Source organism: Oryzias latipes, chromosome 13, assembly GCF_002234675.1.
Source record: "Oryzias latipes chromosome 13, ASM223467v1".
Taxonomy (NCBI): Eukaryota; Metazoa; Chordata; class Actinopteri; order Beloniformes; family Adrianichthyidae; genus Oryzias; species Oryzias latipes.
In genome coordinates this window covers 28792303-28854796 of record NC_019871.2, presented here as the reverse complement: position 1 = coordinate 28854796, position 62494 = coordinate 28792303, and the positions used below count along the sequence as shown (strand labels likewise).

Genomic DNA, 62494 nt, shown 5'->3' with positions numbered 1-62494 from the left:
ACTGATCAGCCCTGCAAGGAGGCGGAAGAAAGTTTTCGCCCTTTCATCTTTAAAGGTTCTGTCTCCCTGATGGGGAAGGCGGAAGAGCAGGTGCCGATTTTAATTCTGTGCGACACCGGCGCAAGTCAGTCCCTTCTTCTTGACAGTGTTTTGCCATTTTCTTCTGATTCTTCCTGTGGGTTTGACACACTTGTGTGGGGCGTGAACATGAATGTCATTCGGGCTCTGACGCATAACGTGTTATTGTGTTCGCCACTTTTTTCTGGGCCGGCAAAAGTCGTGCTCCGTGCTCAGTTACCTGTGTGTGGGGTTGCCACGATCTTAAGAAATGACCTGGCTGGGGAAAAAGTTCTTCCTGCCCCAGAAGTTATGTAAAAATCCAATGACTCAAAACCTCGAACCTGCTCAAGTTGCTGCCAGCCAACCTTTTCTGTTTCCTGCTTGTGCTGTTACCCGTGCGTAGACAAAAAAAATGAGTGATGTTGATTTGTCTGATTCATTTCTCTGTAATCCAGATGTTTCTAAACATGCTAAAGCTGAACCTGAGAAAACTGAGTCAAATGTAATGCCTAACCTGCCATTTAATGAGGCAACATTTTCTTTTGATATTAACAAAAATGACTTTGTTCATGTCCAGAAAACTGATCCATCTCTTGCCAAATGTTTATCTGCTGCTAATTCAAATAAAGAGAAATCAGCTTATGCTTTCAACAATGAACTTTTGGTTTGTAATTGGTTTCCTCCCACTCTTGGTAATTTGGGATGGAATGTTGTTCAGCAAATTGTTGTACCTGAGACGTATCATTGCCAGATTCTCAGCCTAGCCCATGATGGACCATCGGGTCATTTGGGGGTAAAGAAAACATACCATCTCATTATGCGTCATTTTTTTTGGCCGGGCTTGAAGTGTGATGTGACCAAACATCGTCATTCATGTCACATTTGTCAGATGAGTGGAAAACCAAACCAGGTTATTCCACCTGCACCTTTGCATCCAATTCCTGCAATAGGTGAACCGTTTGAACATCTCATCCTAGACTGTGTGTGTCCACTACCTAAAACCAAATCAGGGCATCAGTACCTTCTGACCCTGATGTGTGCTGCAACACGCTACCCAGAAGCAATTCCCTTGCGCACACTAAGAACCAAAGCTATAATTAAAGCTCTGGTTAACTTCTTCTCCACATTTGGTTTTCCACAATCCATACAGTCTGATCAAGGGTAAAACTTCACTTCAAAGCTTTTTGGACAGGTTATTAAATCACTTTCCATTAAACATAGGTTGTCAAGTGCTTATCATCCACAGTCACAAGGCGCACTGGAAAGATTCCACCAAACGATGAAAAATATGTTGAAGAAATTCTGCTTAGACTCTGGTAGAGAGTGGGATGAAGGTCTGCCTTTTTTGATGTTAGCCACCCGAGACAGTGTTCAGGAATCCACTGGATTCAGCCCAGCAGAGCTCGTGTTTGGTCACACTGTTCATGGCCCTTTGAAACTTTTGAAAGACAAAATTCTGTCTAATTCTTGTGATGCTAAACAAAATGTGTTAGATTATGTTAGTTCTTTCAGGGAAAGGTTGCATCGAGCTTGTGAAGTGGCTCGCAGCACTGTCTGTGTCACAGAAAAAAATGAAAAGAACATTTGACCAGAAAGTTTTGCAAAGACATTTTGACATTGGAGATAAAGTTCTCACTTTTCTCCCTGTTCCTGGTTCAGTTCTCCAGGCAAAATTTGGTGGACCTATATGATCCAAGAAAAACTTAGAGAAACTGATTATGTTGTGAGCACTCCAGACAGACGCAGGAAATCCAGAGTGTGCCACATTAACATGTTAAAGCCTTATGTTGACCGTACTGTGGAAGTTGTTGCTTCTCTGTCCACAACAGGTTCCCCATCTCAGTACAGTCCAGAGAGTGACGGTCTTCGACAGGTCCCGTCATGTTCTCGACTTCAAAATTCAGGAATACTGGATGATTTAGCATCTTGCCTAAGTCACCCAAGTAAGTCGCACAGGAGGACATTTCCAGACTAAGCCATAACCACATCTCTTTTTTCAGATAATCTGTCCTGTACTTCTGCCATATACCATGACATTGATGTTGGTGAAAAATTTTCCGATCAAACAACATGCCAATCGTGTTAACTCCACCAAACGTGCACTGCTCCAACAGGAAGTTAAATACCTCTTGGAGAAAACAGATTAGCTATAACTAGTTCCAGTTCCTGGAGTTCTCCCTGTCTGCTTGTACCCTGACAAAACCGTTCGATTTTGCACAGATTTCAGAAAGGTGAATCAAATCACAAACCAGACCCACACCCTTTACCACGCATGGAAGATTGTGTGGACCGAGTTGGTTCAGCACGTTTTGTTACCAAGTTAGATCTGCTAAAAGGCTATTGGCAAGTTCCATTGACCCCTCGTGCATCTGAAATATCTGCTTTCGTTACTCCTGATCATTTTTTGCAGTACACTGTCATGCCTTTTGGTCTTAGAAATGTACCCGCCACTTTCCAACGTCTCATGAACAAAGTTCTTTCAGGAGTAAAGAACTGTGAAGTCTACCTTGATGACATTGTTGTCTATTCTAAAACCTGGAAAGAACATTTAAAAAATTTGACTGGTGTTTTTGAGCGGCTAAGTAGAGCTTCACTCACCTTGAACTTAGCCAAATGTGATTTTGGTTAAGCTACTGTAACCTACTTGGGGAAAGAAGTAGGTCAGGGTCAAATTCGTCCTCTGACTGCAAAAGTTCAGGCTATCGTCGATTTTCCAGCTCCTCAGAACCACAAAGACCTCCGACGTTTCTTAGGAATGGTGGGGTACTACCGAGGTTTCTGCCGTAACTTTGCAGATGTTGTGGCTCCCTTAACAAGCCAGACTAGTGTCCGTAAATCTTTTGTTTGGTCACCTGAATGTCAGAATGCATTTAACTCTGTCAAAGCCGTTCTTTGCAGTGCCCCTGTCCTGGCTGCTCCTGATTTTGAGCGTCCCTTCAAATTAGAAGTCGATGCCAGTGATTGTGGTGCCGGGGCAGTTCTGCTGCAGGAAGATGAACATGGTGTTGAGCATCCCCTTTGTTATTTTTCAAAGAAGTTTACAATTCATCAAATACGGTACAGTACAATTGAGAAAGAAGCTCTTTCTTTGTTGCTGGCACTCCAGCACCTTGAAGTTTACATTGGTTCTAATTCCCATCCGATTAAAGTTTACACTGACCACAACCCTCTAGTTTTTTTGAACGTGATGCAAAACTCGAACCAGAGACTAATGAGATGGTCACTGATGGTTCAGGATTTTAATCTTAATATTAAACACAAAAAGGGAGCTGAGAATTTGGTAGCCTTCATGCTGTCACCAGTGCATGCTTGCTTAAAAAAGCTTGGAGTGGCACAGGGTCAACAGATTCCATGACAATATCCATTTTTCTGTCTATTCCACAAGCACTTTCCCCAAATTCTTAGACTTACAGAGGAAATACACCAATTAGTTCCAAGGAGAAATTCTGTGGGTCTTATCTTTACTGGGCTAGAATTACAAGCATTAAACACATATAATAATAATAATAATAATAATAATAATAATAATAAACTTTATTTATATAGCACTTTTCAAAATCAAGATTACAAAGTGCTGTACAAAAATATGGGAGAAATCAATATTAAAAACAGTTTCTAGTATGGAGAAATAAAACCCAGCACACACATGAAACGGTGATAGTGGTTAGAATCAATAAAATCGATAAATCAGTGAAATCAATAAAATCCACGAAATCAATAAAATCAATAAAATAAAAAATCAATGAAATCAACGAAATCAACAGAAACAATATAATCTATAAAATCATATGTTTAAAATTTAAGAGCCAGTAAAATCATTAAAAGCACGCCTATAGAGGTAGGTTTTTAAAAAAGATTTAAATACTGGTAGGGACCCAGCGAGCCTGATCTCTTCAGGGAGACTGTTCCAGAGTGTTGGTGCTCTTACAGAAAAGGCCCTATCACCCCTGGTTTTCAATCTAGATTGTGGGATTGTTAAAAGGCCTTTCGCCGAAGATCTAAGATTGCGACCAGGTACATATGGAATGAGGAGATCGGCTATATATTTAGGGGCCAGTCCACCGACTGCTTTAAAAGCAATCATTAAAATCTTAAAATCTATTCTAAAACGAACTGGGAGCCAGTGCAGGGACGCTAAAACTGGAGTGATGTGGTCTCTCATTCTGGTTCCGGTTAAAAGTCTGGCGGCAGCATTTTGGACTAACTGGAGTTGATACACACTCTGCTGTGAAAGGCATGTGTAGAGTGTGTTACAATAGTCCAAACGGGAAAAAATAAAGCGTGAATCACCATATCTAGACATTTTTTTGATAGGAGAGGGGTTATCCTGTATAACCTATGTAGTTGCCAGAAACAAGATTTGACTACTGATTTAAGATGCGTCTCCAAATTCAAATCGGTGTCAAATATCATCCCCAGATTTCTGCAGCTTGAAGAAACATTGTTAGACAGAGACTCCAAATTCTGAGCCACGCCATTTCGGGCCTCAACTGAACCAAAAATAATTACATCCGTTTTGTCCATATTCAATTGCAAAAAATTTTGGGCCATCCAGGTTTTAATATCAGCAATGCAGCTATTGAGATTCTTTAAAAGACCAAGGTCACCAGGTTTAAAGGATAGGTAAAGTTGAGTATCATCGGCATAAAAGTGAAAATTAAGGTTATGTCGGCGAATTATCTCCCCCAGTGGTAACATGTAAATTGAAAATAACAGAGGTCCCAATACCGATCCCTGGGGAACACCACATGTCATTTTCACCTTAGATGAGCAAGAATTGCAGATGAACACATTAAAAAACCTGTCCGATAAATAAGAATAAAACCAGCTAAAAACTGTGCCAGAATAACCTACCCAAGATTTTAGACGTTGTAATAAAATGGAGTGGTCAACTGTATCAAATGCTGCACTGAGATCTAAAAGAACTAAAATGATTATTTTTCCTGAGTCTGCAGCCATTAAAAGGTCTTTCATCACTCTCAGCAACGCAGTCTCTGTGCTGTGATTGGCATTGAAACCAGATTGAAGGGTCTCAAATAATTTATTTTTATTTAAAAAGGAAATTACCTGCTCAGCCACTAACTTTTCCAGGATCTTAGCCAAGAAAGGCAGTTTTGAGATTGGTCTGTAATGCTCCAAGCAACTTGGATCCAGGGATGGTTTTTTCAATAGTGGCTGAATCATAGCAGCCTTAAAATCATCTGGGACTGTGCCAGTTGAAAGAGAGGTGTTCATTAAGAACAATATGTGGGAGCTAATCGATACATATATTTCTTTAAAAAATCTAACTGGCATAATGTCCAGAGAGCAATGGGATGGTTTCATTTTATGAACAATCTCAGAAAGAGTGTTGAGGGAGATTGACTGAAAGGCTTCAAAGACCACTGTGGGCCTCGCAGGTGGAGTTGACAGAATAGGAGGTGACAAAGATCTGGTAATGGATATCTGAGACCTAATGTTAGAAATTTTGTTAATAAAATGATTTGCAAATTGCTCACAGATTACTGGGGAACTCTGTAAATTGCTAGTATGTGGGGCTTCACTTAGCTGATTTATGACTCTAAAGAGTACCCTGGGATTATTTCTATTGGCATCAATTAATTGTGAGAAGTAGTCTGATCTTGCCTTTTTCATTTGACGGTTAAAATTATTCATGTGATTTTTCAGGTTTTCCAAGTCCACAGTTGATTTAGAAGCTTTCCATTTGCGCTCGGCTCTGCGACAGATTCTTTTCATGTTGCGAATACTATCAGTTAACCAAGGCAGATTTTTATTTTGGACTTTTCTCAACCTGAAAGGGGCAATTTGGTCCAGGATGCGTGCAGTTGCTGAGATAAAATTTGATAAAATACTGTTTACATCAGAATTTAAAACCAAAGGGGCAGAGAAAACATTTCCAAAATTTGCTGCAGTAGATGAGTTGAAGACACGTGAGTAAATGAAATTAGGCTTAGACTCAGGGGGATTAGCATTTAGTTCTGGAGAAAACAAAATGCACTTATGGTCAGACATGACAAAATCCATACATGTCACATTGGGGACTGAGATCCCACATGTTAGAATAATATCTAGAGTATGACCTTTAATATGGGTTGATCCAGTGATAGCTCGATGAAGGTTAAAAGAATCAATGATGTTTAAAAATGCCCTTGCTAGTTGATTTTCTGAGCAGCACACATGGATGTTGAAATCTCCAGCAATGATAACTTTATCATGTGTTGGCATGACCAGGGAGAGAAGTTCACCAAACTCCTCAATAAAACCAGATGTTGATTTGGGGGGCCTATAAATAAGAATACATAAAACTTTACTCAAACCACTTATATAAAAATATAAAGACTCAAAAGATTTAAAATCACCAAAAGTGGCTGAAGTGCAGTTAAAATTATTGTTGTATAAAATGGCAAGTCCCCCACCCCTCCCTGAGGGTCTGGGTTTGGTAAAGAAGGAGAAATTGGGCGGGGAGGATTCTATCAGGGGGACACAATCTCCATCCCTGAGCCAGGATTCTGTTAGCATTAGAAAATCAATGTTGTTGCTAGTAATGAGGTCCTGGCAAGTAAACGATTTGTTAGCCAGGGATCTAATATTCAGAAGTCCAAAGCGTGTAGGATATGATACAGGGTTTGATGAAAGATTAATAGTGACCAAGTTATGAGGATTTCTAGACCTCCTATTTTTAAAAGGATAATGGTTCTTTAGCTGGTTGTAAGAGGAATTGAGTGGATGAATCCTATTATTATATAAAACAGTTATATTATATATGGGTTGAGGTTGTGATGAACAATAGTATGCTGACAAAGGGGATTTCCTTTGGGAATTAGTTGCACAACAGTTGGGATTCTGTGAGGTAATTGAGCAGCAGGGGGAGCTGGTGAGATAACCGCGCGGCTCCTTAGTAGCAGAAGAAGAAGCTGGAGGAGCGCTTTGTTGTGAAAACAGTCAGTCACGTGGTAATGTCTGAACGACATATCTGATATTTGCTGATAAAATCGAACTATCCATCCTGTTTGGGTGAGTTCCATCCAGACAATAAAAAGAAGTGCGGTTCCAGAAAAGATTAAAATTGTCAATAAAACTGCACTTTTGTGTCATGCATGCAGTTTGTAGCCAGGTGTTCATACCTAGAAGACGACTGAAGCGTTCTGTGCTTTGGGATAATCCTGGCAGAGGACCGCTGATGAAAACCGACTTTCCACATTGTTTTAAAAAATTTAAACAGGTCCATGAAATCCGCTTTGGTTTCTTCAGATTCCCGGCGGGAGATGTCATTACAGCCCACATGCACTATCAGACGGAAAACAGTTGTTGGAAGTGAGTCTAGTAAGCCCGGAAGTTTTTCCAAAATACCCCGAACTGTAGATCCAGGAAAACAGCGAGTGACAGCGTTGAAAAATCGGACATGTCTTATGATGCTGTCACCCACTATCAGGGCAGTGGGAGCAAATAGGGGGCGAGGTGGAGGCATGTGGGGCTCAGAGTTTGCCGAGTCCACATCACTTGGCTGGACAGGTGAAGCTTCCTTCATCTCTTCCTGCTGCGACAGGGAGCCGCTCCTCTGTGACTCCAGGGATGGGAGCCCCCCAGGGCAACGACGTAGTACGGCGTTTTTCAGGATCCTCCGCCGTGAGGAAGAGGTGGAGCTGCGTTGAGAAGTTACGGGAGACCTTCTGGAGATGGTGTTTTCTGTATCAATCTTGATTTGCCTCTCCACTCCTGGCCGGCGGGGGATCACAGTTGCCGAGGAATACGGATCCAGTTTTTGTGGAGCTGTTGAGGGCTTGGCCTCGTGCGTAACACCTGAGGGCTCGGCTTCATGCGTCACAGCTGACCACTTCGGATTCAGGGGAGGACGCTGTGGGGATTCCCCAGTCTGGATGTCATCCGCCAGCGCAGCAAAACGATTGACAAGGTTCAATCCAGGAGCCTGAGTTGAGAGGGAACGGCTTGGACCTTTTTGATAGCCACGTACAACCACCTCCGACCATGTTGACGCCGCATTTGGAGTTGAGCAGGACGCCGTTTTCTCGGGATTCCAAGGCAGTGTGTCCTGGAGGGTTTGGTTTAGCGTGGCTAGCCGGTGGGATTGACTACCCGCTAGATCCATGTAGTTCTGCAACAAGGAATCCTTTTGTCGCAATTCCTCGGAGAGTCGGCGGATGTCTTCTAACAGGTTAGCGATTTTTTTATTCGCTTTCAGTAGCATATTGCTGTTAACTTCTAAACCTGCACTGTGTACTGACTGGTTGAGCGTGGCAGCAGCCATGTTGGAGATGAGAAGTGTTTGCATATGGTAGTATCACCATCTACCAATGAGTTCTTCATATAACCCTTGTCACTTTGGGAGTTGGGTCATTTAGACCCACTAGACAGTGCTTTGAACCTTTTTTCTTCAATGATTTGTGATCTTCACTGGTGTCCATGGATTACATGAAATCTTTCCACCTTTATCCACTTTTGTGATGGTAGGGAGAGCACATCAATGTAAGGGTGGGGTCATCTAAGATAGCATAAGGGATAAATATGTAAGTCGTAACAATAACTCATGTTATTTTTGCAGCAGTCATTGGAAGAACCTCAGCAGCTGGAACTGCTCTCCCCAGCAGAGGATCTGGATGAAAACTGAGATGGAAGCCCTAGGACTGTAGCCTGGGTCTCGACCTGTGAGACATGCAATGAGTATGATTTCCTTGAACCCACCTCAGAACTTCATTTACTGTAAAACTTTTGGAGACCCAGAACCTGCTCGGGGGGGATGGGCTGCCCATCTGCACCTGGGGCTGGGATCACTCCTTCCCTGGCTCTGGGCCACGGTCGCTTTAGGTGACACCTACCATGGCTGCGGGGTCTGGGGGGTTGCGGGGGGCTTTTGGCCCCGTCCTTAAGGGGGCTGCCTAGGAGGGGGGGAAGGGTCCACCTTCGGTACGAGAGTTTGGAGGTTTGATGGGTTGGGGTCTCCTCTGAGGCAATCAGTGGTCTGGGGCGGGGGCCTGGGCTTGCTCCGGGGGGCTGGTGCTTTCTGGCTCCTCTCTCTCTCTGTGTGGGGTGGGTGGTGTGGGGCCTGGATGGTTAGTGCTTTGGGGGATGGGACCCTTGAGCTGAGGAGACCTGAGCCCTATGCTGGGGGGGCTGTTTAACTACCAGGGGACAGTCTACCAGCTGTCCGATTTACCTACTTCCTCACATAATCTCTTATTAGGGTGATGGGGGGGGGGTTCAGCCTGCGATGCACCTTGGGGGGAGGAGATACTTGACAATGTTCCCTCTCTCATGTTTACTGTATGGAATAGCCCCCCCCCCTCTCTCGGTTTTAATTGCACCTTAGACATGTAGGACCCTTGGTAGGGGGGGCTGCCTGGACATCACTGTGAGTAATCAAGAGATGTCCTCTCAGTGCCCTACCCGCCAATTTCAACTGCACCCCCTTAGTACACACACTGTTTACCCCACAAAATATACACTCCAACACAAACACACACACATGCATTTCACAAGGAAGGTGGGACCTCGGACCATCTGTCCCCTACCCCATCCGCCATTATTTACCAACTATTGTAGATATTTTTATTACGTGTCTTTTCTGTCGTTTAGTTGGTGTCAATATTTGACATAGAAACCGCAGGTAATGCAGTAAAACAGCTGCACTTCAGGACATCATAAATAAATTATAGACCATTTTTTATGAATGGATTGAGGTTTTTTGGAGGATTTCTGCTGTTGGTTTTGCACAAAATTAGGGAAATGCCAAATATTTTTGGAGTAATCCCACTGATGTGTTCCATAATATAGTTTGTAATGTTTTATAAGACCTAAAAATAGTATTCACACTAAGTTTTTTTTTAGATCCAATCAGACACACTCAGGACATCACACACCAAGAAATTATTGCTAAAAACGATGCAGGAGTCCAGCTCTAAAAAATGATAAAAGAGCAAAGAAAGCGGAATTATTTGATTTGTAATTTCTTGTTAACAATATTTTCAGACTTTGTTTGTTTTGTTCTGCAGCATGTTCATATTTGTATAATTTTGACAGAATATATTTTCATGGAGAGCAAAATATTATATGTTATTTAATTTGTGCTATCCTAGCCACTTTACCATTGGGAGTTGGGTCATCTAGACCCACTAGACAGTGCTCTGAACCTTTTTTCTTCAGTGATTTGTGATCTTCACTGGTGTCCATGGATTACATGAAATCTTTCCACCTTTATCCACCTTTGTCATGGTAGGGAGAACACGTCAATGTAAGGGTGGGGTCATCTGAGATAGCACAAGGGTTACGGTTTAACTTGAGTTATTCTGGATTAATGTTCCTGTCTGTTTTAATTCATATTTATCTTCAAAAAGTTCAGTATTAAACGTTTAAAAGTTTAGCTTTAGTGTGTTCAGTAAATGTTTATCTTCTTCGGCCCAAAACCTAAAGCGTGTTTTTAATTTAGGCCCCTGTGTGACCGAGTTTGACCCCCCTGTAATACGAGTTTATAAGTTAGTGTAGAACCGCCACTGGCCTGAAACCTGTGAACTGCTGTCCCTGCAGCTCCTCCTGTCCCCTGTCACACGCGGCTCGTGTGTGTGAGAGAAGGATAGGGGAGGGGTAGTGGGTATGAAGGTAAATATGTTCCAAAAAGAACGCACTTTTAGATTTGATGTAAGAACTTGTAATATAGAATGTGAGAACTTGCACACTAAAAATGTGCATCTGTGTGTAAAAATCTTCTGCTGTAAAGTTTGACAAACTAAATTACAACATTTGAATGTGTTCACTTAGAGTTACAACTTCAAATCTGTGATTACAACTGCTCAAATGTGCTTCTGCGTGTGCTGGAATCTGCTGGTGCCCTCGGACTTATGACACATTCCTTGCGAGAAACTTGTGTCAAAACTGATCTGTGTCCGATAATGGAACTAGGGGGGTAGAGGGAGGGTTAGAGGAGGCGGAGTCAACCAAATCAGAGTGCAGGACTCGGAGAACTTGGTAAAGTTAGAAAGAGCTTCACAGATTTGGACTACTTGCCACAATAACTCTTCTGATAAATGTTTAAATTTGACAGAGTATCTCAATCTTTTTGTATTAACAGAGAGTGAACTACAAATGTATTTCTAAAGAAAAAATCTGTTTTTTTGTGCATTTTAATGAGAAATGATCTCTTCGTGCTTTAAATGCAGACATGTAGTGGGATGGCTGCCAACGGACCGTCAACAGGAAGATCATCTTTGTTGTAGCAGGACAATAGGGCCAGGGCTATTGAGCAACTTTATTATAAAATATATGTAATAACATTTGAAAAAAAGTATTTGATTTTGGATGGGGGGGTTAGGGGGGGGTGCAAAACATTTTCTTTTTCCTAGAGGGGAACTTGCAAAAAATAATTGAGAAGCACTGCACTAACTGAAGGCAAAATTTACACATTACAGCTCTGTTGGCTGAATTTAGCACTGCTGCACACCAAACCTTGGTTTGCTTCCCAGAGGAGGCAAAACCGCTAAAAAGATAATAATCTCAAATCCACCCATCACACTGCCTCTCTGGGTCTCCCTCTGCCTTGACAATACAGGGTTGCATCAGAAGGAGCATCTAGCACACAAACTCTCTGCCAAACCACCTGTGTGAATCAGTGGAATAAGCTTAAAGCTTATTTTAGATTCTTCTGCTGCACATCAATATCTAGTTACAATTCAGAGACAACATCCTCAAAGCACATTATACAAATTCATTTACATGTATAGATTCTTTAACATTTGTTTCTTCACCAATGTTGTCATGTTTACATTTCATAGTAGGAGCATTAACCCACTGTTCGCCTTCCAAGGACCGACCCACAATGGCTCTTTTCAGAGCCACCCAAAAACCTTGCAGAGCTTGATTCTTTCTTTTTCACAGTTTTTACTCAAAACCTTTAAAGTACTACATTAGTTGAAAAGGTAAGAGATTAAAACAGGTTAAATAGTCCATTTGGACTGGAGCAGAACTGCCCTTTTCCTCATAAAATCATACTGCTATAGGTGCAGGACGCTGCTCAGTAGCATAAAGTCGCAATGGATTACTGGGTTGGCCGTCATGTGACATACGACGTGACACACATGCACCATTACTATGCACCGAGTCTTGCCCGTCTTGCTGAGTGAAGTAATGAGAAGGTCCAAACAGGCACGCAAAGAATAACAAAAGGGGACACAATGTTTTACAATCAACCGCAAAAATGATGACAGCAATATTTTATGATGGGGAGGAGTCAGCTTGTGCAGGTTAGTAATCACATTCTAATATAAAGAAATCAGGCTGGGAAGTATGAAGTGGGTGCTAAAGTGGATGCTAGCATGCTAGTTTGGGTCATCGATTTATATTTTTATTAAGAAAGTGACTATTCGCACATAATTTTCTTAATATTTTGGCCACATGGACCCGGAGGAATGGTTTAGGTTAGGATTCATTTTAGGGTCGGGGTTAAACACACCAAATGGTTCCTGAGCGCTGCTGTGTCTGCAGCTCACCGCTCTCCCAGGGAATGGGCCAAATGTGGAGAACAAATGTCACACATGTAGGTGTGTGACAACTTATGGGACTTTAATTTTGAATACGTGCAACCAACAACAAAATTCAACCTCGGACGCACTTACCACATGTATTATGTGCGGTCAACATGAATTTCTAACAGATATAAATATGTGCCAATAACATCAGCCCCTTCCACCCTTACCACCTGCCTCTACGCGCCACCCGCCATCACTCGCTGTGATGTCATTGTTTTGTTTTTTGTTTTGTTTTTCTTGGGGGGGGTCATTCACTTTGCCAGAAATACATTTTTACCGAGTACTAGGTGTGTCATGCGTGCGGTAAGTGTTTTGTGAAGTATTCGTAAGTATAATGTAAGTTATATGCACATGTGACGTACAGGTGACGCTGTTGTACAGTGTCCTTACGCCACACTCTAGAATAGTGGTAAGTAATGTGCGGGTAATGCCCCTTACTGACCCCGCATGAATGGACACGCATGTGCATGTATTACATAAATGTCCATTAGACCCCATAGGATGCCTACACAATTTCTAACAGCCAGGCTGAATGCAAGGACCGTGCACTTATCACATTAACCGCACTAACGTGCTCCCTGCGCAGTGCCCAGGTGTGGGGGAGGTGAAAAAATGAAAAAATCGGTACCATACACCTGCATCTCACCTATCTCCCCCCTACTTTACCCTTTTGTGTTGCATGTTGGTCTCTATGTCCTGCTTAAGAACCAAATGTATTAAGCATTGAATCATATAAATAAAAGATGTAAACAAAGAAAGGGTTTAGAGCTCTCTTTTAACTAATGCTTCTTAAATAAAAATGAATAAAGTAAAATAAGATTAAAAAAACTATAAAGTTTGTTTTGTCTCCTGTGTGTTTTGTGTAGTCTATTATGATAAATTAATGATAAAAGGTCTGCATGAAAACAATATGTATTAATTTACATTTTATTTTATATTTTTCTTGTTAACACAAGAAAGAAATAATTCAGTTGATCCGATAGAGAATAAATAAATCTAAAATTACGTCCTGGTGTTTTTATTGTTGCATCAGAGCAGAAACACGTTCTCTCTCACGCTTTCGGCACGGCTTAACGTATGAAGTTAGACTTCTTGCTAAAGTATTGTTCATCTGTAAGAAAGTTTTGTATTTGTAGCAGGAGATTTGTGTGTCTGTAAAAAGATTCTGTACCTTTGGAAAAAAAATTTAATCAATAACTAATAGGCTAATCAAGAAGATTCTAAATATCCTTTCAAGGAACTTTTTAAAATAATTTTTATGTTTGGTGTATTTAATATCTATGAAAATGATTGCAAAATGTACTTTTTAATATCTTACAAACTATGTTTCGTATATAGGAAAATACATTTTTGTTTGGGCTGAGTGTGATTCCCCTGTAGTTTGAACACACCCCTATCTGCCAGTCAAGTGGTGCAGTTCCTGACTGCCACGCGATGCTGCAGAGATGTGTCATCCAAGACACTCCAACAGCATCCATAGACTTGAGGTACTCAAGGGTGAGCTCATTGACCACCTCAATGACTTCAGCCTGGGTGATGGAAAAGCCTCACCCCAAAGTCTTCATCCTGTGCTTCCTGAAAAGAAGGCTTGTCGGTGGGACTGACAAAGTCCCCTGTCGAATTTAACAGCTCCCCACCTGCACGGAAAACGGTGCCTGCAGAGAACTGCTTTCCACTTCTGAGGCACTCACTTGACGGGTGTCCCAAGTCTTTCCGGCCTCCAGTGAATCCAACTTACCACCAGGTAGTGATCAGTGGACAGCTGTGCCCTTCTCTTTACTATGACGAGGACAGAAGTCCAACAACAAAACACCTCTCGGGTTCAGATCAGGAAGGCCATTGCTACCAATCACGCTCCTCCAGGTGCCACTGTCATAGCCCACGTGGGCATTGAAGTCCCCCAGGAGGACAATTGAGTTACCCATTAGGGCACTTCTCCAATTGAAAGCAGGACATGGCCATCATCAAACCTCAGTGGCCTAATGGAGAAGGCACTGGCCTTCTAAGACAGGGATTAGTGATTCAAGTGACCTCTGAGGTGATTGAGTTTCAGCTGGACTATGCTTAAAACTCAAAGAATTGGTCATCATCTCAATAATATTGATGATTAAACAAGCTCTTCAGCATTTACCACACCTTATTGCGACTGTGAGTGCCATCACCAAACTTCTTTTGTTATCAGACATGTGTTGTGTTTTTCACACACCTGCGGGGTATTCCAGGAAGCAGGTTATGCTAGCTCCCACGGTAAGTTTGAGGCTAAGGAAGTTGATAACCTCAGCTTTCGGTTCCAGAAATGGAGGTGTGTTTCAGGGTATGTCAAGTTGCCATGGCAACTCATTCTCTAAACATAACCTGGTCCGGAGCAGGTTTAGTTGAAGCTTAGTTTGTTTTCAGAGAGGTGAAGCAGCATGGCGTGTCCATTTGAAGATAATTTAGTGGATAAGAAGCTCAAATAATACTTTTTCCACCGTGAGAAGGTGATAAGACCACATTCGGATGTTGGAAAGATAAACTTTGTTGATCTAACTTAATTATTTGCTTCAGTTAAGATAATTAAAAATCATTTTTTTGTTAAGTCAGTTTAAAAATAACACATAGTTTTCAGACAGTTATTTTACTTTCATTCAAATTAATTCAATTAAGTAGATGTAACTTTGGTGCTGCTGTTAGAGTGGCACCGCAAGGGATTCTGGGATACCATTCCCTTTGCCTGTCTGGACGGATTTGGGTTCAAGTGTGGGTTTTTACCAAATGTGTTTAGTTGTTTAGCTGTTTTACTGTGTTTTACCATGTTTTGCCGAGTTATTTTGTCCTACTTTGCTCAAGTCTCTGCACCATGAGTAAGAGGGAGGGAGAAGATATCGAGTTTATATAGCACCCCTACACCCATGTGAAGTAATGACAATATTGGATAATTCTAAAATGGATGAACTCTCCATTCACATAAAATTTTGTTCTTTTTATTGTTATAAAAATGAGTATATCTGCCGGCTCAAACTTAGACATATGAGAGTTCAAGAATTATAATTCATTAAGATGGAAAAAATATTAATTGAATTGGATTGAATATGACATTTAGTTAAATAAATATGTAAATTTGAGTTGAATAAACACTAAGTTTTATAGACGAAAGAAATTAGGTTGAATAAATTTAACTCAATTACTTGTTACCAATAGAAGTAATTCATTTAAGTTGGCAAAATTGGATAAAATATATATATATATATACCGACATACCCAGAGTAAGCAAGTTCAGGCGGATTTCAGCCAGAGTTCAGGCTTAAAGTCAGGCTAGTTTAAACATGCTTCCTGGAATACCCTCCTGTGTTTCTACGGACTTTTTCAGTTTTCTTCAGGGTCGTCATCAGATGGTAGCGTGTGATGTATATAAAAACAATTGACTGTGACTGAGGCGGAGTCACCTGTCAAAGTTTGACAGTGAAAATGAATTTCGGGCATATAGAAGGACACCCCCACCAGACGAAGACATCATGGCGAACGAGACCGTAAAAAACATGAATGGGCTGAAAATCGCTTATGGAGCCAAAAATAAATTTTTTTAAATACATAAATGAATCCAAAACACACTTATCGGGGATATCTAAAGATATTTTTGAAATTCTTATTGGATGGCCAAACGACCTACGGCTTGGCAGCCCTTTCGTGGCAAAGTTTGAGATTTGGCGATTTTCACTTTTTATCTGTATCAGTGGACTGGCAGAAAGGGGGGGTGGTTCCCCTTTTTAAGAAAGGTGTGTTCCAACTACAGGGGAATCACACTCCTCAGCCTCCCTGGGAAAGTCTATGGCAGGGTACAGGAGAACATTAAGGGTTTGTCCGAATTCCTTCAGTACTCACTATATGGTGCATTGGCCATTTTGCAGTGCTGTCCGAATTTACAAATACAAAATTGAGTGCCTTAGAAATCTCCCAGAAGTCTCGGCGACAAAACAGTGTGCATCAATGCTCACTACATTGGCGAATATAAACCACAATGCATTGCGTTTGAACAATTTTTGTTGAAAAAAAAAGTGTTTTAATGTATTTTTTTAAATAAACCATCAACGTTTTCATCATCAGAACACAGTAAATTCCTAAATAATCATCGTAAAACACTCATATTGCTTAGATTTTGGCTTTGTGAGATTGGTATGGTCATATTAAAAGAAAAAGTAGTGAGAATGGTGTCCCAATTACTTTTAAAATCCAGGGCATTAGATATTCCAGCACTATATAGTTTTTTAGTAGTTAGGGAGTACACTGACTATGACTTGGCGGCCATTTTCTGGCAAAATCCTAGATTTGGGCTACATCTGAATTCCAACCATAATCCCTAATTACTACAGCAAATTGATATGAGCGTTTTACGATGATTATTTATGAATCCACTGTGATCTGATGATGAAAATGCTGATAGTGTCTTAAAAATTGTTCAAACGCGATACATTGTGGTCTATTTCCACGTTTTTCCAAAGAATTTGAGCGATTTACACAAACCTTTACACACGACGCCAGCTTGAGTCTACAACCATCCGTGGAGTTTTGGCGTTTGACCTCAGGAAGGCTCTGCCATCTTGACTTCTCAATAAAAACACCTTTAGTACCAGCTAAAAAGTCCCAAAGTTTCCTTTGGCTGACTCTTCTGAAACTTACGATCTGTTTGGTATCCTCAGGCGACCAAAACATATTTGTTGCTATGGTGATAAAAGCAACAGAAAGCCGCCATTTTATTATTTTTTTACGGCCATACAACGTGGCTGTAAATCAGTTTAGTTTCTGTCATTTCAAGTGTTGGTTTACTTGTTTCAGTTAAATTACATCAGAGATCAATGCTATGATGGGGTTATGATGAGGAGCTGCTTTCAGAAACCTAAGGAACAGAATCCAATGAATCAATCTAAAGGCCTTGTGTGTGCACTGGCAGGAACATTGTCTCAAGATGCTGCTGGTGGAGTGTGCAACATTCAAAACTAAAACCGAACTACAAAAAGAAACTGCGTTTAACACTTGAAGGTCCTTCCTGCTCTTAATTTTCAGTTATACGGATGATGCGTGGTTTTATTTATCCATTAAATCTGACCAGAAAGACCATATAGAGAAACTTAATGCCTGCACCAGAGACATCAAGACCTGGAAGTCAAGTAATTACCTCTAGGAAAAACTGAGGTCATTTTTATTTTTCTATTTTCTTGTTTGCCATTATTTTTAGGCCTCGGTCACCGTACCAAACATCTAAAACAACATCTAAGATCCAAACTCAATGTGTCATTTGAGAGTTTGGAGGTCAACCTAAATGTGCATTTAGGAGACTCAATCTGAACTCCTGTTAATGCAGAGGAATCTGCCACCTAGTGGTTAAAGAGTTCCTGTAAACTTAACAATTCAAGCCCTGGTTCAGCTACAATTCAGCTGGTGTTGAGCCCGCTTTGTGACAAATACATTTGCAGACAATTGAAAGATTGCATACAGTTCAGTTAAATGCCTTTAATTTAAAAAAGAAAATCATAAAAAAATACATTTTATCTGAATACAAAAATACATTTGACGACAAGTTTGCCATATTTATGTAAATTAGTAAATATCAATATCAGTCCAGGCTACAGGGTAAAATAAAGCTGTAGGTTATGTTTATTTAAAATGCAGGGGGGAAAAAAGATTCTACAAACTTGGAGCCAAAATAATTTGACAACTGCAGAAAGATTAACGCACCAGCTTAGAAATCTACATGAAATCTTTAAAGAAACAAACATTTTCAGAGCTGCAAATCTACAAGGTTTTCTTAAAGTGTAACAGGATTTCCTGTCTGCCGCCAAAGACTGGAATTAGTCTTGAACTGTAGTAAGAGTCGTGTAGGTGAGAAAGCTCAGCTAAAGTATCACAGTAAACCTCACATTGAAGTCGTTATGCTACCCCTCATTTGATTTGAACCACTTTAATTCACAAGTCCCAAGGCAAAAATCAGTTTATCCATTTTAGGTCAGAAACCAAATGAAAATACATTCTAATGCAATATCTGCTCATTGTGCAGTGGCTATAAAGTAAAGGGAGCAGAACTGGAGCAGCCAGTGTCACAGGTGTCGGTGCAGGTACATGACCGCTCCTGAATCCTCCAACCTTTTCAAGGCTCGGCCTTCACGACTGACATCATGTGGAGAGTTCTGCAAGAACAGATTTAAAAAAAAACAACAACAATCTTTTGTTCAAATCAGAGATCACATTTTTAACTGTTTTAGTCAACTCCACTCACCTTCATAGATTTCATAGTATGGTATCCATAGTAATGGATGGGTTGCCGCTTGTCACTCTTTGGGGGATAACCAAAACCAGCAATGTGGACCATGTCACAGTAATTGAGAGCCACAAACACAGCAAGAAGCCCTGTGGTGGGATGAAAATGGTTCTGCGAGAAACAGCAGAGGACAGCAGGTTAAAGTGTTTGATTTAAAGACTGTAAATTCACATGTTTAGGTGCTCATATATAATACCAAATATTCAACCAAAGTGCTTAGGTTAGATTTGATTGGAGGGAAAAAAGGAGTAAAATTGTCCAACAACCAAACTGTTTACTGTACATACTTCAAATGTCCACTAGATGGAAGTGAAAGTAAAAGGCTTAAAGTCCTACTCCAGTCATCTTCTGATTTAATTCCATTGTTTTCAATGGTCTTTTAATTATTTAATTTGGATCACTTTGTCTGCAAGTGGATGCATCAGAATGGAGGAACGCTGGCTGTAGCACCTACATCACAGCTACAAGCTTTTTCCATCACCATTTTTTCATCTGCTCCTGATTTGCAACGATTTCAAGCTTAATATTCTTTACACATGTCCTCCATTAGAAAAATGCTGCAAGAACAGGTTTAAAACACCCCAAAGTCCGGATTTTTTCTTATGCGGGTCTTTCAAATGTAATATTAAAGAAAATAAAAATCTGGATCACATTTCAGACAAAAGATGATTCGTTCAATTGCAATATTTATTTTTATATTTTTAATGTTAAGGTATTTGCAATGTATTTATAAAAAAAATAATCCAACTCTGTAAGCAAGAACTACAAAACCAAAAAAAAACAAATCTAAATTGATGATACCGTCAACATGTAACCTCTGAATGCTCAAACAATCCTGTGCAAATATTCCAATTAGGATGTCTTCTGACAAGGAAACAATTGATTTATTCTTAGCAGCAACCAGAGAAGTGGAAACATTGGTGTCCTGACCAAGTGAAAGATCACTGTGTAACATTCATTAGTATAGTGCATTTGGAATGTGGAAAAGTGACATGCAGTCAAACAGACTTTGAGAGAAATGCTGAAATCTGAAGCGCAGACTTGATTACTGGCTGCTTAATTCCAGCTGACCGCCGTCCTTCAGCTGCTTCTGCTAGTCAGGACTACAGCAGGTTTTAGTTATGTCCAAAATCCTTCACTACTCCCTAACTAAGAGCTATGTAGTGTGGGACTATCTTGTACCCTTGATTATAAGAGGAATTTGGACACCAAACCAACTTTTTTTTGTTTTTTTTAATGCTATTCGCTATTAAAAGCTACACCATCACTTTTGCCGGATAATTTTTACTCGATTTAATATTCCCAATAGAAAGTATTTGTCATAGAAACCAGATCAAAACATGACAATTAAGTGGTTTTCTTTTTTTCAGCTGTGGTATGTGTAAAAAAAAAAAAAAACATGCTAAAAAATTACTGGAAAAAAATTAAGAATTTGAGAACAAATAAATTCCTTTAAAAAATAATAAAATGATACTGGAAACTTGGTCTTTGGTCCACCCATTCCTGGGACATGTGACACTTCCCTTGCAAGGTCCTGGAGTGGCTATTCAGGCTCCAGATCTCAACCCCATGAATCTTTGGAGGAGTTGAAAGTAGAGCCCTGCGCGGGACTATTTTTCTCATCTCGCTCCCGCCCGCACCCGCCGAATTTCTGACCAATCCCGCCCGCTCCCGCAATATGCATGTCCACTCCCGCCCGCTCCCGCAATATGCATGTCCACTCCCGCCCGCAACCGCAAAACTCAGTGAATTAATTCCCGCACAGTAATAGAGATGCATTGATTTTGTATCGTCTCCCGTCCCACAGGAAAAAAACACGTATTTGTATTGATATTAAAGAGATTCATGTCCCTCCCCCAGACTCATCTTTTCATGCATTCCTCTTTTGTGTAATGTGCAACATCATCATTAAATATATTTTCACAAATCCTGTTCGGTAAAAAAGTGTGCGTATGTCTGCGCGCAGACAGACGGCCTGAAGCGCGCTGAACCAGCTGGTAAAGATGCAGGTCAAAGTCATTTGAATTTATGGGGGAAGAAAAACATTAATGGTTCAACAGAGCTGAAAATCTATGAATTAATTTTTTCCTGACGGAAAAATACTTTTTTTTTTTTAGCTTCAGCCTTTTCCCGTTTTTGCGCCTCAGTGGGGCATCGGCACGCAGATCTGAACACCATGCGTGTCTCACGATGAACCTCGTTTGAGGTTCTTTTCTGCTTCATCAATTGACATCATGTCCCTGTCAGGAAACCTCCGCTTCTTCCTTATCCCGCGCAGTGTTGCCAGATAGATTGACAGCTCTTTCATCCTTCTGCTGCGCTAGAGCGTTCCGACTAACGTGTTAACCAGCTATGACCGTATTTTGCGCTCTGTGCAAAATATACACTGGGAGCGCGGGGAAAATAACTCTAAGCTGCAGAGGATGTGAACAGGTGAACAGGTAGAGAGGAAAAGCAGGTAGAGAGGCGGGGGAGGGGCTTTGGCTTTAAACTCTGTCAGAGAGATTGAAACACGGGCGTCATATTGAAACGCAGCTTTCACTGGAGGACTTGAAGCAGAGACTTTCTCTGGGATGATTTTATGAACTCAAACATGGAAACATGATTACCAAATAGAACTATTCAAAATAATAAACCTGATCTCTCCACATTCTCTGTGTCTACCATGCATTGATAAACACATCGCTCCATGCAGCGATCAGACCAGAACTTTAGCTGATAGCTCCGCCCATACGCGACCGCGGTATCAGGCTTTAAAGAACACAATTTCTAAGAGGCGGGGCGGGGCGTTGCACACCCCCAACAACAGGTTAGATGACACAGGCCATTGGGCGTCTATACCTGGTGCCTTCACAGAGCTTCAGTACATAAGACTCCAACAGCCGCACAGCCTAACGTAGTCCGCTAATATATATTCATGAGATATTCATGGCAAAACTGATCCCGGAGTTTATTTTTTGCCGCCCGCTCCCGCCCGCAGTACAATTCAAACCACCCAATCCCGCGAGATTTGCGTTGGGTCCCGCGGGACCCACCGGGACCCAATCCCAATGCAGCCCTCTGGTTGAAAGCCCAGCAACAGCCCCAAAACATCACTGCTCTAGAGGAGAACTGGATGGAGGAATGGGCCAACAATACCAGCAATAGTTTGTAAAACCTTGTGAAGACTTACAGAAAATGTCTGACTGTTATATACCCTTTGTTGGCAATGACAGCAAAGTATTGAGTTGAATTTTTGTTTATTGACCAAATACTCATTTTCCACCATAGTTTACAAATTAATTCTTTAAAAATCAGACAGTGCTGATTTTCTAGATATCCTTTTCTCATTTTATCTCAGCTGAGGTAAACCTAAGGTGAAAAATCACAAGCCTCTCATCTTTTTAAGCAGCAGAATTTAAACAATTGACTACCGTAATTTCTGGATTATAAATCCCTACTTTTGTCACCCGCTTTCAATACTGCGGCTTATTCAATGATGCAATTTTTTTCTTTTTTATAATGCATTTTTTCTAACGGCCACTAGGGGTGCTCCAGCAGAAAGGGTAAGCGTGAGACGGGGAATACGGTATGTGTGCCGAGGAAGACGCAAGTTTAATCTAAATTCCTGCTTTCCTGCTGGCCCCCTACGTTGAACGTTCAAAGGGTTGACAGATTTGGTGTAGCCAATGATAGCTGCTTCAAAGAAAAAAAAGAAATCACTGCCTAATCACTGCTTACTGATGTCTGGTTCCAACACTGAATTGCAAAACATTGGCACTGGAATTGACTTCCTTTTGGTGGAGCAGGAAGTAAACTACTGTAAAGTACTGTTGTCTGCTATACAACCCCCCCCCCCCCCCCCCCCCAACTCTCACCCAATCCAAAACAATAAAAAATAAAGATTAAAAAAAAGGTTAGAAGAAGGCCCGATAAAAACTAACCTTCCCTGGGGTCTTATGCAGCAAGTATGAACAGGTTTGCCAGAGAATGAGGTTGGCTATTTCTGCTTTAACCTCACCTCCACTAAACTTGAGGACTGCTAGAGGAAAAATAAATGTAATCAAGTTATTTGCTCTTCAGATATGCAACTGTGGGAGCTGTCATTTGAAGTATGTACACAACACTTCGGACATAATTGGTTTTTCAAGGAGAGCCAATGCATTTGCTTCTTGGCCTTGATAGGATGAGTTCCTGATCTGGTGCCAGAGTTCCAGAACTCCAAAACAGTCTAATCTACAATCCGTTCTTCTTTTCAACATAGAAGGCTTTTTGAACCAACATGAAATAAAATAGCAAGTAATCTGAATGCCCAAACCATGAGTGGAAAAACAAAAAGTGTATAAGAAAATTCACTGCAACCAAGTTTAAAAAGAGCTTAAAATGGTAGAATTTTGGTTAAGGACATCAGGGTATAAAAATATAAACTCATTTTCAAAGTATCAGCCTTGTGACCAAACACAAAGAATCCCTTACCTGACCCTTTTTTGGTGCCAGAGGAAACTGGAGCAGTTTGTTTGCAGTCTGCTGCATGAAGTATGGGTCCAACACTCTCACTTTACTACTTTGACCCAGCCAGATTAGAGGAGGGGGCTTCCAAAAGCCTTTCCTGACCTTGAAAGACAGCACAGAGATAAAGAGAATGAATGTTTTCTCACGTCAGGAGAACAAAACGATTTCTAAAATTATGTAGGTCAAGGTGTCGAACTCATTTTCACTGATGGCCACGTCAGCAGAGTGGCTGTCCTAAAAGGGCCAGATATAACTTATAAATGTAACTACTCCTTAATGTTAAATAACTCATAACTTTTTAAAGTGACAATTCCAGTTGCATAGAAAACATGTGTTTGCGTGTTACTCTAACATAAATCTTTTTAAATTGTGTCTGCTTATTAAAATCCACATTACTCCATTAATGAAAGATCAAACTGTCCAAGTGAATAAAGACAAATAAAACTGAGCTAGAAAGAACATGTATTAGTGTAACATTTTACAAAAAAAAGGCTGCACACAACCTTGCATCCAACTGATGGTTTGATGACAGTTTCTCTGCATACACATATAAGACCTGCAAACACTGAATAATTACAACAGCTACACAGATCTGTAATAAACTAAAAAAAAAAAAAAAAAATCTTTTAAGAAATTAAAAACTTTTATGCTCTTGTGGGCCACAAAGTGACATGGTGGGCCACATTTGGACCCCAGGCCTCGAGTTTGACACATGTGGTGTAGGTGATTGGACGAATACATTAGCTGTGTTTACATGGACAAAAGCAATCAGAAAGAATGCCTGATCGGAAGAAAAATTCGTCACGTAAAAACGCCGTTCGGAATACTCTGCCCCGATCAGACTCGTTCGGATCAAAATTGATTTCCGATCCAGTGGCTGGGTTATGCTGATTGTTTATCTGATCATGTTGCTGGTAAACAGTTAATTCTGATCATGTGTCACTACTGCTCTGGTTTACGTCATGCATTGAAGGTGCAGTGCTCCAGAGAAAGCTTTGGAGCTCATACAGGACCAACTGGCTGCTCCACCCGAGTGAACCGTGTCTGAGCACAGCAGCCGGACTTATAGCTTTGTGTTTGCGGACAGGGAGGAGGGGCTTTGTTACGTGTGGGGGAGGTTTCCGACCCGCCGCTCTGGGTTGGCGGCTGCCGGACTCAGGAGAACCGTGTGTGAGCTTCCGCTTAGTCTTTAGAAACTGTTCAAACAATCATGTGGATTTGTGTTTCCAGTCGTGTCCCGACAAAATAAAGACTGATGTTATTCCCACACATTTACCTGCAGCCAAGATGCAGATTGCAGCATTTCCCGTAGGGATTTTGTGTTCATCAAACAAGGCTAATGTTGTTAGCGTGTGTTATCCCACTCCAAACCCCCGTCTTCTTCCAGCTCCGTTCTTCCACAAATAAAAGCACTGACCACACGGATTAAAAATAAAATGAGCGAACAGGCGCTTCATAATATAAAATTAATAAAAGCACGTTTAGAAGATCATCTCGTATATTACGGAGCTGCTGCATGAATGTATATGGCAGCTCACTTTGTGAACAGTGGAACTCATTTCCTCTTCTGGTATTTTCAACACTACTGTGCATGCCCAAATGATTTATTCCGACTGAAAGTGTGACCATGTGAACGTTAGTTCTAATCTGACCATTGATCCGATCAAGATATTTTGCCCATGTAACCGCGGCTAGTGATTCCATCTGCCAGAAGCTGCAACACAGGCTCTGATCTTTACACCCCCGGGAACACTAAATGAGCAAATTAGCAGGTGATAACCTAGCAACCATTAACCAGAATGAGAAGACGCAATGGAAGCTGCATTCAAGTGAGGTTTCTGGAAAAAACTAAACTGTGTGGTAAAGAGGGAAATGAAGAAACTGAACCGTGTGGTAATGAATTCCTTCGTAATAGTATCCTGTACCCTTTTCTCATCATAGAGGATCTCTTTAAGCCAGCGAAGATCATCTGGTTTAAAAGGCACCAAGACCATCAGTGTGTCCTCCTCATTGTGCAACCTGGGGTTGGAGGAGGCCGACTCGGGATAAAATATCCTCAAAGTGGTCTTGTTTCCCACATCCTCCTCATAGCCCCTAACTGGAGCATCATTTAACCTGGAAGCAAGAGAATACCACAAAATAAGGGTACATCACAAAATTAGAATATCTTTCTCCAGCTATAACATTTCCAGAGTTAAGGCACTTTGTACCCATCATGCCGCTTGCAATAATACATTATTCATATTCACACGTTTATAAAGTAAAACAGTAAATGGCGAATACTTAGTTGGCGCACTTCCACCTTAAAAGCCAAAGCACTTAAGAAGTTCGGCTTTGACCGCTGGATGGTGAGACTAAAGGGTGGTAATCTTTATAGGTTGAGTATAGAATTTTTTCAATTTTACAACCATTGCTAGATTCCAAAGAATGCCGTCTTGGAACAGATTAGACTACTGTAATGGTCTAATTGTTTTACAAGGCAGCCTGCAGTAAGCTGCCGCTCAGCTCCTGAACAAAACCAGGACGCAAGACCTCATCAGTACTCTCCTCAGATCTTTGCTCGGCCTCTCAGAGAATAAACTTTGCTAGTTAGTCTGCAAAAGGAAAGATCCCCTGCAGTTGCCCACAGTCTAGCAGCGTTTCATTTTATGGCAGCTAAAGTCTGGAACAGTCATGATTTTAGACAAGCTTTCATACAATTTTATACCATGGTCCGGGTAAATACTCCATCCTGATTGGCTGCTAGGTGAGCATTAAAAAGTGATATGCCAGAGTGATTATGCACGTCTAAAAAAAGAAGTTCCGGTGACATAGCTTAAATTTTCTACATCACTGCACTGGCTTCTTCAAAATGAAATTTTGCTTCATCCATAAAAATAAAAAAATAAAAACAAGCAGTGAGGTGAAAATTCTCTCCGAACTGATGCTTTATTCAATATCGCAACGATTAGCATATATAAATATATTACAATTACATTTTTGAGTATTTATTCAAATAGCTCACATTAAAATGAAGTTTGAAAACAGTTGCAGTTGTAGTGGAGAATCTACGAATCAGTGGGCCACAAGCTCTGCTCCATTCTGATCATCCACTTGCAGATAAATGGACCGATGGACGTCTTTGTTTCTCACCTGAGCTGGAATCTGGATCAAAGCTGTACGGCTGGATCCAATATCGCTCACCAGTTTTGATGCACCGCTAATGTTAGGTTGGGGCTGTAAGCTAGCAGGAAAGCATGTGAAGAGACGGGTAACAGGTAAAGCGGTGGGCTTGCTCTGCACCAAAAGTCCCAACCACAACTACTGCTGCTCTGCGGAAACCGTGTTGTAGAACACGCCGCGTTTTTTTGATTTTCCTAGAAATGGCATAGTTAAGACCCCAAAATTCTACCCTGAGCCAAAAATGTGTTTAAAATCCTGTCAAATTTCTGGACAGTTTCTGCAGTGCGGCAAGAGTTCATTAGAAATTCACCCGGGTTGTGGGCGAGCCCACTGGCAAAGAACCACCCCGCCACCTTTCCCCTCAGAGCAGAGAGCCTGTGGCATGCCCAGTGAAATTGCTGTCACAATTTGTCAAACGGCCTTTTTACATCTGCAGCTAAATTACAACGATTTGAATAAATGAATGCTCAAAATACAATTTTGAGCATAATTTTATTTGGACATGTCCGCCATCAGAAATCTTTCACTAAAAACTATTTTTATTTCATCAAAAGCCTCTTTGGCGTTTCAGTTAACACCTGCCATGTTTACAAAAGATCCTCGTTTTACTTCACGCGTTTCTTGGGTCAATAATCCCAATCACATGCCAGCATAGCCCTCGTCAAATAGGAAGTTCTGTAACAGATTTAGAGGCCTGGTCAAACACTGCTGAAATCCTGGTTTGTACGCAATGAACTCTGAATGTCAATATATTTAATCTGCTCGGCCAGGAAACCATAAGCTTCTAAAAGGGGGGCAGGGGGTGTGGTGTATTCGGCCTTTTAGATAGAGATAAAAGCTCAGCGTGTGCGTTTGTTCAACAGCTGCAAAGCCACATTCACCAAGGGCCTTCATCCTTAAACAAAATGAGTTCTTGCACAACAACATGAGTCTTGCAAGAAACTTGACACTAAACTGTAGGACAAAGGGCATGTCCATAAGGCTTATGTCAGGTCATTCAAATGCAAGCCACAGTTCCATCCTACAATTTATACACTAAACTAGTTTGCACAGTAAACCCAGCCTGAAGTGTGACTGGAGTTCCAAAAAGTCTAGAAAAAAAAAGTCAGGTGGAAAAAAAGAAATCTCTTGAGCTACTACGTTCAGTGTCGGCGACGCAGTGCAAGGTAAAGTCTATGTCATTGTTCGTTTCATGCTTTCAAAACGATTGCGTTCATGACTTGCTATGCAAGTTTTCATGCTCCACGTACAAAATGTGCATCAATTGAGAGCGTGTTGCAAGTAAAACTAGGTTGAACTTTGACCAATCAGGGACTCTGATTTGGTAGTGACATATGGATGGTATTCCTTTTCATTCCCAAAGGTGCCAACAGGTCTGAAAATTGATCATGGAGGAAAAAAATAAAAATAAAAAGTATAATTGCGGTTTGTGCCCGGCCAGAATTTTATCTGTCATATATCGGAATGGAGCTGAGAAAGAAAACGCCTGGAGCAAGAGATTTGCATTGCTTCAACATTTCACACCAAGTCTCTTCTAACCATCGCTGGCAGACTTGAGCTAGTAAGGGGGAGAAAAAGAAATCCCTCCTTGCTTCCAGTGTGAACACTGCTAAAAGCCCATCCTTGAATGCCCGTCACATGCCTGGTTTGAACGTAGCATCAAAGGAAATGATGGAATTAATTTTAGTGATGAAATTCTATAGCTCTAGAATGCACTGCTCTTTCCCCAAAGCTTCATGGTCTGACGCGCCTTTATTCCTCTAATTTCTACATGTTTCCCTCGCACTTAACTAGACATACAGTACAGATCAAAGGTTTGGACACACCTCATTCAAAGAGTTTTCTTTATTTTCATGACTATGAAAATTGTAGATTCACACTAAAGGCATCAAAACTGTGAATGAACACATGTGGAATTATATACATAACAAAAATGTGTGAAACAACTGAAAATATGTCATCTTGTAGGTTCTTCAAAGTAGCCACCTTTTGCTTTGATTACTGCTTTGTACACTCTTTACAATCTCTTGATGAGCTTCAGTGTGTATTTACAATTTTCATACTCATGAAAATAAAGAAAACTCTTTGAATGAGAAGATGGGTCCAAACCTTTGATCTGTACTGTAGACCTCTCTTTAGATGGAACTTCAACTGTTTAAGGAAAAAAAAAAAGGTTTTTCTGACCCATTTTAATAAAAACTGTGTTTTTTATATATTCTTTAAGTACTTTCTTATGGAGGAACTATATAAAGAAAATTCTGATTAAAAACACTCGTCTGAGTATTTCTTTATTCAAATCTTTGAATCTGGAGCAGAACAGATTTTATGACAGATGCCCTTCCTGACACAGCCCTGTATTTTATCAAGGCTGGGGATTATATCATTTAGATTGTCATGTAACATAAAAAAACAACAACAAAACACCATGATGATTACAAGACTAACGTGATAAACCTAGAGATAAGGCCACGTGTCAGAAAAAGGTGGAAGGATCAAGATTGAAGATAAAAGAACACAAAAACAGGTTTTGTTGTTTTAAGGTTTAATGACCTTCTCAGTCATAAATGCTTACCTTATGACTACGTCATAGTTGTTTATGATCCTTCCCAGGGAGGTGTTTTTGATGGCAAAGCCATTTCCCACCACTACACACGTTCTGCATTCAAGGCTGTGAAAAGAATGAAACGGTACTTTTGCATTTCCAGATTGCATTATATCAATGTTTAAAGGTTTCCAGCTACAAGAGCTTACAATAGCTTCCTCCTGATTGCTTTGTATGAAAAAAAACATGCATTTAAATGGCCTTTTTGAAAAAGTCATTTTATTACCCTAACAAAGATTATACAGCAGGCACAGCTCCCAAGTGCTGTAACTATAAAATGGTTAACTTACCTTTCAATGTGAGCGGGCATGTCATAACTTTTAGTTGCAGAAAGAACTTTGAGTAACAACAGCTCTGAAAACATTAGCGATAAAACAGGGTCAAAATGTAAAGTCCTCTCATTCCACATGGGCAGCTGCATTATTCTAAAGATCAGTTTCTGTTAAAATGAGATGATAGAAAACATACCACTTCCTTTGATGCCGTATGGTAAAGGTTGCTGGGACACATATTTCCTCCAGAAAAAATCCTCCAGTTTTAGAAAAAGCTTAGTCGTTTTGTTTATTCTGCATGAGAAAAGATCAAGATCTCATCAAACTATGAAGCGCAACGCTTTTGTTTTCTCCTTTTTAAGCAGATCAATAAAGTTCTACGTCGCACAGGTAAAAACTACCCTGAGAGGAGCCAACTAAAAAAGGGAAATACTTTTCATTTCTCAGTTTCTCGTTTGCAGACTGCCAACCATCTTATCACAGCAGAACAGTAGGTTCCAGATACGTGTTTAGCAACAACTCTTTGCACTAAACCGACAGGCAAATGACTAATAGACAAAACAGAAGCAGATAGATCTGACAGAGTACACATCCTGTTTGATCAGTCCGTCAAGGTCTTAGGAGTTTTACTACTTTCCTTTCAAACATGTAAAAAACAAACAAAAAAAAGTCTAAAAGAATGAAATCTGCACGCAGTGCTGCCTCTGATCACAACAAGTAAATGGAAACGGCAATAACAACAAGATGTTAGATTCCAGAAAAGGCCTACTCTGGAAAAAAAAACAAAGCTAACATTTTTGAAGTCCATCAAACATTTACAAATGAGAGCGACAGTTTCCGATGCTCGTAACCCCCACCGCATTAAGTCAGTCAAGCTTCAACCCTGTGAACCAGGTTTGAGCTCCCGACTAAAACCAGGACGTACGACCACAACAGTACTCTCCTCAGATCTTTGCACAAGCACGGCGCCAGAAATCTGGAATGAGAAATGCTAATGAAATCCCCTTTAAAGGCTTTCACAGTCAACACCAGCAACCAGAGAAAACATTTTGTTAAGAGGGTCTATAAATCCTCATTTTCACGAGGTGGAACTACCAGGTCCACAAATAAAAGGACAACCGTCCTTGGACAGAATTAAAGCAAACCTTGTTGGGATTTGTATGTCTTTATGAGAACAAAGTGCACAAAGTTGATATTAAACTAACATTTTGTATCGTAAAGCCAAATTCCATCAAAGCTTTTTAAATACAGAGAGCAGAATTTTAGCATCAAACAAACGAACCACCAAAGCCTTAAACAGCCCCTCTAAAGAAAAGGATGTTTTTAGACATGTGGCATTTTTGGATGGAGGACAAAGAAAATTAAGCTTAAAATTGAATTTCTGAATATTGCATTCCAACTGTAAATCAGGGACAGACACGGAAAAAAAATAGCTTATTTGTAAAGAAGACAATACATTCTGATGCAGACAAAGACATGTACGTCTGAGCTGGTATCTGACTCAAAACTTTATGGTTGCACTGCTCCAAGACTGCTCGCCATTTTGTTGCACAGTAACGTTTAACAGTAATGTTAGGTTGGGGTTGTAAGCTAGCAGGAGACTGTGTATAGAGAGCTTTCAGCTTTGGGTGATGGGAAAGGGGGCTTGCTTTGCCCCAGTAGTCCCTCCCACTACTCAGACAAATTTCTGATGAACTCTAGAAAATGACAGGCTTTTAGATTTTGACATCATCATCATCAGATGAAATCTGCCACTGTTGAGATAAAGGTGAATTTTTTTTTTTTACATACTTGATTATATTTATTGTAATATTAATTTATGATTGGTACAAAGAAACTAACATAAGTGACATGTTTTTAAATGTAATAAAATAAAATATATATTGATGTTACTTACTTTAAGTTGAGGCTCTCCCACTTGCCATTGCATTCCATTTTAGTAGTGTTCCAAGACTGGCTAACAATACCATAGCTGAAAGACATTGCCAAAAAAAGTTACCAAAATGTATGTAGTAATGTAATCCTCTGAATAAAGTAATGTGTGTGCCAATTACCGTCCAAGCACGCCATAAGAGGAGTTGTACGCAGCAAGGATGATGATCAGTAAAGGAATTGGCAGAAGCCTAAGGCACCATACTGAAGAGGAAACAAGTAGATTTGGTTTGATCTTTTAGTCCAGAAATACATTGTGCATTTACTTCAAATCCTAAAGCCATTTTCTGTGCACAATAGTGAGAAGTTCTCTTTAAAAAAGGATGAATTAGCATCCCTCAACTTCCTCCCCTTCTACCCCCCCCCCCCCCCCCACTTACATCCCCCCTCATGTCAAAAGTGTGTGTGTACATATATAAAAAACATAAAATGTAATAAATAAACAAAAAGGGGTTTAAAGTAAAATACACCCTGGTTATCTAAAGTTATATAACCCTTTATTGTGATAGTAAAACCTGTCCATCACAAAAGGCCATCAGCTCTCATCTGTTTACTCAGTTGTTGGACACAACAAGGTAGAAAGAGAAAATTAAAACAAAGGATTGAATTATGTCTCCTCATTGGGGGCATTTCTTGATTCATTCATGCAAACAGCCCTCTACCTGCCATATGGCTCCCATTTTTGCTTATTTGCACGGCTGTTAAAATGCCAAGAAAAGGTTAAGTAAAGAGTTGGGAGGGAGAGAAAAAAAAGGGAGGTTAAGTTGCTTAGGTTTGACCCATACAAAGAAAAAAGAATTTTTTTTTTTTAAATGGACTAAACTTTGTTTTTTAAGCTGCCAGAGACACACGAGGCAAAGAAAAATACTCCCTAAATGTATTAAAGGAATGATTCTGCCCTTCATTTGTCCTCCTCCTGGTGTAGCTTTTGAAATGGCGTTGACTAAACTGAAAGTAAAAGGTGTCAAACAGTATTTAGAAAATTTTCAGCACAACCAAATTTTTTTAATGACATTTTACATTATATTGTAGAAGGAAAACAATATTTCTTTTAATTCCTCATCTCATTCGAGTAGAAAAGGAAATCTTTCTATCTTATACTAAGGGGAGATAAAAAAAATTTACACTTTCATTGCAATTTTGTTTAGATATTCTAAAATAGGGAAGTTCCTTTTATCCATAATTTAAATTGGTAATTAATTCTCAATTTGATAATGCAAACTGCAGCCAAATTGCATGACGATTGGAAATTAAATGGTCAATTGAGAACTAAAATTTAATTTGAATTGTGTACTGAACAAAAAAGGTTCAAACTAAAAAGAAAAAACTGTCTTAAGTAGGTTTAAAATGAAATATAAAAATGTAAAAAATGCATTCAACTGTTTAGAGATACATAGTACAAATTCTTAAGATCTTTTCCCACAAAAAAAGCAGAGGTAGGGGGGAAAACAAACACCCAGGAAAAAGCAACCCAAAACGCGAAATTAAAAATATTAAACCTTACTTTTGTTTTTTTTTTAACATCTCCCAGTTTCCTCAGCCCTTTAAGATTTACAGCGATCAAATCCAGAGAAGCTGTTCTTACTCACAGGTGAGACATGAGCTCTGTGTGATCCTGAAACACTGCATTTGTCTCCAGTAGGTTAGACTACTGTAACGGCCTGCTCACCGGCCTCTCCAAACGAGCTGTAAAACAGCTTCAGTACATCCAGAATGCTGCTGCTCGAGTCCTGACCAGAACCAGGAAGTATGATCACATTAGTCCTGTGCTCAGGTCTCTGCACTGGCTCCCTGTACCTCAAAGAATAGACTTCAAAGCAGCTCTGCTTGTGTACAAGTCTCTCCATGGCCGCTCACCAAAGTACATCTCTGACATGTTAGTGCCATATGAACCATCTCGTACTCTGAGGACCTCAGGGACCGGCCTCCTGTTGATGCTCAGAGTCAGAACTAAACAAGGGGAATCAGCGTTTCAATATTCTGCAGCTAAAATCTGGAACAGCCTCCCTGAAGGCGTAAGACAGGCCTCTTCTGTGCTCATGTTCAAATCTAGACTTAAAACATTTCTGTTTAGCCGTGTATATGACTGAAAGGTCCTATCTGCACTTTTCTTTCCTTTCCTTCCTTTATTTTTAAATCAATTTTCAAATTTTTTCTTTTCTTTTAAAGTAAATTTTACGTTGATTATTTCTATGATGTATTGTGATTTTAATGCATTTTTCTGTTTTGTGAAGCACCTTGAATTACTTTGTGTACGAATTGTGCTATACAAATAAACTTGCCTTGCCTTGCATGAGGAACCAAAAGCCTAATAAAATCTTCTAGCTGAATCAAAACGTCACACACAGAAATTGAAGACGGAAAAAAAAAAAAAAAAAATCCCTCATGCAAACGCATACAGCTGACAAACTTTGAGACAGCGGAGGGGGGGGGAATTGAAGCTCATCATGTTCAATGACAAACAGCAAGTAACTGAACTGTGGGTTTAGATGCAACCCTTTAGGTCACCCTAAACATGCAAAAACTGCTCAGCCCTCCTCTTAAGTTTATCCTTCTTGAGGTGGCCCAAATTTGATTTATTTTTTTTTGCTTTTATCACAACATGCCTGTTTCTGCTTTAAGTAGAACTGTCCCATCACTTCAAACACAAGTGAACGCCTTCACGGCTGCATGTTACAAAATGACGAGCGTCAAAAGTTGACCTTTAAACACACTGCAAACCTGAGGATGTGTACAAAAGGAGGCAAGCCCCATATCAAATAAAGTCATTGTATCATCCCACCACTGAGACACAAAACATAAAAAGAAAGAAAAAAAACTTGTAACAATTCTAATTTTTTGGATGTTTTATATCTAACCTCTGTCTTTAAACTTCAACCACATGATCAAAGTTCTTAGTGTGAAAAGAAAAGATCTCACATAAGAAAGCCTGACAAGACCCAACTGCACGTGCACCATAAAATAAATGGAGGTTATATGTTTCACAAAGCAAAAGTGATGCAAAAACATCCTGCTCTTAAAGCTAGCAGCACATTTTCATCCTGAACAGGATATGAAACTGGGTGCTTTTTCCCTTGTTTAAAAACAAACTTTCATAAAAAATGAAATGGCAAAGGAATTCACAGAATAATCAAAGTGATTTCTTCTTTTTTCAAGATTGTAATGTCCTCTGTTATTTTTCATAAGGTATTATAGTAGCGTCACATGACAAACAAAAAGAAAGAAAAATTACTGAAAGGTAAATATTCAACCTATTCATAAAATTTTTGGCTCCAGTTAATGGCTAAATATAAATTTAAATACATTTGTGCATTTTCTTAATCTGGGTTACTGGAGAAAAAAATTTAGAACTTGCAGCTACATATTTTCTGGAAAAAAATATTTTTAATTGTAAATATAAAAAAAAAGAAAGAGGAAGTCTTGAAGGGACCAGTCTGGTTCAATTCATTTGGTAATAAAACAAAATTCAAAGCGAGTTTTTGCCTTGCACCATAGTTTGTGAATTCTAAACTTTAAAGAGTAAAAATATAATTATATATATATATATATATATATATATATATATATATATATATATATACACTTCTTGTTGTCTTTTATTGCAATGGGGTTTTCTTTATTTTTTTTTTCCAATTAGATAGAATAAAGTGCATTTCTCCCCTATAACAATGACTAATCTCCCTTTTCTCACGGGTTCTTTGCAGACTATTCTCATTTACTTGGCTTCCAAACTTCATCTAGAGTCAAAAGTCTGGTTTTAATGAACGATCTCACAACACAGAAACACAAAGGAGGCCAAAATATCCAAACGGTCACCCACCAAGGATAAAGGAATAAATACTTATTCTGGAAATCCATTTTTACCTTTTCCCTGCAACATTTCCAAAGAATGTTTCCTCAGTCATCAGATATAAAGGCCGATGGCTTTAGCCTGCAATAAAAAAAAAAAAAAAGAAAGAAATGAAAATAAATTAGTGACGTATAAAAGCCATATCTTCATCCGTGTTTGCTTTTTTTTCTACATTTATTTACATTTGCAACATCCTCCAGCTCTGCTCTGTATGACTTCCATGATTCTCTGCCTCTGACACACCTGACTGAAATCATTATTAGACTAGGACCTGAGTCAGGTGTGTGAGATAGAACAGGAAGACATGTTGACAGATAGAAGAATCCAACGTTAAGAACTGAGAACAATCTAATAGGAGAGTGGGCTGGGTGGCAACAAGACTACGTAAGCTGTAGTGATGTTAGGGGTGTACTGCTATACAGCTACCAGTAATTGTGTATCTGGGGGAGCTTTGTCACACATTGCAATGGTTAAAAAATTAGTCAGGAAACCACCGCAAAACAAGACTGGAAGCAATCAAAGCAAAAAATCCCATGGGACATTCACAGTAACTTCTTCCCTCCCCCTCCTTTGCAGTCATAAAGACATTGTTGATGTTAATTAGAATAATTTCCTGTTTTTATGGTTGATGTAACTGAACAAGTTCTTCACTGGAAGTTTAATTTTTTCCTGAGGAATGTCTCCCTAACTCCATAATGAGATGCAATGGTTTCTGGGCATTTCTAAAAACCTGTTTTATGCCCACAGTATGGAAATTTAAACTAATTTTGGTGCAATTTACCACTTCAGACAAATCCCAATGACCCTCTTCTTCTAAAGTCCCTATCAGCTCAGAGAGCTCAAAGTGACCCAGTAATGAAAAAATGTGTGTGTGTGTGTTCTGTTCAGGGCAGAAAAATCAGCTCAAAACACTTAATCCCTGAATTTAATCCAGTTGAAAGCAACCAATATGGCCTCCACCTCTGGCTTTTCAACAATTTTTCTGTGGGGGAAAAAAAAGAAAAGCTTTGAAAAGAAAACTAAGGTCCGAGTTAACCCTTTTTTATCTTAAAGCATTTACAAAAAAAAGACAGCTATGGAAAAAGGCACTTATAGTGGTTCCGTTCTATGTAGCACTTCACCTTTCGCAGCTCTGCAGATTTTTTTCTTAAGCAATTTTCCGTGTTTTCTTTTTTTTTAACAGTACAGTTCTTCATCTTGATTGGTTGTGGACCAATTTGACTCAGCTCCGTGTCCGATCTCCTATACACAATGTGTTGTGTTTGCCAAATCGACATCAATCTTAGATCGTGAGCAGATCTTTGTTTTCATTCAGTAATGCTAGACTCGTTCTTCAATAGATGTTGGAACTCTGAGAGTTTAAACAAAAGAGATTAAAGTGTGAAAACCTTAATTTCTGTCTGAAAAAAGTGGATAAAGTGTTGGGGTTTTACATCCCTAAAGCATCTACAATAATTCAAACAAATAAAGATGACTACTTTGCTGATTTTTCCTATTGTTATTTCTAGAACACAACTTCCATGATGCACGGTGGCGCAGTGGTTAGCGCTCTTGAGGAAAGGGGGACCTGGAGCAGAACACCAATGGGGGACCTTCCTGTTTGGGGTTTGCATGTTCTCCCCGTGCATGTGTGGGTTTTCTCTTGCTTCCTCCCACCGTCCAAAAAACATGCTTCATAGTTTAACAGTGATGAAAGTCAGGCAAGGAAAAAATCCCTGAACTTTTCTTTGAGCGATATGGCGGGCACAGAGCGAAATTTTGGAAAAATACGTGGTCTTAGATGCATTGTGGTGCATTCTGGCAGCTAGTTATTCACTTCTTTATCAAGAAACTAAGACTAATTGGAGCATCATGATTTGTCATTCAAACCCCTAGTTTGACTCTCCATTAAGGACTTGCTGGTCCTAAAAAAGAATTTGGAAAATTGCTCAAAGTAACACAATCCTACAATCTACGCTTTTCCTTAAAGCTGCAAAACATACAATTGCTAAAATATAGTAACATCAAAGCCCCAAATGGCAAAAAGAACACCAGTAACTATGATATTCTATGAAAATACCTCAGTTATTTATACATTATTTCTGCTTTAGAAATGACTGATGTACAACATCCACTTGCACTGTTTTCTCAAACTATAATTACATCAAAATATGGGATCTGCTTTAAACTATAATTCTATAACATAATACATCAATTCTTTAACACCAATACTAAGTAATCTGGGAAATATCAAAACAAACATACAAACTAAACTAAACATTGTAAACATTATTTTTTAAGGGAGTGCGGGTCCAAACCATCAAATACTTATAATTAACGTCAACTATACTGAACTAAATCGTGGTAATTAGGAAATACAAATAAATTAGATAGAGAAATGTATTCAAAATAAAAACTGAAACTCAAAACTAAAATTGAAATTATTTCAAAATGTGGTTTTGAGATTATTTTACACAAAAAAGTATTTGACCTGCACTACCTTAAAAATATTTTTTTTTTTTCCAGCCAAGACCACTTCAATTTGTTTTTTATCGTCTTCTCACAACTGAGGTCGTGACCACGCTCAATAATGACGATGCCTGCCATTATTTTAACACAAATTTGATCGCAAACTCTTCAGATGTGTTTGTGAAAGTTTAGCGTGGGTCCGCCAGTTTTGGTCTCTAGGGAAGCGAGTCACACTGACCACGTGGTGCAGACAGAGCCAATCAGACCCGTCGACGCATCCGAAAGCAACTAAAACGTCCCGTCATTGGTCAATTAGGCCGGGAAGACGAGAGATGGCCACGACCATAGAGGAAGCGATCTGCGGAGAAATATAGAAAATAAAGCTAAAATTAGCTGATTTCAGACCATTTTTTAATCCGGAAAGCGATTTGTCCGTAGAGATCAGGTCTTTATTTCCCGGAAAGTACGTTCGGTTTGCTCAAAAACCCGGATTTCCGGGAATTCCCGGAAGACTTTCATCACTGTTTAAATGGTCACTACTGGCGCCCTGTCCAGGATGCCCCCTGCCCTCGCAGATGAGTGGTCGGGATAGGCTCCAGCAGCCCCATGAGCTGCCACCAGTGTGTGAATGTGTGTGTGAATGTGTGTGTGACTAGGTGAATGGGTCTGTTACTGTAAAGCGCCTAAGTATACGCCATTTATTCTAAGAGTAGAAACAAACTGGTCTCAGATTTTTGTGGAATCCACTCCTGCCTTCATCATACAGACACTTTTGGATCTCTGCTTCATTTCTGTGGTCCACGTTACTCCCGCTACTGCAGTTAAATTACTCTACAAGTGTTTTTACTGGCAGTTTTCACCCACACTTCCCAGCCAGGAAAAGTCTGCTCAGGTCTACAGACATAAATGGGAGAAAAATGTGTGATTGAGAGGTGGAGACGCAAACCTGTGCGATTAGGAAACAGACAGGACTCTTTCTGGATCTTTTAACCAGACGCAGTCACAACCAGGTAGCTAGGATGGGTTAGGAACTAGTGACTGTAAAAAGAGATCAAACACGTTGCCCCCTGGCAGAGTGGAGGGAACGCGTGTAGATTGGTCAGAAGAATTTGGAAAGTAGCTGGGATTATGGGTAGAACATTATGGGTAGGAAGGATTAAGATACTGTAGAGAGTGAGGAATAAAGTCAAACACACAAGCAGGTCAATCTAATGAGCGTGCATGTATTACTGGCAAAGAGTGAAGTGACTGTGAAAGAGTCCCAGATCTTTTGGTCTTCTATTAAGTGACGAAACCAATCAGAGACTTTTTCACAGACTTTTTTCAAAATAAAGTAGGTTCACTGCAGAACATGCATATCAGAGACTGTCTTTCATTACTGCACACACAGATTTACTTTATATTTATGTATCAGATTCAAAGGACATTCTGGGACCATGTGCGCTTAAATGTTTAAATGACTGTCGAGTTCGAGCTCTGATCCAAAGATCCAGATCAACCAACCAACAGCTTAATTAAAGGCAGTGTTTCTTTGTTTATTCAAATAAATTCACATTTGCTCCATTGTTTCAGACAAAAAACTCCTGTGAGTAAGTGATTCCTAAGGATCGTCTGGTTTTGTTGTTTTAGCTTAGTCTGTTTAGTAAAGGTGTTTTTGTTATTGTGGTACACACCCTGCTTTTTGTCTTAGTGAACGTCCTGAGTTTGATTTGTGTTCTTTTGGGTTGTTCTTGTGTCTTGTTACTTTGCTTCAACTAAGTGTTTTACAGCTAGCTGCTGTTATTAAAATCCCACTCCAATCATCTTTTAGTTATGATTATGTGCTTTTTAGCTCAAATAATAATAAACCTGTGTCGTTTTTCTGCAGCCCGGCAGCAGTTCTTTAGAAATTCACCTCCCCGTTGGCGTAGAGGCACTCCATACCCCCTCCCTATACCCCCTCCCTACATAGGGAGGGGGTATGGGTACTGAGAGTTTTCTGTTTACACTCTCTCCCTCTAACTTTACAGACCTTCACAACCCCAACCTCAAATTACTTTTGGAACAAAAATGTTGAGGAATGTTGGAGCTATCCAGCCATACAGTTCTGATGAGGAAAATAAAGACATTCATGGATCTATTTGTCTATAAGTGGAAGCATCAGAATGAAGCAGAGCAGGGAGCTTATGTATGGAGTCCCAAATTGTTCATAATTAAAAAAATATTTATATTACCTTATGCAATTACACAATCAACCAATAAATCTCTCATAAATTTATAAAAAGATCATGAAATTGATCATGTTAATCATGTTGAATATTATTATAATTCTGTCTTTTTTCAAAAACTCAGATTTCAAAATCAATATTTTCCAAAGTAGCTTTGTTTTTATTTCACGTTGCTGTTTTTCAGGATGACCTATTTATTAAGAGGTTTTTCAGCAGAATAAGTCTATCTGTCAATCAAACCACACATGGCGGAGACAGTTTTGTGATTGGCTACGCAAGCAGCAGCACCCTTACTACATTGATCAAAGTTGCTTCAGTGAACGTGAAGGAGCAATGCACACCCCTCAACACCTAAAACTGCAATGTGAAATAAAAGCAAAGCTACTTTGTAAAATATCGATTTTCAAATGCGAGCTTCTGAAAAAAGCCATAGAATTATAAAAAATAGTCAACATGATTAAAAATGAATATTCTAAAATGCTGTTTTGAAATAATGAACAGGTATTTTTTAAAGCAAAATGAATAATATGTATTAATATAATGGCTAATTTAAAATCTGTGCAGGATTTTCACAATTTCATGATCTTTTTATATATTCATCATGAGAGATTTATTGGTTGATTGTGTTATTGCATAAGGTCATATTTATTTATTTAATTATGAACAGTTTGGGACTCCATACTTCTGGCCTGCCTAACTTTGTAATAAATACACTCTTTTTAAAATAGAATTTTTCGACTGCTCCTGATTTACAACAAATTAAATAAGAAATGCTCTGAAATGCAATTTTAATTTTCTTAATAGATTTCCTCCATCATCAGAAAAATGCCACGAGAACGTGTTAAAAAAACACCAAAAAACAGATTTTTATCAGAGTGGGTCTTTAACTAACCTGCTTGGATTCAATTCCATTTCCTCCTAAAATCAGCCTGATCTTACTGTTAAAACCTGAGCCTGTTATTTTGTCAGCCCTCTTTTTTCATGCTAAATACTTCTGTTGCAACTGTGTTTTTTGTTTCCGTGCAACGTTCCTCTGTTGCTTTTCGGCATTCCGGTAGCCTGAGCAGCTCGATCTTTTTTTTTTTTTTTTTTTTCTCAAAAAATGGGGAAGGAAGTAGCTGGATAGGAAAATTGACCAATACTTGCTTTAGTCATAATGATCTGTGTTTTAACTAAGGCCTCTACATGATGTATACTATTAAAATAGTATTTGAGCTAACTACATATTTCATGACTGACTTTCCTTAAATATTTGTTTTATCATCGAGAGTAACAGTAAAAAAAAAAAGGACTTTTGTGCTACACTCCTATGCAAACATTTGTTTTAATGACAACACCTGTCCCCCTTCCCACTAACATAGATCCACAGATATAAGAGATCACCAATTATGTCGGGACCTAAGTTTACTTTGGCACACAGACAGAAATAAGGCCATCTTTGCTTAACTGTGCACAAAGAATAGATTTCTAATGAAATCTGCTTCAGGCAAATTAGAAATATTATTTATGGCATATATTGTTTTTTATTTGAAATGGTTTATTTCAAGCAATCAAATAGGAATAATACACAAAAACATTACAATCATCAGTTATACATTCATACAATAACTAATTAAACTTAGAATAATTAGACATAAAATTAAATATTGCTTGAAAGGGAGTGGAAGGAAGCGAACTTATATAATCCCACCCCTGTTCTACTGTAACTATTTTATTACATGATTTATCATTATTCGGTTCCTAGCTTTTATCAGACAGAATTAAAAATCTTGAAATATCAATAAAGCACATGACAAAGATGAATTACTTAAATTATTTAAAAAAAAAAAAACTTTTAGGATTCAACATGGCAATGAAGTATCCAAAATATATGCAGAATATGTTACTTCTAAAAGTCATTGATATGATTAAAAATAATACTATATCAGGAAAATAGACATAACACTGTTTCAGAAATTTTCATAGCAAAATTCGGTCAAGTATCAAAAGTTAATAATATGTGCAAAATTATGTTACATTAGGAAAAATTCATGAATCAGCTTATCAATTTTTTGGAGCAAGTGAAGTAATATCATTAAAAGTCAATCAATTTAACCATTTTTAATAATTGATTCATCATTTGTTTTATTATTTTTTTTGTATTTTAATTTTTTTTTTGATAAAGTAATGCTGTGAAGTAAAATAAAAAGGGTCCATATTTTGTCGAATGACCAAGGTTGGCATTTCTTCTTCTGCTGATTAACAGCCGATCTTCTGGGTTTAAACAGAGTTTATAGTTCTCTTCGATGTTATATCTACAGACATTAGATCAAGGTCCATATCCTTCTTCAGCTGATATCAGCGGCGCCGAGTTGAGGTCAACTTGTCTGCAGTTCAGAACTCTCTGCTCATGATGAGGTCACTTCAGACTTATGGAGAAAGTGTTGTATCCAGGCGTAATATTTCACGAAATTATTTGGCTCTTTGATTTATTACTGCAAGTTGTTTCAGACAACCGTGATCAAACACTTCTCAAAGTCCTTCATGGTGTTCACAACCTGAACCTTGGACCGGTCCGGTGGACCGAGCGGTTTGACGTAAATCCTGCAGCCTTTAACCCAAGTTTTCTCAATCTGCTAACGCTTCCTGAGAAGCCTGGCATGTTTTGAGATTTCAGCATTCCTTCTGGTCAGATGGTCGTTCAGATAAGCAGCCGATCCTTTCAGATTTTTACGCTGATTCATCAGAGATAGCTTGTGTTTTTGATTCACAAACCTGATGAGGATCGCTGGTTTATCCGTTTCCTGTCTCCTGGGGAGCAGGTGGCAGGTCTCGATGGTATTGAGATCCAGGGAAATCCCTTTAGACGTGAGAAATGATTCCACTTGGTGTTCCACAGACTTTCCACCGCTCTCCGTTTGAGAGGGACTGCTAGCGCTATTAGCATAAGCAATGCTAGCTCCAGCTGCATTTAGCTTTGCCCAAGGTTTGATCGGTAATCCAGTGAGAATGACATTAATTATCCTTACTTGTTGTTCTACATCGTCCAGTCTTTTCTCCATGTCGACCCGTTTTTTTCGTTGTTCGTTTTTAGTGCGGAGCCTCAGGAATTCTTCCATTAGCACTGAGAGCGGAGTTTGCTTAGCATTCACTTGTTCCATAAAGGGATACAATGTATCTTGGATATCATCAAGAGACTTTTTAAGGTCTTCGTAGTCCTGGTTTTTCCTAGGGGCCATGGTCAGCTCTGTTTTTTGGAGAAAATCAACTTTCTAAGTCAGTTAAAGATAGTTGTATAGCCCAGCGAGCCACACACGCGTCCTCGCTGTAACCCGGAACCCATCATGCCCATGGTGGCACCTCCTGCTAAAATTATTGACCATATACTCATCGTTTTGTGCATGTTTTTGTCTTTTTACAACCTGCGCTCTGCCTTGTGTCATGCCCATGATCACAAAGGCTACCACGCAGGCTTTCATTCATTACCAGCTTGTCCAACAAGCTGAAGAGGACCCCTCCCCACGTAAATGCTCCTACTTCAGAGGCATCGTTTGAATCTCTCACTGAAGGTGCAAAAGCAAGTGGTGAAATTATGTTTTGATGCCTCGTTCTTATGATTAAATAACCATGTTTCACGTTTGTACCTTCCATTTATCTGTGTTTACTTATGACGTGTTTGAAATGATAAAAAGGGAGGGATGTTAGGGTTATGTAATTATCATTTGCTTAAACGCTATTATCACCATGATATGTTCGTCTCAGTTCTATCTTTTAGTAAGAAAACAATGACCTGAAAAGTTCTGATTATACATGAATATGATGTTCCTGTACTGCTTGATTGAATGACCTACTTTTATGTTATCAACCCTGGCCAACAATAAAACCAGACAGGATGCACTGGGAAGGCAGAACTCCTCTGTGACAGTTCACGCTGTCACAGATTGATTCTCCTTCTGCAGAAGTCTAGCAAAAGTTCTTATCTCCTGCGTGGTTCTTCTCTTTATTAAGGAAAAAGTCAGAACCTTGACATCTATATAAAGATGGCATAAAGATCATTCATTCATTTTCTTCCGTTTTGTCCCTTTCGGGGTCACGTGGCTGCCGGAGCCTATCCCGGCCACTTAGGGCAAAGGCAGGGGACACCCTGGATATGTCGCCAGTCTGTCGCAGTCATATTACACTAGGGGTGTGACAATAACCTCATGTTTTTTTTTTTTGTTTTTTTTTTCTTTATTTTTATCATTTTATTTTGAAAGTTCTGCATTTGGTGCGTGATTGGAACTATAATAAACACATTCACCTTTGCTGATAATTTACTTTTTCTGCTAGTCCTGTGTTGAGACTTCAAGGGTTTCCGGGGAAAACCTTTTAGTACTGCTCTCCTTCATTCTCTGCGCAGCGCCTCTCACTCCCTCTTGCGCTGCGCGCACTCCCTCTAACACACACAAGTGCGCGGTTTCAGCAGCACATACACATCCTCATTCTACAACAGAAGTTTCCGTCTCGTGAGGAAATACGACAAATTTACTGCGTTCTTATTATTAATTTCCATTGTATTAATTTCCATTACAAGCTGCGTGCGTTCTTGAGTGAGCGGGCGCCCGCCGGAGGATTTTGTGTTGGGGGGGTTTATTACTGTTCACTCTGTAACACCAAAAATGCGCGCTGTTAGGTTTTGATGAATGTCACTACATGTTTTGTTTGGTAACTATTTTGTGCAACGCAAAGTTACGTGTCTGTATAAACAAAGGCGGAGCCTCCTGCCCCGTGTTCTTCATGGGTGTCAGGCTTCGTGGCTACCGGAAAGGTGACAAAGTGACAAAGTGTCTGTCTCGTTTATTACTGGGCAGTATATAATATTCTGAGAAGATGTCTGTACCAGAGAGCACAGGTGAAGCTTCGCTTGCAGCTCCAGAGCAGTCTGCTGCAGAAGAATCAACACACACCCCCAACACACGTGCGTACGCTCCTTCCTCCTACACAAGCAGCGTGCTGACACACATACACATAGTCATTCTACAACACCTATATAGTTAGGTCATTAGCTAGATAGGTAGTAGTTAGTTGTAACTGTTATGGGGTGGGGGGTGTGGTTAACGGCGAATCCGCGCCCCTTGCTGGTTCATCGCAGAAGTGATCAAAAATCCCACACCTTCACAGCTCTATTTTACACCCCCATTCATTCTGACACCTACGGACAATTTAGACTTGCCAATTGACCTATGAAGCATGTTTTTGGACGATGGGAGGAAGAGCTTCTTCTCCGGAGACCCCGGAGAGAACCCACGCATGCACGGGGAGAACATGCAAACTCCACACAGAAAGGTCCCCCATTGATGTTCTGTTTCAGGTCCCCTTGCCTAAGAATACTTAAAAAAATAGATGCAATGGACTTCCGGTTGTAGCGGATGAGTGACTAGACGCAGACGTCTGCTCTCCCAAACTTTCATAACTTTTATAAGTCAATCCCTTATTATCTGACCCTGCTCAGTAGCATGTTGTCATCATTACTCGACGAGCAAATTTGACCGTGAGTATGTCACGAAAAAACCGAAGAGACGAGGAAAAAGAGGAGAGTAGTGTTGGAGTTTTCACCGCGGTGCTAACGGCTAAGTTAGCGGAAACCAAAGCAGAGCTGCTGGCTGAGATTAAAGATACCTACACCAGACACGAAGCTAAATTGACCAGCGTTCAAGCCTCTGTCGATGACCATACAGAACACATTGTCCAACTAGAAAGCGCAGCGGATTCTCCTAATGCCGAAGTGGCTGAGATTCAGTCCAAGCTCTCCTCTCTAACTTTGGACAATACTAAGCTTAAGGCAAAACTAGCGGATGCTGAAGGACAAAGCCGCTGCTATAACATTCGCATTGCCGGGCTACCTGAAAACATCGAAGGCTCTACGCCCACTGCCTTCTTCTCGCAGCTACGCAGCGACATTCTGACGTCTCCCTACAAAGAGCACAGCGCTCGCCAGTTGCTAAATCTAAGCCTTCAGAGAGACAGCGGTATGTCCTGGTTTGTTTTCACCGTTTCCAGACCAAGGAGCTTGTGGTGCGGACGGCACGCAGACTACGAGGAAAGCTGACCTTAAAAGGTTCTCCCATTCACATCTTCGAGGATTATTGCCCGGATGTTTTGGAGCAGCGCACCCAATAACAAGACGTGATGAAGAGGCTTTATGGACAAGGCTTTAAACGTGCTCTGAGATACCTGGCAAGGCTGTCTGTCGTGCTGAAAGACGGCTCCATTAAGGACGACACAGACTTTCTTTCTCATCCTTGCGGAGTAGGGACCAGAGGTGAGCGGACTGATCAACTGGTCACAAAGCTACGCATAGCAGGATACCTAAAACAATTATACTTTTCTATTATTATTTTTTTTTTTAATTAATTTTTTTATTGAAAAAGCACATGATAAATTGCACATTGTTTTGATGGATTACAATGTTCTTGCTTTCTCAGTTTTTAATGAAAAAATAAAAAAAGAACAAAAAATAAATGAAAAAGGAACATGAGGAAGCAGGGATTTTCAAAACATAAATGATATCACATGATTTTAGTGAAGTTTCAGATGAAGTCTGATCTCACAGGCTTAACATATTCTGTCCATATAGACCAAGTAGCGTAAAAGACATCCAGCCGTATTTGTAATAAGTGCATTATATAAATTTGTTGTACCACATCAATCCAGTCCTCTGTCGTTGGTTGCTCAGGTTTAAGCCATTTTCTGGTTATTGCTTTCTTACTGGCTGCCAGTAGAATGTAGAGCAGTTTTCTTATTTTTGTTGTCTAGGCCATCAATTTTACTAGGTATTTTTTCTGAGAAGGTGTAGTAAAAAAACCTCATTATGCTCTTCCAACAAAATTCACGCCAAATGTTTGATCCTGTTGTGACCCATTGTTTCCGACATACTTGTTCCCAATCCTCCTCTGTAATAGTGAGCCCTCCTTCTTGCTCCCATCTTTCCTTTACATAGTACCTGTTCACCCCCTTGTGCGTCAAGATACTATTGTATAATTTTGAAATTATTTTCGTAGGGCATATTGCTTTTATTAATGTTTTAAAAGTTTTAAGAAACCTTGGGTCATCTGTGGGTATTTTCATTTTTTGATTGAAATAGTGCCTGACCTGTAAATATCTGAAGAAATCTTAAGAAATTAACCCGTGTTTTTCTTTTAGGGTATAAAATGTTTGAAACGCTCCCCCATGCACAAATGAGTTGTAATCTGTTAACCCTTTTGCAATCCATAATTTAAATCTATCATCATACTTGTTAGGGGTAAACTCTGAGTCGTACGCACACCATCTGAGAATTTTGGAGTCCACCAAAATGCATTTTTTAACTGTGTCATTCCAGGTTTTAATCATCATATTCTTCAGTAAGGGTCATTCTGTTAAAGGAAGTTCCCCCTGTAACTTGATATCAGCTAATAAAGCTTTTAATGGTATTCTTTCAAAGGCTTTCAGCTCCAGGTCTTTCCATCCTGCAGTGTAAACTGGAGAGCACATGCAGATAAGAGGCCTCAGCTGGGCAACACAGAAGTAGTCTTGTAAACAAGGGAGATTTCTGCAACCTTGATCTGTTTTTAATTGTTTACATTAATTTTGTATCCTGACAGAGTGCCAAATTATTTGAGGGATTCACTAATTATGGGTAGGGTTTTTGTAGGTTGAGATATTGCTAATAATAAATCATCTGCAAATAAGGAAAGCATTTGTTCTTTTCCTGAAACTTTTACTCCTTTTATGTCTGCTCTTTGCCTGATCCACTGCCCAAGAGATTCAATGTATAATGCAAATAAAAGAGCAGACATGTTACATCCATGTCTAGTTCCTCTCTCTAAGGTTATCATCTCAGTGAGGTCTCCATTGATTTTAATCCTGGCAGTTGGTTTGTTATATAACCCTGAAACTCTCAATCATTGATTTGTGAAAGCCAAATTTGTCAAGTACTTTGTATAAAAATTTCCACCTCACCGAGTCAAATGCCTTCTCGGCATCCAGGCTTATCACTAGTGTCTCCTGTTTTTGTTGAACAACTTGATGAATTATATTTAGTACTTTCCTGATGCTGTCCTGTGTCTGTCTTTGTCTAATGAATCCTGTTTGGTCTTTGTGTATCAGCATTGGGAGAATTGTTTCCAATCTCCTTGATATTATAGAAGTGATCAGTTTGTAGTCGATGTTCAAAACACTAACTGGCCGGTAGTTAGCACAATCCAGTCTGTCCTTCCCGTTTGCGGATTATCGAGATTATTGCTTCATTCCAAGACAATGGAGTTATTTTCTTCTCCATCACCCAGTTAAATGTTTTTAATAAGGTTGGAATTAGGTGAGTTTCCATTGTTTTATACCAGTCTTTTAAACCCGTCTGCACCCGCCATTTTTCCTCTTTTTAGTTTTCTGATTGTTTTCTGATCATCACGGTAATTGCTGTAAACAATTTTTCATTTTGCTTAACTGTTAGAGATGGCAAATCTAATTGTTTTAAAAATGCATCTATTTGGTCACTATTATTTATGTATGTTTCTGAGAAGAGATTTTTTATAGTATTCATGAAAACACTGTTGAATTTTCTCCTGCTCCGTTTCAGTTTTTTTACTTGAAAGATTTTTATTTTATATATTGCTCTCTCTGCTTGTTGCTTTCTCAGTTTATAAGATAGAGGTTTCAAAGATTTGCCACCTACATCATAATATTTTTGTCTCATTAAAACAAGTTTTTTCTGCACAGCCAGTGTTTTGATGTCATCAATTTCTTTCTATAATTTTATAATTTCAGTCTTATTTTTGGTCTTACATTTTGGAAATGCTCCTGTTGAAGTCTAAACAGTTTTTCTCCTAAGCACTTCAGTTTCTGTTGACTAGCTTTTTTCTGGTAGGATGAGATGCTAATTATTTTTCCTCTCAGAACTGCTTTTAGAGCATCCCAGAGAGTTGCTGGTGATACCTCACCATTATCATTATGTACTTAGTATTCTTTAATTTCATTGTTTAATTTATCTTTGATATTTTGGAAATTTAGGATGTTATTGTTTAATCTCCAAACAGTGGATCTTTTCTTTCCAGCCAAGTACAAACTTACTGTAACTGGATTATGGTCAGAAATTGCACAAATTCCAATTTCACTGTTTTTCACTCTTAGTAGGTCATTTTTGAACAAAAATATGTAATCTAGACGAGAGTAAACATTATGAGGATGTGAGTAGTGAGTATATTCTCTTTTTGTTGGATTATTTTCCCTCCATACATCAACTATGCCCATTTCCTCCATGAGATGTCTCATCTTTTTCCCAATCTTTCTATAGTCACCTTTGCCATTTGAGGAATCGAGTTAGTTATTCAATGCAGTATTGAAGTCTCCACCGCATATCAAGGTTCCTTGAAGTTTTGCTGATATTAATTCAAAAATATGTCTATAAAAGGACCAGTCGCTACCGCGGGAACGTACACATTTAGTAATGTAATTAGATTACTATTAATTTTTCCTGTTATCATAAAATATACCTGCCTTCTTTGTCTTTGTATTCTGATATTTGTTCGTAATTCACTGCCCCAGCTATCATTGTGGCCACTCCTCTCCTCCAACCTGAGCTATGGGAAGAATAGAAAATGTGTTTAAAGCCCATTTTATTCAACTTTAGATACTCAGCATCTGGGAGATGTGTTTCTTGTAAAAAGACTATTTCTGCTTAATCTTGTTTTAGTTTGGACAATGTTTTCCGCCTCTTAACTGGATTATGTAAGCCATTGATATTAAGTGTAACCAGTTTTATGTTTCTGTCATACATAATGTTTCACATTTGAATGTTTTGCACATATATTCCCTGCTCCTCATTTCAAACAGTGAACTCTGAACAGAAAGGAAACTTAACAGTTGAACATAACTAAAAACGAATTTAAGTAACGTTAACTTCCAAGGTAGGGGTCTTAGAAATAGACCCTGTCGAGCCTCTAAAGGCAGTGTCCTCCTCACTTTGGTAGGGGGGGCCCTTTTTCAGCAGGGGCTTTAGGTGTGGGAGATTGTCCCACTGATAGAACCACGTATAACATCAGTTACTTATTTATACACCTGATGACCATCAGGTCTTAATATTTTTATTTCAATTAAAGGTAAAAAAAATATAAATAAAAAAAATAAAAAAATAAAATGCAGATCTCCTCAGAGAAGTTCTAATGAATTCTGTTCTATTAGACACAGAAAACCAAAGTTAACATTGAGAAACCTTTCCCCTGTATTTATAAAACTCACTCCACCGCCGGGTCAGCACCGGTTCTCCTGAAAGCTCTCAGTTTTTCTTTATAACTCGGACCCGGTGGGCCTGGTGTAGTGCGGCTGGCCCCTCTGGTCACTCTGCTCCAGGTCAGCTGCTTGAGTTGCTGCCGAACAGTTTCTGGTGGTTTCATGACCTCTACAGGAAATCCTCTTTTGCACATGTCTTCACTTGCTTCTGTTGCTGTGTTGTAGATCTTTATTCCATCAGCATACTTCACCTTCAGCCTTGCAGGAAATAAGGTTTGGAGCTGGATCTGTTTGTCTTTTAGAATCCTCCGGATAGCTGTATACTCTCTTCTTATCTTGAGGATGAGTGGAGGATAGTCATTGTCCAAAGATATCTGTTTACCTTTCCAGGTAAAGCCATTTTGTTGCCATGCTTTGCGAATTATTTGCTCTTTGGCCTTGAAGCTTAAGAACTTCACCAGAATAGAGCGTGGTGAAGCTCCGTTAGGGGGGGGGGGGGGCTCCCAACTGAGCGATGGGCTCGTTTGATGTTTATATTCTCCGCGTCCTCTAGCTTCAAACCTTCAGGTAGTAAGGCTTCCACAAAAGCTCTCATTGAGGGGGAATCTCGCTCAGATGTTTCTGGCACACCATAAATCCTGATGTTTTCTCTCCTGTCGCGTATTTCCAGGTCCGTTAGCTTGTCTGTTAGCTTCACGTGTACCTGCATTAGCTCCGCCATCACGTCTTCCACGGTTTGGACTCGCTCCTCTGGTTTCTCAATCCTCCCCTCAGCTTCTTCCATTCGGTTATTCACTTTAGCAATGTCTTCTTTCATACTTTTCAGTTTTTCATTGTTTTCTTGGCGAAACGCTCTTAGTTTCTATTAGCTCTTAGTAAACTGTCTTGTGCCATTGTGCTTGTTTATTAGCAAACTTTAACTTAAATAAATCAAACTCTACTTATACCTCAGTTAATGATCACTGTATTTAATTAAGCATATATGATTTAAGTGACATTTTTGTTTTGTTTTCTGTCTTTTTAATCTATGCATTTCATCATTTCTGTAATGAGTTTGATAAATATGTGTAAATTCTTTATTACTTTGACGACAATGCTTGAAATAAATCAATAAAATCAAAATCAAACTGCTGAGCCTGCGGTTATTAGCCTTAGCAGCTAACATTAGCCCGTTCCAAAGTCAGTTTACTTCCACAAATCCGCTGCAAAGCACTGGTCTTTGGTGTTTTCTTTTTCCCCTCGATGTTATATTCAACTTCCGTAGTTGATATCACCGTTCCCGGGGGGTTTATGATAAATTTCTCTGGTTCAGTCGGGAACTCTCCCGCTACACAGCTATCCCATTGGTGTACAAACCGGAAGTCATACTTTTCTATTTTTATTTATTTATTTTATTCTTGATAAATGACGTTATGTTTTTTTTTTAAATGTACATACATTTTGTAGTAATTAAGCAACATTCTCTTTAGCTAATGCTCTCCATGTAAAGGAAATACCATTGTTCATCTTAACCATGCTGAAATGTTAAAATAAATTAATTTTCTCTTCTTTTCTTCATCCTTTACCTTTTTGTACGTACCCCCTTTTTTTAAAATCAGATTCGGGTTCTGTTTCCCTGATTTACTTCATTAATATAAATGCCTTTTCTCCCTTTTTATTTAAAATTTAGAAATCTGTTTATTTTTTTATCATTGTTTGCTATTTATGTTATGTTGCTGATTTTTATTTTTATTCCTTTTTTTGGTACTATTTTTTTCTATTAAAATTGCAACAATATATGCATATATAACTGTAGTACAGCACACATTTTAGTCTATCACTTGAATTTGACTTAATTTTTCTTTTACAATCGGGAATTGCATACACACAATTTCAGGTTGACCACGGAAGATCCTCGACAGAGCGTCACTGACGCCTTAGTGCAAAGGATATTTGATTTTTTGTTGTGTGGGGAAGGGGGTTAAGGGGATGAATGGGTTACGCTGTTTATTTTTATTTATTTGTTTATTTTAATTTTATTTTTTACTTAATGATTTTACTTTTTATTTCTCTCCCTCTCTTCGTCTATCGTTATGGAGTTTAATATCAGAAAACTTAACTTATGTCCTCAAATAATATAACCGGGTCACTTAGACTCATCTCCTGGAATGTGAAGGGGATGGGTAATGGGACGGGTGATGACACATTTGAATCGTCTTAAGGGTGACATTTGCTTCCTTCAGGAATCTCACCTGCTAAACAAGGAAGTTCCCAAACTGAAAAAGAATTGGATAAGAGAGGTTTATCATTCAACATTTAACGCTAAGGGCACGTGGTACAGCAGTTATCCGTAAGCGTATTCCGTTTAATTTTAAGAAGTCGGTCCTGGACCCGAATGGCAGATGTGTGATGATCTCTGGTACACTTCACTACAACCATTACCTTTTTGTATGTGTTTATGGTCCCAACTGGGATGACAGCTCTTTTATAACTAAACTCTTCGCATCCTTTCCAGATAGTCAGAACCATTACATTATTATAGGTGATTTTAATCTTGTGCAGGACCCTTTGCTTGACAGATCAGCCAACACATCAGCTCCAGTATCTAAGGCAGCAAAGACATTGTTGACTCTTTCACAGCAGTTTGGCCTTGTGTACCCTTGGAGATATAAGTCTCCTACTGCTAAATCGTTTTCCTTCTTCTCGCATGTTCATCGTTCTTATTCGCGTATAGATTATTTCCTTTCCGATTTGAGACTCATCTCTAAAGTGATCTCTTCTGACTACCACAGCATTGCCATATCTGACCATGCGACTGTCTCTCTCGACTTGGCTCTGTCTGCTCAGTCTGCCCATTTTAAATTGTGCCTGTTTAACTCTGTCCTTTTGGTAGAAGAATCCTACAAAAAATTAATTCATTCGCTGATTGTCTTATTTTTTTATTTGAATGATTTGTCTGGAACAAGTAGGCCCATCCTATGGGAGACTTCCAAAGCGTATTTCAGAGGCCATACCTGTTCCATTCCTGAAAGACATGTACAATAAAGCCTTTACACTAGGTGGCCTTCCTGATACGCTCTCAGACGATACAATCTCCCTTCTTCTCAAGAAGGATAAAGATCCCCTCCTTTGCAGTAGTTACAGGCCCATCTCCCTTTTGAATGTGGATTTTAAAATTCTGTCAAAAATTCTAGTCGCTCGACTACACCATGTGTTATTTTCGGTCATAGATATGGATCAGACAGGCTTCCTGCCAGGAAGGCAGTCCTCTTACAACACCAGACGCCTTTTTAATATAATTAGTTCCCCTGGCTCTTCGCTGCCAGAGGTTGTGGTTTCTCTTGATGCAGAGAAAGCCTTCGACAGATTGTAGTGGAGCTTCCTTTGTTCCGTACTGGCCAAATTCGGATTGGGTGAGGCATTTGTCGACTGGGTTAGCCACAGCACTCAACCCTGCAATGTTGCCATTTCGATGGTCAACTAACGGTTTTCATTACCTCGATGTTCAGGTCACGCTCTCCTTGCCGGCGCTATTTTTTAAAAATGTCACCCCCCTGATGGAACAAATTGAAAGGGATTTTGCCCGCTGGTCAACACTTCCCCTCTCACTGGCAGGTCGCGTGAGCCTGGTAAAGATGGTTATCCTCCCAAAGTTTTTATATTTATTTCAACATCTCCCAATCCTCCTGAATAAATCATTTTTTGATAGACTGGACAGACTTATTTCAACCTATTTGTTGGTCGGCAAGCCGCCACGTATTCGTAAGTCTGTGTTACAATCGCCTAGAGACAAAGTAGGACTGGCTTACATGAAAAGCTTTTGACAGTACCTCCTCCCACTCGCGGCAGGACCATCAGGTTTATCAAAACACTTTTGGACAAACGTCCAGCAGGTTCAAAAAATTACACTGTAGAAAAGAATGGGATTTTTGATTACATGAAATTGCATTTTAATAAATTGGCGGGAAAAGCAACTACCTGGACAAATTTACAACTACTTTAGTTAAAAATGACTATTGAAAACCATTTGAACTTTTAGGAAAAACAGCTGCAACCTCAAATTTTTTGTGACTCAATTTTTTACAAAAAATTCCTCCAGATCATGGACATCAATACAGACTATAGATAGTTTCTCATTTTTATTTATTTTTTGGTTGCTGGTGTGTTGGGGATTTTTGTCAAGGTCAAGGTTAACCGTGGCTCAAAAAAGGTTGACAAACACTGCAGTAGGCTAACTACATATCTTTCTGATTATCTGAAAGATGCAATAGCTAATGTTAGAAATAGGACTGGGGTTGTTCAAATCAATTAATCGATCTGAACTGATCCACGGTTAATAAATCAACAATCAATCCATAAAAGTAGAATTTTTCATTTATGCTTTTCCTAACGCATAACAGCAGTAAACCCAAGGTCCACTAGCTTGATGGTAACGTATAATGGAATTTCCCATAGGACAGCTAATGCTAACGCTCAGTCAACTTAAGCATACGTTGCTGACAAAATGAACCGCTTTATAAACTCACATGCATGAAATTTCCTAACTCTTTTAGTAAAAAGTTTTTTTAAGAGTAACCAGTACAGGTTTTTGCTTAAATCTTCTAGAATAAAGTGTAATGCTATAGTGTGCAGTGATGCCAGATAGTGTCACAGTTTTACAGCCTAAAAACATCTGAAAACCGCCAGAACCAGTAAAAATCCGCCCAACCCGTCTATGACCGCGGACTATGGGGGGTGTGCTTGCGTGAAACACTGATAGCGTGAGCTCCACCTAGTGGCCAAACAGAAACGCCCTCCAGGAGAGGCAGAACATAATGATCTGCACATTTTTATTGGAGCTTCTCCTTCTGAGAACTCATGTAACACTATGCTGTTAATAATCTCACTGTTTTATTATTTCACTATTAAATTTTACCGTATCAGATTAATCTGAATATATTCAAAACATACAGATTATTAATGTATTTCTATACAAATATATCTTAATGTGTACATTCAAAATTGAATTGAATCAACTGGAATAAAAGAATAGAAAGAATTGTGAATCGAATCTGGAAATTATTGGCGATACCCAGCCCTAATTAGAAATGTTCAATCATCGTGAAACAGACCCCACATTCACCACCAGCCCCTAGTTCCACAACACTGCAGTGCACTGTGATCACTGTGATTGGGCAGAACCTGATGGTTCAGCAATGACACGTTACGGGCGTATTTATTACAGTATGAACTGTACAGATGTTTTTTAAACTTGCCAAAAAAAAAAGAATATGATATTACATTTTTTTTATAACATTTTATCTGTGGAAAAAATCGAGTTGCAGAATATATGTTCGATTAAGGATGGAGCTGGAATTTCCATTTTGGGTAAGATAAAACTACCAAAGCCATTTAATTAAAATCTACGGATTTTGCTTTTATGTAAAAAAAAAAAAAAAAAATACGAAAAAGAAAACTAAACCTAAACCTAAAAAAAGGAAAAAGGTATTAAAAAGTAAAGGAAGAATAAAAAAAATGTATTTTTGAACAACAAAAATACTGAATCTTTATACAGAATTGACTTACAATTTTAGACATTGGTGCAAAAATCTTTCATATCTCTTAGAGAGAGCTCTTTTTTGGGTGAGCCGTTAAGTGAAAATAATCAGCAGGATGTTTACTAATGAAGTCGGAGAATGTGGGGTCGACCATTCTAAAAGGATCTGAGGGTTTAACCAGTTTAAAATGTGACATATATGCCAGCATGGACATGTCATGTTTCTGTGAAACAAAGTGATCAAAGTACTCTCTAAAAGGATCAGAAACTCTCAAAGGAAAGTGTGTTCATTCATGTAGACTGCTTTAGCACTCTATTTCTGAATAAGAAGGCCAGTCGTGACCTGGGAAGTTCCTCTGTGGAGACGAACTACAGTATATTTCCTGGAGGAAACCTCTCTTTCTGGCAGTCTGATGGCTCCAGGACAGTTCCTTCAGGCTAGCGGTAGCTCCAAAACATCAGCTGCATTGATCTGCAAACATTTTACAGCTTCTATTTAAATGAACTTTAAGTTAGAGACAATTTCCAAACGAGATGTTAGAATAAAATAGTTCTTGTTAAATATATATTAGTCATTTGTAATCTTTGTTAAAGAAAGTAAAAACAGGGAGAAAAAAAACGATTAAAACCGAAAATGAAATTTGAAATTAAATAATCTGAGATTTTATGTCATGGCCATATCGACCAGATTTAAATTGAGTACAGAGGCAAAAGTCAAAAAAGGTTGAACTAAAAATGGTAAATTTTTATACCAATATAGCACTTTTCTACATTGCTTTAAGGCCCAAAGCACTTTACAGTCGCAGTCACCCAAATACGCATATTATTAGAGTGACTATGCTGTTTTTTTTTAACCAGCGCATCCTGTTCTGTGTCCTGATTGGCTGGAGACCTTGTCAATCAATCTCCTCAGTCCGTGCCGTGTCTCCTGTGCAGAAATGCGGAGATCTTCAGATCAGAAATCTGTGATCGATCAGATCTTTGTTTTCATTCTAAGATCCTGGACCTCATTTCTATGAAAGTTTGAGAATTTAAACAATAGAAAAGTGTGAAAATGTTCATGTCTGTGTGAGAAAAGTGTAGGAACTCTGCAGTGAGGAGTTTTACTGCCATAAACGTCTGTAATCAGACTACCGTGGATTTCAACAATCACGGGTTATGTTTAGAACGTAACTCCTGCAATAAACGAGGGAACTCTGTACTGGTGAAAAAGGTAACGCAGAAATATGCGTAGCTGCAGTAGAAAACATAGAAATTTGCTTTTTTTCATTAGTACTGGATGAGAAACAGACGCACAGGACACAGCTGCTTAGTTTGAGCGCAAACTGTGAGACGTGTGAGGAGCTGCAGCCCTAAAAGTCTATTTATTGTTTTTTCTTTTTAATGTATTAGTATATTTTTTCCTGACTTTTTGTCTTTGAAAATCCCAGTTATTCTGTCATTTTTTTATTCCATAAATAGTGTTATTTATTTTAGGACTTTACAAAAAAAGAAAGATAAAAGAAATTTAAAGAGAAAGAGTTCTTGTGGCCTCACTAGAAAAAGTTTGTGGACCTCCTCTATCATCCATGTGGTGTTGGAGGATTTGTTGTTTTTCATTCTTCCATCATTCAAACACTACATGAATGCAGCATTTCTCTAAGCTTTACACGAGGTACATCAAGCTGCTGATGCAATTGGCTCTAAATTGAGAACAAAAGTTTTAATCTAAAAACTCTTAATTGCTCTGTTTTAAAATATAATTTTCAATCCAAATATTTTCCTCCAGAATCCATGTTATTTCTTTCTCACTCCACGCATCTGTTCCTAGTCCGGCCCTTCTATCCAATTTTAGAACCCAATGTGGCCCGTCAGTTAAAATAATTGCCTTGCACTAAGGGGGATGGCAGATGAGTTCATCTCCTTTTTTCCTTTTTCTTAGACAGCCACAATCACTATGGCAACCTCTGCACCAATTTCCAAAATCTCTGGCACCAGCTCTTGTTACTCCAAGCAAAAGGTTGGAAGACAGACGATCCAGCAGAGGAAACATCCTACCAATTAGTAACACGTGACAAGTGGCAACAAGAAAAAAGGTCTTCCAGTCTTCATATTTGAGACATCTGACCGTCACCATCATCCGGTTTCATGTAGTTGTTACGTATAAACTAGAGTCGCCGGGAAACGCTTCACTGCGACGGATTATTAATCAACAATCCTGTACGAAGCTTTAAGGTATGAAATTAAAGACTCAGCACCTGTCTTGATTTGTGATTATCATTAAGACGAATCCTTCATCACTGTGTGGAGCTGTAAACGTATGTGCTATGGGGGACTAAACCTACTTAGCCAAGTCAAGTTTGCCTGTTGCATGTCTCCATTTGACCATGACATGAGAGTGTGCTACACCCTTTTTTTTCAGTTTTTTTTTTTTTTTCATTATTAGTAATAGAAAAATAAATGTAAAAACGGTACACAGCCTCAAAGCAAACAGTACAACTAAGCCTGCACAATAAATCGCAAATTTATCGTTATCACGATATCAATCTGCGCAATACGTATATCGCAAAAGACGGCGAAAACTCATTGCAGCTTGAAGGATTTAGGGAATCGAATAGATCCACTCATGCATTTGACCAATCGGATGAAGGCCTTCACGTTGTTGACCAATCAGATGGAACCCTTGTTACGTTAGATGTTCTCCTCCAATGTAGACGAGGGTCATTTGAAATGTAATGTTAGTTATGTTTACTCTCATTTAAAAATGGACACGTGTTTTTGGTTGTTTGGCTATTTGTTCATGTGCAGCATGTTATATCGTCGCAATATTGATCACTAATATCGCGAGTTTTTCTCATATTGTGCAGCCCTAATTATCTCGTGAAAGCAACCTGCACTTTTCCCTTCAAATAATTAAAAATTTAAGACAAATTAAATCAACCAAACATTAATAAAAACTGAAAAAATGCATTAAAAATTGCAACTATGATCCTTTCACACATTGCAAACATGTGATGCATTGTATTATGATTAGTGATGCACGATAATGACTTTTTACAACCGATACCAGATATTTTCCTGCCTCTTGTAGCTGATACTGATACTCAACCCATATTTTTTTAAATACTTAAGAAAAAAATATTAGTAAGTACAAAGTAACAGCGAACGGCTCTAATGTGTTCAACAAATTTGCAGAACTAGTTTTACCTGCAAATAAATGGAACAACAGATTGTACAAACACTTCATTAGCCTTTTCAGTCTGTCATACATCTGTGAACAGAGAAAAGTGCATTTCAATGGTTGGAACAAATGACTAACGTAAATACCAACGTAACAAGTACATTTTTCAATACATATAATGCCCGAAATAATAACTTGGAAAAGTAATAGTTGAATCTTAAAGTGCAAAAGGTATTGCTTTGTTTGAAACTGAAGTGCAAAATAATAACTATAAAGTTTTTTGATGTGCAAAATAAATGGTCGCTCATAGAAATAAACTTTTCAGAAATATAGGCATTCAAGCATTTTACAAACCAGAATGACTAAAAGGAATAAACCAACTCAATTACATTTCGTTTTTTGTTTTAACTGTGGTTTGGATCAATGGGACATTTTTCCTGATAACAAGTAGCATCTCTGCTTTCTGACAGGTTAGATGTTGATTTTTTCATCCAGAACATTTGCAGCAGAAGAAAAGAACGTACACTATCAAAGCTAGTGCAGGATGCTGACAGGTATTTCCATGCAAGCCCTGCAGTTTTTTTTGGTTGTTTTTTTTTTTTTCAGAATGAGCGCTAGCGATGACGGCAGCTTCATGTTCTTTCCACACATCGAGGTGGTGAATTTTTAAATAGATTGTGAGATTTGTGGTGTTAAAGCTTGACCTTTTTTTTACCTCTTTAGTTTGTGACACTTCTGTCGACCACATTTTGTAAACAGCAAGTGAGTCGTTGGTCTCAGACACGGTAAGACAAGCCCACATGGGTGAGAGCTGCGCCACGTTGCAGACAGAGCTCTTTAGCGCAGCGGTACCGGTCCGTGGGTCATTTGGTACCGGGCCGCACAGAAAGAATAAATCATTTACATTACTTAGTTTTTTGTTTATTTTGGGAATCATATTTTATTTTAAAATATGGCCCGATTCTCTGTTCCATCCGTCTGTGTCACTTTTGACGAAGGCGCACTTCTCGGTCACATGACAGGTTACCGCTAAAATAAAACCCAGGAATTAGCAAAATGAATAAAAAACAAATGTCTTTGGAAAGTTTCTTTGCCAAGGGGAAAAGGCCCAGCCAGGAGAAAGGAGGGCAGCCTTCGACTCCCCAAAAAAAGAAAGCTACATTTAATAGACAGCACTTCTTTTTTGCACCATGAGTGTGAGAAGGGGAGAGGATGATGATACCTGTGCGATGTACAATGTTATGCCTGTCAAAATAAAAGCTCAGAGTTCGTCTTGTCATGTGTCTGTTCCTCCTTCATCGTAGAGTTGCTACAAGTCACGTTCACCGCATCTCAAAGATCGGTCTGTGCAAACTTCTTATGACATCATACCGGACCACGACGCAAGAAAAGTTGGGGACCGCGGCTCGCTCTAGCGGATGCAGGATGGGGGGTGAGCAGACACCTTGCTGGCACAACTAAACACAGTGGTGAGTGAGGAGGCGACGACAGTTTAAGCTTTTAGTTATTTGTCCATTTTATCTGCCAATTTTTTTCTTAGAAGAATTATCGGCATACTGTCCATTATCGGCCGATTATTATCAGTATCTGATATTATCGTGCAACCCTATTTAAAATGAAAATAATCATGGAAATACTTAAATTCGTACAAGGATGAACACAACTTGTCTTTAGTATTTTAGCGGATTGATGTCGGGCTTTTTCTAAATATGACCTTTTTTAGGTGCACATATGACCTAAGCCTTGTTACAGTATGTGGAAAATATCCCAGCTGCTTATGGAAAAGATCATCAGTGAGATATAGATCACCGTAATCCATTTTCCATCAGAATTTCATCCTCATCCAAAAAACATTCAGTAAAACCCCAAATTAGTTGGCAACATAGTGCAAATGTGTTCCTAAAAAGTAACAATATAGGGCCAAAACAACAATTGAACCCACAGTCTGTTTTATTAATGTTACATGTTAGGATGTGCTTATTCCTAGAGTCTAAACCATTACATTTCCCCTTATTAAATTTCACAATAATCCCACTGAGAAGCTGCTTTCGCAATTCACAAACCCATTTTGCAGAGTCAGTCATTTTATATTTCCTACAAATGTCACCCCGTCTCCCCCAATGTTAATAATTCTGCAGCGTGAGACTGTGGACGCTTTGGAATCAGATCATTCCACCTCTCAAAAGGACGCATCGGTCCAGTAAACGCAAACGTTTCTTGGAACGTAAACAAGCGTCAGATTGTGTCACCACAGATTAGGGAAGAATTTGGTTAATGTTTAACTGAAATGACTTAAAACTGTTAACATTGTTGAATAATCCCTAAACTGGATACTTTGTATGCTGGGTATTGAGTTACCTATCCAGCTTTCAGCAGGGATTGGAACTGTCACCTGATCACATTTTACGCAATCTAAAAGATCTTTTTTTTAACACTATAGACATTGTACTTGTCTTTTGTATTGCTAATTCCCCAAAAGTTTGTATTTATGATCTCAATCTATCTCCAAATAATCTCAAAAAGGGAGGGGGAAAATACATCTCAACATAGTTTCCAGGAGTTTTTTTTACTTTAAGTGTATTTAGTTTTTCATGAGAAAACTGGCGTTCAACGCTTCAAACTCCTTTTTCCACTCCTCCTCCTCCTCCTGTACTCCAGAGATTACTGAAATTCAACAGCTGCTCTCCTTTCATCCATGTTCGTCCTGATCGCCATGCCTCAGTCTGTCCCATCACCCCTCGCTCCAACATCAAAGTCATCACACCCAAAAGTCTCGGACAGCTCCAAAAAACAGACTAAAAACCCCATTTCATGAGCAGTCACGATCTGGCGGATCATCTTTGTTCCATAACCCCTCTAAAGTCCCAGCAACAGGCGTGGAGCCCGAGCTTCCCCGCCGCGCGCCTGATCGCGTCCAGCAGCCTCACTTACCAGCAGAGCGGCCGGACAGATGAGGTCCATGGAGGGGCCCGCTCGCATAACCGTTGCCTTCGAGGACGTTGACCGTGTGGACTGGAAAAGGGAAATGCCTGCGCACGCAGCCGAAGCACAGAGAAGTGAGGAAGACGACATCAAATGTTTCAAGCGGCGGCAGCCACATCCGCACACGCACACGAGGCAGCAAGAGGTGCGCGGACCTAACGGTTTACGGGCGGGCGCGTGCGCAGGAACGCAGGAACGCATGCGCCGCAGGAGAGCGAGCTGAAAACGCGCATCATCAAGTCTGAACTCGACGCTGTTGACGCGGAGGAGAGCAGATAATCCGTAATGATCCGTGAGAGCAACGATTCAGTAACCCATAGGGTATAAACCCGCAAAAACCTCCACGACTATCCCTGATTTATTTATTTATTCATTTATTAGTTGATTGGTCTAAGTTTGACAGATCTCCATAGATATTTCAGCTGTTTTTTTCTTTTTCTTTACTTACTAGTTTAATTTTTTTTCGATTGCTCGAAACACACCATTTCCACTTCCAAACATCAATTCTTGTTTATATATGCGTTAGTTTGATTTAACTCTGTATAGACATGTCTGCTGTTTTGTTTGAAATAAACCATTTACTATTTCTAAATTTCTATTCTTATGTATTTATTTTTGCTTTATTACTTGGTTTTTATCTTGGACATTTTCATCAAGCTCACTTTTATTTGCTGTATGTGAAATGATGAAGGCCAAAATTACACAGAATATTTAAGTCATCACTGGCAAAAGCATTCATTAAAATTCATTAAAATGCTTAATTA

General features: G+C 39.3%; 1 protein-coding gene across 3 annotated transcripts; it reads right to left on the bottom strand.

The window, feature by feature from the left end:
* Window positions 1-18065: 18065 nt before the first annotated feature.
* Window positions 18066-61909, bottom strand: st3gal4 (ST3 beta-galactoside alpha-2,3-sialyltransferase 4). 3 transcript variants are annotated; one of them, XM_023961430.1, is made up of 11 exons: window positions 61680-61909; window positions 35209-35275; window positions 31467-31548; window positions 31310-31384; window positions 29609-29706; window positions 29431-29494; window positions 29111-29206; window positions 25302-25491; window positions 23341-23478; window positions 18844-18996; window positions 18066-18754 (listed from the first exon to the last, which is right to left on the bottom strand). In XM_023961430.1, the coding sequence occupies exons 2-11, from the start codon at window positions 35222-35224 to the stop codon at window positions 18665-18667; spliced, it is 1002 nt and encodes a 333-aa protein (XP_023817198.1). In that variant the 5' UTR covers window positions 35225-35275; window positions 61680-61909; the 3' UTR covers window positions 18066-18664. The 3 variants fall into 3 exon arrangements, with proteins under 3 accessions (XP_023817198.1, XP_023817200.1, XP_023817197.1); XM_023961432.1 differs by lacking the exon at window positions 61680-61909 and adding an exon at window positions 35377-35465; XM_023961429.1 differs by lacking the exon at window positions 61680-61909 and adding an exon at window positions 32934-33074.
* Window positions 61910-62494: the final 585 nt, after the last annotated feature.

Bases quoted from the DNA above. Each gene is read 5' to 3' on its own strand.
- st3gal4 (XM_023961429.1), bottom strand. From the start codon at position 32,973: ATGCAGTGTTTCAGGATCACACAGAGCTCATGTCTCACCT. The intron at 29,495-29,608 runs GTATGTTTTCTA...TAATGTTTTCAG, and splicing joins ATACGGCATCAAAGGAAGTG to AGCTGTTGTTACTCAAAGTT. The intron at 29,207-29,430 runs GTAAGTTAACCA...TTCTTTTCACAG, and splicing joins ATGCCCGCTCACATTGAAAG to CCTTGAATGCAGAACGTGTG.